Source organism: Mytilus californianus, unplaced genomic scaffold (genome assembly GCF_021869535.1).
Source record: "Mytilus californianus isolate M0D057914Y unplaced genomic scaffold, xbMytCali1.0.p SCAF_10, whole genome shotgun sequence".
Taxonomy (NCBI): Eukaryota; Metazoa; Mollusca; class Bivalvia; order Mytilida; family Mytilidae; genus Mytilus; species Mytilus californianus.
This window is the reverse complement of record NW_026262582.1, coordinates 66,985,173-67,057,261: the sequence shown is the minus strand read 5'-3', so window position 1 is coordinate 67,057,261 and position 72,089 is coordinate 66,985,173. Positions and strand designations below refer to the sequence as shown.

Sequence of the window (72,089 nt, the reverse complement as noted above, 5' to 3'; positions counted from 1 at the left end):
ATCGAAACGGTATTTGGAAGGCCATATAATTTACCTCAATTTGGGATTGACTCTTGGATGTTGAAGAGTCAAAATAGGATGAACGGATCATATAAGCCCGAAGGCAAATATAATACAAGCCCAAACGAAAAAATATAAACAAGTCTAAATTGAAAACAACGTTCAAACCTATGATTGCGTTGGATAAAAACCGCAATTTTTATACGTGTGCATGCAAAACAAATTTCTTGGTAGAGTGGTCTAAATACAGCACAAACAACATTTTCCAAAAGACCAAAAAGTGAAAAAGTATATTTTAACAAAACGCATTTGACTAGCAGGTCGAACAACGGATGTTCTTAAACCCTGCTGACTGCCATGGCGATTGCCAAATAAACGGATCACCAGATGTAAAAATGAATCTTAATTTATAAATTAAATACAAAACAGAAAACAATAAACTTGCGGAAAAGATGGTATACCGCAAACATGAGGTGCAAAAATGTGTACACCATATCCGGATTTCGACAATTAATGTCTCTTCAGTGATGTTAGGAATCGAAACGGTATTTGGAAGGCCATATAATTTACCTCAATTTGGGATTGACTCTTGAATGTTGAAGAGTCAAAATAGGATGAACGAATCATATAAGCCCGAAGGCAAATATAATATAAGCCCTAACGAAAAAATATAAACAAGTCTAAATTGAAAACAACGTTCAAACCTATGATTGCGTTGGATAAAAACCGCAATTTTTATACGTGTGCATGAAAAACAAACTTCTTGGTAGAGTGGTCTAAATACAGCACAAACAACATTTTCCAAAAGACCAAAAAGTGAAAAAGTATATTTTAACAAAACGCATTTGACTAGCAGGTCGAACAACGGATGTTCTTAAACCCTGCTGACTGCCATGGCGATTGCCAAATAAACGGATCACCAGGTGTAAAAATGAATCTTAATTTATAAATTAAATACAAAACAGAAAATAATAAACTTGCGGAAAAGATGGTATACCGCAAACATGAGGTGCAAAAATTTGTACACCATATCCGAATCTCGACAATTAATGTCTCTTCAGTGATGTTAGGAATCGAAACGGTATTTGGAAGGCCATATAATTTACCTCAATTTGGGATTGACTCTTGAATGTTGAAGAGTCAAAATAGGATGAACGGATCATATAAGCCCGAAGGCAAATATAATACAAGCCCAAACGAAAAAATATAAACAAGTCTAAATTGAAAACAACGTTCAAACCTATGATTGCGTTGGATAAAAACCGCAATTTTTATACGTGTGCATGCAAAACAAATTTCTTGGTAGAGTGGTCTAAATACAGCACAAACAACATTTTCCAAAAGACCAAAAAGTGAAAAAGTATATTTTAACAAAACGCATTTGACTAGCAGGTCGAACAACGGATGTTCTTAAACCCTGCTGACTGCCATGGCGATTGCCAAATAAACGGATCACCAGATGTAAAAATGAATCTTAATTTATAAATTAAATACAAAACAGAAAACAATAAACTTGCGGAAAAGATGGTATACCGCAAACATGAGGTGCAAAAATTTGTACACCATATCCGGATTTCGACAATTAATGTCTCTTCAGTGATGTTAGGAATCGAAACGGCATTTGGAAGGCTATATAATTTACCTCAATTTGGGATTGACTCTTGAATGTTGAAGAGTCAAAATAGGATGAACGGATCATATAAGCCCGAAGGCAAATATAATACAAGCCCAAACGAAAAAATATAAACAAGTCTAAATTGAAAACAACGTTCAAACCTATGATTGCGTTGGATAAAAACCGCAATTTTTATACGTGTGCATGCAAAACAAATTTCTTGGTAGAGTATTCTAAATACAGCACAAACAACATTTTCCAAAAGACCAAAAAGTGAAAAAGTATATTTTAACAAAACGCATTTGACTAGCAGGTCGAACAACGGATGTTCTTAAACCCTGCTGACTGCCATAGCGATTGCCAAATAAACGGATCACCAGATGTAAAAATGAATCTTAATTTATAAATTAAATACAAAACAGAAAACAATAAACTTGCGGAAAAGATGGTATACCGCAAACATGAGGTGCAAAAATGTGTACACCATATCCGGATTTCGACAATTAGTGTCTCTTCAGTGATGTTAGGAATCGAAACGGTATTTGGAAGGCCATATAATTTACCTCAATTTGGGATTGACTCTTGAATGTTGAAGAATCAAAATAGGATGAACGGATCATATAAGCCCGAAGGCAAATATAATACAAGCCCAAACGAAAAAATATAAACAAGTCTAAATTGAAAACAACGTTCAAACCTATGATTGCGTTGGATAAAAACCGCAATTTTTATACGTGTGCATGCAAAACAAATTTCTTGGTAGAGTGGTCTAAGTACAGCACAAACAACATTTTCCAAAAGACCAAAAAGTGAAAAAGTATATTTTAACAAAACGCATTTGACTAGCAGGTTGAACAACGGATGTTCTTAAACCCTGCTGACTGCCATGGCGATTGCCAAATAAACGGATCACCAGATGTAAAAATGAATCTTAATTTATAAATTAAATACAAAACAGAAAACAATAAACTTGCGGAAAAGATGGTATACCGCAAACATGAGGTGCAAAACTTTGTACACCATATCCGGATTTCGACAATTAATGTCTCTTCAGTGATGTTAGGAATCGAAACGGTATTTGGAAGGCCATATAATTTACCTCAATTTGGGATTGACTCTTGAATGTTGAAGAGTCAAAATAGGATGAACGGATCATATAAGCCCGAAGGCAAATATAAAACAAGCCCAAACGAAAGAATATAAACAAGTCTAAATTGAAAACAACGTTCAAACCTATGATTGCGTTGGATAAAAACCGCAATTTTTATACGTGTGCATGCAAAACAAATTTCTTGGTAGAGTGGTCTAAATACAGCACAAACAACATTTTCCAAAAGACCAAAAAGTGAAAAAGTATATTTTAACAAAACGCATTTGACTAGCAGGTCGAACAACGGATGTTCTTAAACCCTGCTGACTGCCATGGCGATTGCCAAATAAACGGATCATCAGATGTAAAAATGAATCTTAATTTATAAATTAAATACAAAACAGAAAACAATAAACTTGCGGAAAAGATGGTATACCGCAAACATGAGGTGCAAAATTTTGTACACCATATCCGGATTTCGACAATTAATGTCTCTTCAGTGATGTTAGGAATCGAAACGGTATTTGGAAGGCCATATAATTTACCTCAATTTGGGATTGACTCTTGAATGTTGAAGAGTCAAAATAGGATGAACGAATCATATAAGCCCGAAGGCAAATATAATACAAGCCCAAACGAAAAAATATAAACAAGTCTAAATTGAAAACAACGTTCAAACCTATGATTGCGTTGGATAAAAACCGCAATTTTTATACGTGTGCATGCAAAACAAGTTTCTTGGTAGAGTGGTCTAAATACAGCACAAACAACATTTTCCAAAAGACCAAAAAGTGAAAAAGTATATTTTAACAAAACGCATTTGACTAGCAGGTCGAACAACGGATGTTCTTAAACCCTGCTGACTGCGATGGCGATTGCCAAATAAACGGATCATCAGATGTAAAAATGAATCTTAATTTATAAATTAAATACAAAACAGAAAACAATAAACTTGCGGAAAAGATGGTATACCGCAAACATGAGGTGCAAAAATTTGTACACCATATCCGGATTTCGACAATTAATGTCTCTTCAGTGATGTTAGGAATCGAAACGGTATTTGGAAGGCCATATAATTTACCTCAATTTGGGATTGACTCTTGAATGTTGAAGAGTCAAAATAGGATGAACGGATCATATAAGCCCGAAGGCAAATATAATACAAGCCCAAACGAAAAAATATAAACAAGTCTAAATTGAAAACAACGTTCAAACCTATGATTGCGTTGGATAAAAACCGCAATTTTTATACGTGTGCATGCAAAACAAATTTCTTGGTAGAGGGGTCTAAATACAGCACAAACAACATTTTCCAAAAGACCAAAAAGTGAAAAAGTATATTTTAACAAAACGCATTTGACTAGCAGGTCGAACAACGGATGTTCTTAAACCCTGCTGACTGCGATGGCGATTGCCAAATAAACGGATCATCAGATGTAAAAATGAATCTTAATTTATAAATTAAATACAAAACAGAAAACAATAAACTTGCGGAAAAGATGGTATACCGCAAACATGAGGTGCAAAAATTTGTACACCATATCCGGATTTCGACAATTAATGTCTCTTCAGTGATGTTAGGAATCGAAACGGTATTTGGAAGGCCATATAATTTACCTCAATTTGGGATTGACTCTTGAATGTTGAAGAGTCAAAATAGGATGAACGGATCATATAAGCCCGAAGGCAAATATAATACAAGCCCAAACGAAAAAATATAAACAAGTCTAAATTGAAAACAACGTTCAAACCTATGATTGCGTTGGATAAAAACCGCAATTTTTATACGTGTGCATGCAAAACAAATTTCTTGGTAGAGTGGTCTAAATACAGCACAAACAACATTTTCCAAAAGACCAAAAAGTGAAAAAGTATATTTTAACAAAACGCATTTGACTAGCAGGTCGAACAACGGATGTTCTTAAACCCTGCTGACTGCCATGGCGATTGCCAAATAAACGGATCACCAGATGTAAAAATGAATCTTAATTTATAAATTAAATACAAAACAGAAAACAATAAACTTGCGGAAAAGATGGTATACCGCAAACATGAGGTGCAAAACTTTGTACACCATATCCGGATTTCGACAATTAATGTCTCTTCAGTGATGTTAGGAATCGAAACGGTATTTGGAAGGCCATATAATTTACCTCAATTTGGGATTGACTCTTGAATGTTGAAGAGTCAAAATAGGATGAACGGATCATATAAGCCCGAAGGCAAATATAATACAAGCCCAAACGAAAAAATATAAACAAGTCTAAATTGAAAACAACGTTCAAACCTATGATTGCGTTGGATAAAAACCGCAATTTTTATACGTGTGCATGCAAAACAAGTGTCTTGGTAGAGTGGTCTAAATACAGCACAAACAACATTTTCCAAAAGACCAAAAAGTGAAAAAGTATATTTTAACAAAACGCATTTGACTAGCAGGTCGAACAACGGATGTTCTTAAACCCTGCTGACTGCGATGGCGATTGCCAAATAAACGGATCATCAGATGTAAAAATGAATCTTAATTTATAAATTAAATACAAAACAGAAAACAATAAACTTGCGGAAAAGATGGTATACCGCAAACATGAGGTGCAAAAATTTGTACACCATATCCGGATTTCGACAATTAATGTCTCTTCAGTGATGTTAGGAATCGAAACGGTATTTGGAAGGCCATATAATTTACCTCAATTTGGGATTGACTCTTGAATGTTGAAGAGTCAAAATAGGATGAACGGATCATATAAGCCCGAAGGCAAATATAATACAAGCCCAAACGAAAAAATATAAACAAGTCTAAATTGAAAACAACGTTCAAACCTATGATTGCGTTGGATAAAAACCGCAATTTTTATACGTGTGCATGCAAAACAAGTGTCTTGGTAGAGTGGTCTAAATACAGCACAAACAACATTTTCCAAAAGACCAAAAAGTGAAAAAGTATATTTTAACAAAACGCATTTGACTAGCAGGTCGAACAACGGATGTTCTTAAACCCTGCTGACTGCCATGGCGATTGCCAAATAAACGGATCACCAGATGTAAAAATGAATCTTAATTTATAAATTAAATACAAAACAGAAAACAATAAACTTGCGGAAAAGATGGTATACCGCAAACATGAGGTGCAAAAATTTGTACACCATATCCGGATTTCGACAAGTAATGTCTCTTCAGTGATGTTAGGAATCGAAACGGTATTTGGAAGGCCATATAATTTACCTCAATTTGGGATTGACTCTTGAATGTTGAAGAGTCAAAATAGGATGAACGGATCATATAAGCCCGAAGGCAAATATAATACAAGCCCAAACGAAAAAATATAAACAAGTCTAAATTGAAAACAACGTTCAAACCTATGATTGCGTTGGATAAAAACCGCAATTTTTATACGTGTGCATGCAAAACAAATTTCTTGGTAGAGTGGTCTTAATACAGCACAAACAACATTTTCCAAAAGACCAAAAAGTGAAAAAGTATATTTTAACAAAACGCATTTGACTAGCAGGTCGAACAACGGATGTTCTTAAACCCTGCTGACTGCCATGGCGATTGCCAAATAAACGAATCACCAGATGTAAAAATGAATCTTAATTTATAAATTAAATACAAAACAGAAAACAATAAACTTGCGGAAAAGATGGTATACCGCAAACATGAGGTGCAAAAATTTGTACACCATATCCGGATTTCGACAATTAATGTCTCTTCAGTGATGTTAGGAATCGAAACGGTATTTGGAAGGCCATATAATTTACCTCAATTTGGGATTGACTCTTGAATGTTGAAGAGTCAAAATAGGATGAACGGATCATATAAGCCCGAAGGCAAATATAATACAAGCCCAAACGAAAAAATATAAACAAGTCTAAATTGAAAACAACGTTCAAACCTATGATTGCGTTGGATAAAAACCGCAATTTTTATACGTGTGCATGCAAAACAAATTTCTTGGTAGAGTGGTCTAAATACAGCACAAACAACATTTTCCAAAAGACCAAAAAGTGAAAAAGTATATTTTAACAAAACGCATTTGACTAGCAGGTCGAACAACGGATGTTCTTAAACCCTGCTGACTGCCATGGCGATTGCCAAATAAACGGATCACCAGATGTAAAAATGAATCTTAATTTATAAATTAAATACAAAACAGAAAACAATAAACTTGCCGAAAAGATGGTATACCGCAAACATGAGGAGCAAAACTTTGTACACCATATCCGGATTTCGACAATTAATGTCTCTTCAGTGATGTAAGGAATCGAAACGGTATTTGGAAGGCCATATAATTTACCTCAATTTGGGATTGACTCTTGAATGTTGAAGAGTCAAAATAGGATGAACGGATCATATAAGCCCGAAGGCAAATATAATACAAGCCCAAACGAAAAAATATAAACAAGTCTAAATTGAAAACAACGTTCAAACCTATGATTGCGTCGGATAAAAACCGCAATTTTTATACGTGTGCATGCAAAACAAATTTCTTGGTAGAGTGGTCTAAATACAGCACAAACAACATTTTCCAAAAGACCAAAAAGTGAAAAAGTATATTTTAACAAAACGCATTTGACTAGCAGGTCGAACAACGGATGTTCTTAAACCCTGCTGACTGCCATGGCGATTGCCAAATAAACGGATCACCAGATGTAAAAATGAATCTTAATTTATAAATTAAATACAAAACAGAAAACAATAAACTTGCGGAAAAGATGGTATACCGCAAACATGAGGTGCAAAAATTTGTACACCATATCCGGATTTCGACAATTAATGTCTCTTCAGTGATGTTAGGAATCGAAACGGTATTTGGAAGGCCATATAATTTACCTCAATTTGGGATTGACTCTTGAATGTTGAAGAGTCAAAATAGGATGAACGGATCATATAAGCCCGAAGGCAAATATAATACAAGCCCAAACGAAAAAATATAAACAAGTCTAAATTGAAAACAACGTTCAAACCTATGATTGCGTTGGATAAAAATATGTATATAAGCCCAAAATTATACCCAACAATGTTAAAATTATATTTTTATGCTGACAAATTTTAGTCCCTCAACGAGATTTGAAATCACACCTTTGATACAATGCAGCACCAATTGCTAAGCCTCATGTGCAGCGCTCTAGACGACTCGATCACATTCGCTATAAAAAATATAACTTCAATAGTCGTAGTGTTTCCTTGTCACGTAAGGCGAATTTAGAGATAGACATAAGACATTTGTTTTTAAGCGTGTGTAGATGTTATACTACTGTTGCCATTATTTATAATTTTATTTTAATACACAATGTGCTTTTTATTTGTCAGCAATCTAACTCAACAATTTTGTATGTACCGTATGGGATAATGATTCAATTCATTATACAGTCACTAGAAATATAAACATACAAACAAGTCTAAGCAAGTGACAACCATACAATATATAAATTACCACTAGATCTGAGTGTTAAAATATACTTTTTCACTCATTTGGTCTTTTGGAAAATGTTGTTTGTGCTGTTTTTAGACCCCTCTACCAAGAAATTTGTTTTGCGTGCACACGTATAAAAATAGCGGTTTTTATCCAACGTAATCATAGGTTTGAACGTTGTTTTCAATTTAGACTTGTTTATATTTTTTTCGTTTGGGCTTGTATTATATTTGCCTTCGGGTTTATATGATCCGTTCACTCTATTTTGACTCTTTCAAAATTTAAGAGTCTATCCTAAATTGAGGTAAATTATATGGCCTTCCAAATACCGTTTCGATTCCTAACATTACTGAAGAGACATTAATTGTCGAAATCCGGATATGGTGTACAAATTTTTGCACCTCATGTTTGCGGTATATCATCTTTTCCGCAAGTTTATTGTTTTCTGTTTGGTAATACATTAATAATAAGATATATTTTGTTACATCTTGTGGTCCGTTTATTTGGCAATCGCCAATAGCAGTCAGCAGGGTTTAAGAACATCCGTTGTTCGACCTGCTAGTCAAATGCGTTTTGTTAAAATACTAGTATACTTTTTTACTCATTTGGTCTTTTGGAAAATGTTGTTTGTGCTGTATTTAGACCCCTCTACCAAGAAATTTGTTTTGCATGCACACGTATAAAAATTGCGGTTTTTATCCAACACAATCATAGGTTTGAACGTTGTACATGTGTTAAAAAAACTGATAATTCATTTTACATGGTAGACTTGATGTCTCCTTCGTTACGTCCGCTAGTTTCTGCCTATAGTATTAAGGTTTCATCACATCTTGATACATTCATAGAAGATAGGATGACGCATATTTGTATAATTCAAACCAGCCAAGCTTGGTGCATATCTCATTAGTAAGGCTTGGTGCATATCTCATGAGTCAAGCTGTGTGCATATCTCATGAGTCAAGCTTGGTGCATATCTCATGAGTCAAGCGTTTTCTAACCAAAAGGATAAAATCTAAAATAATGAACTCCGAGGAAAATTCCAAAAGGAAAGTCCATAATCAAATGGCAAAATCAAAAGCTCAAACACATCAAACGAATGGATAACAACTGTTATATTCCTGACTTGGTACAGGCATTTTTTCATGTAGAAAATGGTGAATTGAACCTGGTTTTATAGCTAGCTAAACATCTCACTTGTATGATATTCGCATCAAATTCCATTATATTTATAACGACGCGTGAACAAAATAAACAGACACAATAGGTACAAAAGTAAAAAATAGGGGTACAGCAGTCAACATTGTGTTATCATCTACTAACTTTTACAATTCATAATGTATTCTTATCAATCTGATGAGTTAAGTCCTTTTCAAATGAATTTTATACTTTTTTTTATTTTGATGTACTGTTACATCACTGTGCCAGGTTAGGGGAGGGTTTGCAAATTCAAACATGTTAAACCCGGCCACAATTTTTATGTGCCTGGCCCAAGTCAGGAGCCTGTAATTAAGTGGTAATCGTTTGTTTCTGTTTTGTTCTTGTGTTGTGCCGTTGCACCATTTTACAAGTTTAGGTGGGGGGAGTTTTGGCGCTTTCAAACTGTTTAATCCCGGTATATTTTATATGTGACTGTCCAAAATCCGGAGCCTGTAGCTCAGGGTTTGTCGTTGGTTCATGTCTGTCATATTTGTTTTTTGTAAATTTTTTTGTAATAAATCAGGCCGTTAGTTTTCTCAGTTGAATTGTATCATATTTTTTCATGTCCGGGCCCTTTACAGCCGACTATATGGTATGGGTATTTCTAAATGTTGAAGGCCGTATGGTTGCCTATAATTGCTTACATCCGCTTCGTTTGAACCTAGTTGTCTTATTGGTAATCATACCACATCTCCTTCTCTTTATTTTAATTATGTTGTGTTTGGTTAAGGGATGATCGAGCGCTCACAAACATGTTTAACACTGCAACATTATTTATGTAAATGTTCCAAACTATTAACCTGAACCTATAGATAGGTAACACTCCAACTTGTATTACAGTTGTATCTAGACAGACATGATTGTTTAACATGACAATAATTAGTATCCATCAGCGAAAATTGTGAAAACAAACATCTCATATATACAACACAACTGACCATACGATGTGGGTTTTGCTTTTTGTTGAAGGCCGTCAAGTGACCCATAACAACTTCAAAACACCAACTTTGAGCTAGCGTATAGTTGTCTAATTAACGATACTATCTTATTCTTATACTGAATTATTTTTTATTTTATTTGGAAAATTTATATCGTCACATACATGTAAACTGTATTGTTTTAACGAACAGGACAACTGCTTGAATGGTACTGTTCATATTCAATGTACCATGTATTTCCCGCCTTTTATTACAATTGACATATTCACGTGTTAGACTTATCATTACGGATTTCTCCTTCGTACTTGCCCTGTGTGGTAGGCAAATTTCTAAGGAGAGGTTATGGTCAATGATTACGAGAAAGCTGTCGTCAAGTGAGATTAAGGAAAGACAATTATTCAATAACAGTACATTTTTGGACATTTAGATAGAATAAAGAGTTTTCTTTTAAACGAAAGTCGGTGTACACGTTTTTGTTTAGTAATAAAACTCAATCATTTCAATGTTAGTATATAAAACGTATTCGACTTATTGGTTAGATATGGAGCATACTATTATTGTAAAGCTTCATAGATTGATTTTCGACTGGAAAACATTTTTTGTGTGTCTTTTTTACTATCATCCTTTTCATATATATCGATGATTATTCAAAACCGAAGTTCAAACTATTGATAATGAATAAGGAAAACGAAGTATGTTGAAGGTTACGTATTTTATTAACTCCTTTCTGATATTATTTCCACTTTGTTCATGTTGTGAAGGAGAATCATCTGCAAAAGAGGCATGAATTGAAATTAGAATGAATATAATTTGTGATAACATTAAATTCGTGATAGTGATGTATACTCCGTTACAAAATAACATTAATATAAACAATTATGTTTAAGGTGTTTAATAAATAGTAAATTAGACGGCGTAGCCATCAAATATATTATTTTGATAATCCTATACAATTTTTACAGACTGTTATCTAATAATACATTCTAATCATTGTTGGCTTTTAAAATAATTGCTTGTAATTTCGAATACAATATGATATGTCTTGTCCTTGAATATGTTGAAGTTTAAAATAAAAGAAAGGCGAAAAATACAAAAGAGACATTCAAACTCATAACTTAAACTCAAAAATTAAAGTACTGAATTTAAAGCGTTGCGACTATCAATGTTGGATGTGGCGATTCAAAATATTCGTTTGACTAGCTAGACTCTGATTTGTATTAAAAGATGAAGATCCGATCGTCTAATTAAAAATTCACGATGCAAATTTAAAATGTATCCAATTAAACAATTGTTACATACTAATTACATTAGAACCCAATATTTAACATGACAACTCTTTCAACACAGTAATATTTATCCAATAAAAATATCTTGCATATAAATTGCATTATAATCCAATATTGATGACAGCTATTCAAACACAGTACTATTTATCTATTGATTACCATTGTTACATAAAAATTGTATTAGAATCAAACATTTATGATAGCAACTCTTCAACCCCAGTTATACAATATCCTTTACTTTAATAACAAGATGATTGTTATTCTACGTTAACATTTGTGGAATGGCAGTTTGCATAATATTCTTTCATAACTTTGTGGTTCGAAGTAAAGAAAAAAAATATAATATGAAAGGGACTTGTAGTTAATGAAGGAGACCATTTTAGTCGATATCTTGTCATCTTGACTTTATTTACACGATATGATATCATCACAAAGAAAACCTTCTGAAACCTGTTTGCGCATGCATGTGGATTCCTGTATTTGTAGAAATAATGGAACAAGATAAGTACCTCCTCAACTTAATTTACATCTCAATTGTATACCATATTCAATTCGTTGACACAATCAGGACTACTCATCCTTCTAGAGCCTATGGATTCCCTTTTGATTTTTCTGGTTCATATTGCTCAATCTGCTAAGGCCTGAGTTTCATATAACTATTTGATATGAACTTAAATATCATTCATTTGATAGGATAAGCTGTATTATTCACTTACTGTAGTATTTTATAAATGGCACTGAACCCAGGATAGGTTACACCTACATCAGACTTGAAGCAAATGATGATTTTATTTGAAGTGGAACTAAATTCTATTCCTTCAAAAGGTCCACCATTTAAAGTATCCAGTAATGCATCTGTGCTAATTTCTCCATCATAAACCTACTCAAAAACATTCTAAATATATAATGGTGTTTCAGTATCACAGTGCATCGACACGTTCACCATCGCAACGGGTACCACTAAATGAACTAGATCTGCTTTAAACCCTTTCCAAAGCATCTGAGATCAACCGCTAATTTATAATGGTTCGTGTGTCTTATTTGTTACTTGCTGTGCAAGGTTTTGTACACTGTTCGTCTTTCATTTTTTCTCTTTCAGATCATGATGTTAGCTACAATAACCTAATTTTCTCGACCTTTGGTTATGGTTTTTCTTTTAGAATGTTCTGCCTCTATATGTATAAAGCAAAAACAAAAACTACATCATAAACGAATTAAACATGTGTTGGTAAAACAAGTCTTCTTTCAATGTTTAAAATCCTCAAAACAAATATGACTATAATAACATTTCTATCAAGGCATGCACTATATTTTAAAGAATGTCTTTGAAGAAATAACATCAAAAGTGTGGTGCACACGGAATAACCCGCGAAGCATGTTTTTTGTAAGTGCGCACCACATTTGTTAAGTTATTTCGAATAGACAAAAAATATATTACAATTAAATTATTTGAATATGTGCATACCTTAACGAAGTCAAACCTGAATCCAATATCTTTCTCCAAGTGGAAGTTTGTGAAGTTCAGCATTACTTTTGAACCTTCCGCAACCGTGATGTTGTAATAACAATTTTGGTTATCACAATAGTTTGATGGATAATTCGGTGACGTAAAACTTCCCACTGGTCCATTAAAAATGCCACCACATGTAACTGTCATAGTAAATAATTCAGATGTTTATTAGTAGAAGTCTTGTATCGATCATATATAAAGGTGATTCATTATAGAATTCTTGTGCATTAGATAGAAATAAGAAGATGTGGTATGAGCTAGGGGAAAAGGGGGGGGGACTTCAATACTTAATTGGTAGGGGGTGCCGCTGGGGTTCTGTTACCCCACCCTTTTCACATAATTTAATCATAAAAATGTATGCCCTTTTCATATATTGCGTAGGTAAAAATATACCCTTTTCCCATATTGGTTGGGTTTCGAGTAGTGTGTTGAAAAGTGGAATATTTGAGGCTAAGATTCCATATGTAATGTTTACTTACGGCGAGACTTTCGGATGTGAAAAAAAATGACAGGGTTTTTCATATCACACCTTATGGACACTTTATTGACCTTATCATATATTTCTGATAGTTTTCCCCACCTATTCGCATATTTTCGAGCTCGAAAATGTGACCTATTCTAGCGGCAAGTCCTATCACCTTGTATATTGGAAGTCCCCCCCCCCCCCGGGGGTATAAGTGTCAATGAGACAACTCTCCATCGAAGTCACAATGTGTAAAAAGTAAACAATTATAGTTCAAAGTACGGACTTCAAGACGGAGCCTTGATTATAACGTTTATCGATAAATATGGTTGTTAGCTACTTTTAAGAGATTTTGGACTGCGTTTTTATCTTTATAAAGCCTGAGAACCAATTGGTTTATCTACTCATTTGTATGAAAATCATTTGTTTGTGCAATTCAAAAATAGGAGGCAAAAAAAAAATTACCAAAATGAGCAGTCTTTAATTTTGAATGGTACTAGCTGTTGCAGTTCATATAAGTGTATAGGTTATACAAGGTTACATTGTTTAATATATCCGCATTTATCATGTTTAATACCGGACTTTCCATTGTGTTACTTTTATATTATTTTTCTTATTGGCTTTTTTCTATAAAAAAAAAAAACAAACAAAAAACAACATTTAAATTCAAAATAATGAAATGTGGTCAACAGCTAGTTATGTTTGCACTTACCACGTTCGTCAATATGATCCCTGTTTAACAGAGCTGGGTATATTTATGGATACAAAATTCATTTAGTATAAAGTTATTGATAAAACACGTCAGAACAAAGCAATGCGATATGAAGAATTTTATGACTGTTTGAATAGAAATCTGGTTAATGACATAACAAACCTTTTTTGATTGATATTCAGCGGATTGGTTTTAAAGAATAACTTAAGATTCATCATTTAATATTCTGACAAAGTGAACGTAAATGACATTTTAAACAAAAGCTAACAATAATCGTCCAGTCAATAATGTTTCTCTTAAGATTTTATAGACCTTCCCTTTTTGAATTTTCCTTGGATTAAGGTATTTTTGTTTTACTGTTTTTAGAACAAAAGAACTGAATAAGTACAAAATTGAAAAAAAATGAACTCTGCCTATAAATAAAGGCAACAGTAGTACACCGCTGTTCAATAGTCATCAATCGATTTAACTTAAACAAATCCGGGTCACAAACCAAAACCGAGGGAAACACATCAGCTATAAGAAGTAAACAACGGGAAAAAAAATAAACACTGAACTGCTACAAAAACAAACACCAACATACATAGAAACGGACTATTTGATAACTGCGATATTCCTGACTTGATACAGGACATTTTAAGAAAATAAATGCGGGTTGGATCTGGTTTTATGACTAGCCACACCTCCCACTTATATGGCAATGTTAAAAATACCGCTAAAATGGCACCATTCCGTGACAGGAATACATTACAACTAATCGCAAGAACACTCCCCGAAATGCTTTTAAAAGAACTAAAACACAGGAAAATGATATAACTAGTGAACATTCAAATACTTCCTAACACGCCTAAAAAATGCTGATTATTTCATTTAAAAATCATATTGAGACTTGATGAAACCTTTAATCAGTGTGTTTTTGATTTTGTTTTTATTCATTTTGATTTTTAATTTTGTAGCAGCAGTGTCCAACCAATAGCCGAATCTAACTAAACAAGTTTTCTGTAGAAGCGGGTACAGTTTGAACTTGCATTCCTGAATGTATGCTGTTTTTTTTTTATTTTCCTGTTCAAGCATGTCAAGTACGTGGTCGCACTGTAGGTTTTTTTGTTTTTGTTTTAGTTTTACGACATATTGTCAAGATAATCAATGGAAGAGCTTCTCGTATGCTTGCTAAATTAGTTTAATCCCTTAGTGCCTTCATCAAACCAGCCTGTCTGCCCCTTCATCGGGATACGTTATTGTTTTCTTTGTTATTGCATTATATTGACTCGTTCCTTTAAAATAAAGGATTCAGATAGATTGATACTAGCCTTGTTCAAATGTAGTATGTATTGCGTATTTTTTGCAGAACAATGATAATGACTTTTTCTAGACGGTAAGTTTTTATTTGTGAAGGAAGTACGAGTTCACGGGAAGAACCTCCGACCTTTGGCTGGAAAACTGACAATCCTAATCAATAAAGATTGGTGTCCAATGCACCTTTAAACATGCAGGTTCGAAATCACAGCCTCGGTGTTGAGAGACTAGTTATACAGTAGGTTAACCGAGACCGCAATAGTTATTTCTTACATTGATAAAAGTAATTAAATTACTTGATCAAACGTATGGTGTATATTGGGTTAAAATTAATATAAGAACTTACGACAACAGGGTTTACAACAGGTATCACTTCCGGAACAATTTCTAATATTGTCCTCATACGCATCTAAATAACTACAAGTTGTATTTTTACAGATGCAATCTACTTTAGCTGTAAAAGAATATAAAATTTGTTTTTTATTTTATTTTCAGATCTGCATGTTGTGACTTTCGTCTATCTTTTCATTATCCAAATCACTTTTGTTTTACAATAGCATTTAGTGTGGTCTTAGAAAAATATTTATTGACTAAGCAATGAAAGTCCTGAAAATTTCTGTACATTTCTCATTTAAAAAAGACAAACAAATCGTCAAAACAGAACTAGTATTTGTTAAACACATACCTGACCAAGATATACACTATCGAAGTGACATGTTAATGATTTTTACTCGGACATTGAGCGTTAAAAAAAGAAAGTAAAAATTATCTACTATATTATACAACAGGTAAGATGTTTGTTACATACCAATACACGTAGGCGGCTCACAACATCTGTTATCATTGCAAAAAGGGCCTATGCCTGTATCTTGTTCATTTACATCACACACATGTTTAACCTGCCCGTTTCTAGCTTTACACCGAACATACTGACGCGTATCTTAGAAAAGATAAAAAAGAAAAACAGTTTACAAATACATTGTAAAGCAGGCAACACTATTCTCGCAAAGAATATTGTTATTAATACAAATATCTTTAGTTTAGTCTTCATGAACTATTCTTTCATTAGACATTTAAACCTCAGAATAATGTTTCTGTTATTAATACCTTCAAAAAAACATCTGTCTTTGCTTTTATTTATTAAATCTGTCAAAAATCGCCGTTATTTTCATTTATCCCAGGAAATAACCGTTTGTGCAAATTTCCTGACCAATACTGTTACTTCATGTTAAAATGTATATAAATTAAAAAAGATGTGGGCAGACGTTCATAAAACAGCATCCAAATGACAACCAACATTCCTCAAGAACAGACAGATTTTCATGTAACCAATATTCCTCATCAACAGACAGGTTTTTATGTAACCAACATTCCTCAACAACAGATAGGTTTTCATGTAACCAACATCCCTCAACAACAGACAGGTTTTCATGTAACCAACATTCCTCAACAACAGACAGGTTTTCATGTGACCAACATTCCTCAACAGCAGACAGGTTTTCATGTTGAATTGTTCGAAGTCTTCGAAATTGTAAAGAAATGTTAGACGTTGTCAGTTTGTTTTCGATCTATGAGTTTGACTGTCCCTCTGGTATCTTTCGTCCCTCTTTTAGAGCCATTATGAATGTAAAGGTCTTTGGTAAACAATTTATCTAAATATCAAATTCATAGTGTCTGTTTAACAACAAAGTATGACCAAAATATATTATATACTGTGGATTTATTTATTATCGTGGGTACCAATATTCGTGGATTGAGGTAAACTGAAATTTTCTTGTATAAGTTTTTTTCGTGGTTTTGCCAAAGTCTGCATATCACCTATAGAAAATTTGTAATTCGGTAAGCATTCTAATTCATAGTTTACACTGTACCACTTTATCCACGAACATTGGTATTCAACGAACAAAAATCAATCAACAGTAACATGTTTATGCGATTTACATACCATTACATGCAAGCGGCTGGCAACATCTATTACTATTGCAACATGGACCTGTGTCTTCTTCATTTACACCACACGTTTGCTTACATATTCCGTCTTCACCTTTGCATTGAAGTGTATCTAAATATGCAATTGATATAAATATTACAATTATTATTATTTGAGAATTCCTGATTTTGAATAAAAAAACAGTTTCGGACAGTCGACAAATAGTGCTATTTTCATTTGTAGCACTGAGTCGACACCCCTTTTGGTGCACTGTTAGTTTCCGGTGGTTTATCATTTGCTCAGTAGTCAGTTTGCTAAAATTGCGCTATCAACCTTATAATTTGCTTAGAAAGTAAGATTCCAATTTACCGCAGGTAAAGTTGACCTTAAGCCAATTTTGCTTTTGTGTTAGATCTTTTTTTTTTAGTCATTTTGCATAACGTTTCTATGTATGTATTCATTAGTGGCTTTCGACTGGTTAATTTAAATGTTTCTAAGACAACTAAATCCATCTCATTTAGGTACCAGGCGTAATTCTTTTTCCTGGTCATTGTATTTGCTACAGTGCAGGTTACATCTGTTATGTTTACCCTGGATAATTTTAAATTACGCTATTTAAATGTTTCAGTTGCATCTAATCAGTTTATAACTGGATATTTCATCTTCAAACATATCGATATCATAGAAAAACAAAGGATATGGGGAATCCATCCATGACACAAAATCTATACATGCACATTTAAAGAAATATAAGGGACCATTATCAATGTAATGGTCTTCGGTAAACACCAAATTATCTAAATAACAAATTCGTAGTTTCTGTTTAACAATAAAGTATGACCAAAATACATTATATACTGTGGATTTATTTATTATCGTGGGTACCAATATTCTGTTTAACAATAAAATATGACCAAAATATATTATATACTGTGGATTTATTTATTATCGTGGGTACCAATATTCTGTTTAACAATAAAGTAAGACCAAAATATATATTATATACTGTGGATTTATTTATTATCGTGGGTACCAATATTCTGTTTAACAATAACGTATGACCAAAATATATTATATACTGTGGATTTATTTATTATCGTGGGTACCAATATTCTGTTTAACAATAAAGTAAGACCAAAATACATTATATACTGTGGATTTATTTATTATCGTGGGTACCAATATTCTGTTTAACAATAACGTATTACCAAAATATATTATATACTGTGGATTTATTTATTATCGTGGGTACCAATATTCTGTTTAACAATAAAGTATGACCAAAATATATTATATACTGTGGATTTATTTATTATCGTGGGTACCAATATTCTGTTTAACAATAAAGTATGACCAAAATATATTATATACTGTGGATTTATTTATTATCGTGGGTACCAATATTCTGTTTAACAATAAAGTATGACCAAAATATATTATATACTGTGGATTTATTTATTATCGTGGGTACCAATATTCTGTTTAACAATAAAGTATGACCAAAATATATTATATACTGTGGATTTATTTATTATCGTGGGTACCAATATTCTGTTTAACAATAAAGTATGACCAAAATATATTATATACTGTGGATTTATTTATTATCGTGGGTACCAATATTCTGTTTAACAATAACGTATGACCAAAATATATTATATACTGTGGATTTATTTATTATCGTGGGTACCAATATTCTGTTTAACAATAAAGTATGACCAAAATATAGTATATACTGTGGATTTATTTATTATCGTGGGTACCAATATTCTGTTTAACAATAAAATAGGACCAAAATATAGTATATACTGTGGATTTATTTATTATCGTGGGTACCAATATTCTGTTTAACAATACAGTATGACCAAAATATATTATATACTGTGGATTTATCTATTATCGTGGGTACCAATATTCTGTTTAACAATAAAGTATGACCAAAATATATTATATACTGTGGATTTATTTATTATCGTGGGTACCAATATTCTGTTTAACAATAAAGTATGACCAACATATATTGTATACTGTGGATTTATTAATTATCGTAGGTACCAATATTCGTGGATTGAAGTAAACTGAAATTTTCTTGTATAAGCTTTTTTCGTGGTTTTGCCAAAGTCTGCATATCACCTATAAAAGAATTGTAATTCGGAAAGCATTCTAATTCATAGTTTACACTGTACCACTTTATCCACGAAAATTGGTATTCAACGAACAAAAATCAATCAACAGTAACATGTTTATGCGATTTACATACCATTACATGCAAGCGGCTGGCAACATCTATTACTATTGCAACATGGACCTGTGTCTTCTTCATTTACACCACACGTTTGCTTACATATTCCGTCTTCACCTTTGCATTGAAGTGTATCTAAATATGCAATTGATATAAATATTACAATTATTATTATTTGAGAATTCCTGATTTTGAATAAAAAAACAGTTTCGGACAGTCGACAAATAGTGCTATTTTCATTTGTAGCACTGAGTCGAAACCCCTTTTGGTGCACTGTTAGTTTCCGGTGGTTTATCATTTGCTCAGTAGTCAGTTTGCTAAAATTGCGCTATCAACCTTATAATTTGCTTAGAAAGTAAGATTCCAATTTACCGCAGGTAAAGTTGACCTTAAGCCAATCTTGCTTTTGTGTTAGATCTTTATTTTTAGTCATTTAGCATAACGTTTCTATGTATGTATTCATTAGTGGCTTTCGACTGGTTAATTTAAATGTTTCTAAGACAACTAAATCCATTTCATTTAGGTACCAGGCGTAATTCTTTTTCCTGGTCATTGTATTTGCTACAGTGCATGTTACATCTGTTATGTTTACCCTGGATAATTTTAAATTACGCTATTTAAATGTTTCAGTTGCATCTAATCAGTTTATAACTGGACATTTCATCTTCAAACATATCGATATCATAGAAAAACAAAGGATATGGGGAATCCATCCATGACACAAAATCTATACATGCACATTTAAAGAAATATAAGGGACCATTATCAATGTAATGGTCTTCGGTAAACACCAAATTATCTAAATAACAAATTCATAGTTTCTGTTTAACAATAAAGTATGACCAAAATATATTATATACTGTGGATTTATTTATTATCGTGGGTACCAATATTCTGTTTAACAATAAAGTATGACCAAAATATATTATATACTGTGGATTTATTTATTATCGTGGGTACCAATATTCTGTTTAACAATAAAGTATGACCAAAATATATTATATACTGTGGATTTATTTATTATCGTGGGTACCAATTTTCTGTTTAACAATAACGTATGACCAAAATATATTATATACTGTGGATTTATTTATTATCGTGGGTACCAATATTCTGTTTAACAATAAAGTTGACCAAAATATATTATATACTGTGGATTTATTTATTATCGTGGGTACCAATATTCTGTTTAACAATAAAGTATCACCAAAATATAGTATATACTGTGGATTTATTTATTATCGTGGGTAACAATATTCTGTTTAACAATAAAGCATGACCAAAATATATTATATACTGTGGATTTATTTATTATCGTGGGTACCAATATTCTGTTTAACAATAAAGTATGACCAAAATATATTATATACTGTGGATGTATTTATTATCGTGGGTACCAATATTCTGTTTAACAATAAAGTATGACCAACATATATTGTATACTGTGGATTTATTAATTATCGTGGGTACCAATATTCGTGGATTGAGGTAAACTGAAATTTTCTTGTATAAGCTTTTTACGTGGTTTTGCCAAAGTCTGCATATCACCTATGAAAGAATTGTAATTCGGTGAGCATTCTAATTCATAGTTTACACTGTACCACTTTATCCACGAAAATTGGTATTCAACGAACAAAAATCAATCAACAGTAACATGTTTATGCGATTTACATACCATTACATGCAAACGGCTGGCAACATCTATTACTATTGCAACATGGACCTGTGTCTTCTTCATTTACACCACACGTTTGCTTACATATTCCGTCTTCACGTTTACATTGAAGTGTATCTAAATATGCAATTGATATAAATATTACAATTATTATTATTTGAGAATTCCTGATTTTGAATAAAAAAACAGTTTCGGACAGTCGACAAATAGTGCTATTTTCATTTGTAGCACTGAGTCGACACCCCTTTTGGTGCACTGTTAGTTTCCGGTGGTTTATCATTTGCTCAGTAGTCAGTTTGCTAAAATTGCGCTATCAACCTTATAATTTGCTTAGAAAGTAAGATTCCAATTTACCGCAGGTAAAGTTGACCTTAAGCCAATTTTGCTTTTGTGTTAGATCTTTTTTTTTAGTCATTTAGCATAACGTTTCTATGTATGTATTCATTTGTGGCGTTCGACTGGTTAATTTAAATGTTTCTAAGACAACTAAATCCATCTCATTTAGGTACCAGGCGTAATTCTTTTTCCTGGTCATTGTATTTGCTACAGTGCATGTTACATCTGTTATGTTTACCCTGGATAATTTTAAATTACGCTATTTAAATGTTTAGTTGCATCTAATCAGTTTATAACTGGACATTTCATTTTCCAACATATCGATATCATAGAAAAACAAAGGATATGGGGAATCCATCCATGACACAAAATCTATACATGCACATTTAAAGAAATGTAAGGGACCATTATCAATGTAATGGTCTTCGGTAAACACCACATTATCTAAATAACAAATTCATAGTTTCTGTTTAACAATGAAGTATGACCAAAATATATTATATACTTTGGATTTATTTATTATCGTGGGTACCAATATTCTGTTTAACAATAAAGTATGACCAAAATATATTATATACTGTGGATTTATTTATTATCGTGGGTACCAATATTCTGTTTAACAATAAAGTATGACCAACATATATTATATACTGTGGATTTATTTATTATCGTGGGTACCAATATTCTGTTTAACAATAACGTATGACCAAAATATATTATATACTGTGGATTTATTTATTATCGTGGGTACCAATATTCTGTTTAACAATAAAGTATGACCAAAATATATTATATACTGTGGATTTATTTATTATCGTGGGTACCAATATTCTGTTTAACAATAAAGTATGACCAAAATATATTATATACTGTGGATTTATTTATTATCGTGGGTACCAATAATCTGTTTAACAATAAAGTATGACCAAAATATATTATATACTGTGGATTTATTTATTATCGTGGGTACCAATATTCTGTTTAAAAATAAAGTAAGACCAAAATATATTATATACTGTGGATTTATTTATTATCGTGGGTACCAATATTCTGTTTAACAATAAAGTATCACCAAAATATAGTATATACTGTGGATTTATTTATTATCGTGGGTAACAATATTCTGTTTAACAATAAAGCATGACCAAAATATATTATATACTGTGGATTTATTTATTATCGTGGGTACCAATATTCTGTTTAACAATAAAGTATGACCAAAATATATTATATACTGTGGATGTATTTATTATCGTGGGTACCAATATTCTGTTTAACAATAAAGTATGACCAACATATATTGTATACTGTGGATTTATTAATTATCGTGGGTACCAATATTCGTGGATTGAGGTAAACTGAAATTTTCTTGTATAAGCTTTTTACGTGGTTTTGCCAAAGTCTGCATATCACCTATGAAAGAATTGTAATTCGGTGAGCATTCTAATTCATAGTTTACACTGTACCACTTTATCCACGAAAATTGGTATTCAACGAACAAAAATCAATCAACAGTAACATGTTTATGCGATTTACATACCATTACATGCAAACGGCTGGCAACATCTATTACTATTGCAACATGGACCTGTGTCTTCTTCATTTACACCACACGTTTGCTTACATATTCCGTCTTCACGTTTACATTGAAGTGTATCTAAATATGCAATTGATATAAATATTACAATTATTATTATTTGAGAATTCCTGATTTTGAATAAAAAAACAGTTTCGGACAGTCGACAAATAGTGCTATTTTCATTTGTAGCACTGAGTCGACACCCCTTTTGGTGCACTGTTAGTTTCCGGTGGTTTATCATTTGCTCAGTAGTCAGTTTGCTAAAATTGCGCTATCAACCTTATAATTTGCTTAGAAAGTAAGATTCCAATTTACCGCAGGTAAAGTTGACCTTAAGCCAATTTTGCTTTTGTGTTAGATCTTTTTTTTTAGTCATTTAGCATAACGTTTCTATGTATGTATTCATTTGTGGCGTTCGACTGGTTAATTTAAATGTTTCTAAGACAACTAAATCCATCTCATTTAGGTACCAGGCGTAATTCTTTTTCCTGGTCATTGTATTTGCTACAGTGCATGTTACATCTGTTATGTTTACCCTGGATAATTTTAAATTACGCTATTTAAATGTTTAGTTGCATCTAATCAGTTTATAACTGGACATTTCATTTTCCAACATATCGATATCATAGAAAAACAAAGGATATGGGGAATCCATCCATGACACAAAATCTATACATGCACATTTAAAGAAATGTAAGGGACCATTATCAATGTAATGGTCTTCGGTAAACACCACATTATCTAAATAACAAATTCATAGTTTCTGTTTAACAATGAAGTATGACCAAAATATATTATATACTTTGGATTTATTTATTATCGTGGGTACCAATATTCTGTTTAACAATAAAGTATGACCAAAATATATTATATACTGTGGATTTATTTATTATCGTGGGTACCAATATTCTGTTTAACAATAAAGTATGACCAACATATATTATATACTGTGGATTTATTTATTATCGTGGGTACCAATATTCTGTTTAACAATAACGTATGACCAAAATATATTATATACTGTGGATTTATTTATTATCGTGGGTACCAATATTCTGTTTAACAATAAAGTATGACCAAAATATATTATATACTGTGGATTTATTTATTATCGTGGGTACCAATATTCTGTTTAACAATAAAGTATGACCAAAATATATTATATACTGTGGATTTATTTATTATCGTGGGTACCAATAATCTGTTTAACAATAAAGTATGACCAAAATATATTATATACTGTGGATTTATTTATTATCGTGGGTACCAATATTCTGTTTAAAAATAAAGTAAGACCAAAATATATTATATACTGTGGATTTATTTATTATCGTTGGTACCAATATTCTGTTTAACAATAAAGAATGACCAAAATATAGTATATACTGTGGATTTATTTATTATCGTGGGTACCAATATTCTGTTGAACAATAAAGTATGACATAAATATATTATATACTGTGGATTTATCTATTATCGTGGGTACCAATATTCTGTTTAACAATAAAGTATGACTAAAATATATTATATACTGTGGATTTATTTATTATCGTGGGTACCAATATTCTGTTTAACAATAAAGTATGACCAACATATATTGTATACTGTGGATTTATTTATTATCGTGGGTACCAATATTCGTGGATTGAGGTAAACTGAAATTTTCTTGTATAAGCTTTTTTCGTGGTATTGCCAAAGTCTGCATATCACCTATAGAAAATTTGTAATTCGGTAACCATTCTAATTCATAGTTCACACTGTACCACTTAATCCACGAAAATTGGTATTCAACGAATAAAAATCAATCAACCGTAACATGTTTATGCGATTTACATACCATTACATGCAGGTGGCTGGCAACATCTATTACTATTGCAACATGGACCTGTGTCTTCTTCATTTACACCACACGTTTGCTTACATATTCCGTCTCCACCTTTGCATTGAAGTGTATCTAAATATGCAATTGATATAAATATTACAATTCTTATTATTTAAGAATTCCTGATTTTGAATAAAAAAAGAGTTTCGGACAGTCGACAAATAGTGCTATTTTCATTTGTAGCACTGAGTCGACACCCCTGCTGGTGGACTGTTAGTTTCCGGTGGTTTATCATTTGCTCAGTAGTCAGTTTTCTAAAATTGGGCGATCAACTTTATAATTTGTTTAGAAAGTAAGATTTCAATTTCCCGCGGGTAAAGTTGACCTTAAGCCAACTTTGCTTTTGTGTTAAATCTTTTTTTTGGTCATATAACATAACGTTTCTATGTATGTATACATTTGTGGCTTTCGACTGGTTGATTTAAATGTTCCTAAGACAACTAAATCCATCTCATTTAGGTACCAGGCGTAATTCTTTTCCTGGTCATTGTATTTGCTACAGTGCAGGTTACAGCTGTTATGTTTACTCTTGAAATTCTTAAATCACGCTATTTAAATGTTTCAGTTTCATCTAATCAGTTTATATCTGGACATGTCATCTTCAAACATATCGATATCATAGAAAAACAAAGGATATGGGGAATCCATCCATGACACAAAATCTATACATGCACAGCCAAAAAAACACACACAAAGCGAAAAAACAGCGCTTTTTTTTTTTGTTCTTCATCTCAAAGTCACAGTGAGGCCTACAACACGGAGGAAAACTCTCACCTCACTGCATATACTCTATATTATAATAGTTAATCAAAAAGAAAGTATACCATTGCAGATTTTACAGCACTTCATAGTTTTGCAGCATAATCCGTCTTCGTCTTCGTCTTCTCTTTCTTTTTTGGAATCACATTCCACCTTACAGTTGCAATCTTTATCGTCTATAAAACAATATTTCACGACTCTATTATAATAATAACAATCCTCGAGTTTCCCTTACGAAAGGGACAAAAATGATTTGTCATAACACTAACATCTGGCTTACAAATACAATGTTAGTAGGTGATTGCAAATCGACGCTTTCAGACATATTTAACCCGCAATATTACACAAAAAACTCGAGAAAAGTAAACTGAAGAAAATATTCACATGTGTATGATTAGCGAAAAAAGTATGGCGCAATCATCGTATCCATGACTCTTTGGGAAATGATTTATGTAAGCTGAGCCCTTATTTGATCCTTCTTTTTGAACATAATTGATTTGAACAATAGAATCTCGAATTGATATTATTCTTTGCTCTAACTTAATAGTCTAATTTACCAACTACTTCCTATCTATTTCCCCCTCAGTTTTACCAACTTCATTATGTTTGTCTTTCCTTTGGTACTTACCAACTTCTTTATGTCTGTACATCCTTTTGTGTTTATTAACTCTTTCCTTTCTATCGATCTTCCCGTGTCTCACTTCATCAATCTTTCTTTCTTTTTGTTTTCCTAATAGTTATATTTATGCAAATTGAAAAATGTAACACTCCTATCTTAGGAAATTAAATGATTTTTTTTTTCTAATTATATTTTAAACATATCAAGTGTACTACGTTCCTCAAAGAGATATAACATAACAAATCGTAAGCCTCGTAAAAAAACGACAAGAGAAGCCTTGTTCCGCCTCAAAAAAGCTATACAAATATAGTAAAAGAACGGATATAGAGAAGTGAGTGAAAACAAGACAACAATTCATATTGACAATAACGTTTACACATAGAAAACATTGGTCCAGTCAACCTATATTTTCTCATTAAATTAATGTTCTGTTTTGTAGCTTTTAATGTATGCAATTAAGTCAAACAAAAGTAAATGAGTTATAGAAAATATAAAAAGGATAACTATCAAAACTATCATATTTAAACTCTTTTACTGACTCTTTCTATATGTAAGACAACTGATTCCATATGGTTATCATTACGCCAGTTAATAAAAAATAGTGAAACTAAACAGTTTCTTTTTTTAAAAATAAAATAGCAAAAAAAAACATTACACCTCTAAACGTGGTACTCTAATGATGAAAACCGGATTACAATCAACTCGATAACAATAAAGAGTAAAACGTTATCAACAATTGAAAAAAAAAAGATATACAGAAGTATGCTTGCCCTTAGTTTACAATAACATAGTGTCTTTCCAAATGATATAAACTCATTTAAAAAAATACAGTAGGCAATTCAATTCGTGTACCAAGAACAAAAAAGAAGAACGTAAAAATATGAAATGATTAAACGGTAAAGTAGTTTTACCTTCCACTTGATGAAATGTCACCACTGCGGCACAAACAATGAAAAAGACAAACACAAATTTCATCTTTGTATAACTATGTTCAACTCTGTAGATGTCAATTATAAGTAATGTATTAACGACAATATATGTACTGCTGATCGCTGGTTTGTCGTGTAATAAAAGTACGCACATCCACGTTGTATACTATAATTATACTATATTTAGATTTGTTGTTTCAATCTGTTGCATAGACAGAGAAAAAGGTATACATTTGTATTCAGACAATGTTTAAAGTTTGTGAAGTTTAATCAACTTTAAAAGTTGCAATGCCCCGGATGACACATGGATGTGCACTTTTACAAATTTACAAAAGTTTATCAAATTAATTGAATAATCAAATATTTGATCATTGTTGTTGTCAACAGATGTTCTCAAAAAGCAAGCTTCCTGAATCGACGTTTTGTACAGTGGTTTCGATTGGTTAAAAATATGTCTTATCAACGCCTTGGATAGAAAAATTAATGGATAATTTATTAACGCAAGAATATTTTTAACTTCGAGCTTACATGACATGTTATAAACAATACGATGATTGTTTGGATACAAAATCAATATTTATTGTAACTGACTTATTTATGATGTCGTCATAGTCATGTGTTCTACATCAACAAATATTGTTGTCTAAACATAAAATTCTTGACTAATTTTAATTTTCGTCGTTGTAGGCGACAAGAGAATTTCAAAATATATTCACGAACCATCCTAGCTCACATAATATACTTGAGGAGGTAATTCACGAATAATAGGTTAGTTCAAAGCTTATTAGTTATTATTAACTGTAATATAACGTGTAGTAGTTGTAAATCTTATCGACAAAAAAGTTTTAACAGAAACATATACTCAAAGATAGATTTAAAAAATTGAATTTCCATAAAAACTGGCAACATCAAATGCTTTGTAGTTTATTTAGCCTTTTGACTTTTTTAATTCAAGTGTCACTGATTAGTCTTTTGTAAACGGACCACGCGTTGGGAGTATATAATTATAATCCTGGCATATTTATATTTACAACCGATTAAGAAAAACTTCAACCAAAACGAAAAAAAATATAAATCTTGAAAAACAAATTGTTAACAATTGTAGGTCTTTCCACTGTTAAATTTTCATTTGTCGATGGGAATATATTGATGTAAAAATAGTAATTTCTAATTGGAAAAATGCCTCTTGGTGTCAAAAAATAATAAAAAGTGAAAGGTACTTCCTTGTAACACAAGTGAATTAAGTAGGGATACGTACATAAGTAACCTAGTGGAAAATCAAAACGAAAATAAGAATTAAAAAAATATATCAAAAATCAATGCAATTTGTAAAATTAGTTTTTTATTTATTACTTTTCATAGTCTTGTACGTTGTGGTATACTAGGAAGGCAGGAATGGCATTAATTTCATGAAAGTTTGTTCTTTGAGATAGCTACACGAAAGTTTGTTCATTGAGATAGCTACACGAAAGTTTGTTCATTGAGATAGCTACACGCAAGTTTGTTCATTGAGATAGCTACACGAAAATTTGTTCATTAAGATAGCTTCATGAAATTTGTTAAATGTGATAGCTACACGAAAGTTTGTTCATTGTGATAGCTTCACGAAAGTTTGTTTATTGAGATAGCTACACGAAATAAAATTGAGAATGGAAATGGGGAATGTGTCAAAGAGACAACAACCTGACCATAGAACAGACAACTGCAAAAGGTCACCAACAGGTCTTCAATGCAGCGACGAAAGTTTGTTTATTGAGATAGCTACACGAAAGTTTGTTCATTGTGATAGATACACGAAATTTTGTCATTGAGATAGCTTCACGAAAGTTTGTTCATTGTGATAGCTTCGCGAAAGTTTGTTCATTGAGATAGCTACACGAAAGTTTGTTCATTGAGATAGCTTCACGAAAGTTTGTTCATTGTGATAGCTTCATGAAATTTGTTAAATGTGATAGCTACACGAAAGTTTGTTCATTGTGATAGCTTCACGAAAGTTTTTTTATTGAGACAGCTACACGAAAGTCTGTTCATTGAAATAGCTAGACGCAAATTTGTTCATTGAGATAGCTACACGAAAGTTTGTTCATTGAGATAGCTTCATGAAAGTTTGTTCATTGTGATAGCTTCATGAAATTTGTTCATTGTGATAGCTACACGAAAGTTTGTTCATTGTGATAGCTTCACGAAAGTTTGTTTATTGTGATAGCTACACAAAAGTTTGTTCATTGTGATAGCTACACGAAAGTTTGTTCATTGAGATAGCTTTACGAAAGTTTGTTCATTGTGATAGCTTCACGAAAATTTGTTCATTGAGATAGCTACACGAAAGTTTGTTCATTGAGATAGCTTCACGAAAGTTTGTTTATTGAGATAGCTACACGAAAAATTGTTCATTGTGATAGCTTCACGAAAGTTTTTTCATTGAGAAAGCTTCACGAAAGTTTGTTCATTGAGAAAGCTTCACGAAAGTTTGTTCTTTGTGGTAGCTTCACGAAAGTTTGTTCTTTGTGATAGTTTCACGAACGTTTGTTCATTGTGACAGCTTCACGAAAGTTTGTTTATTAAGATAGCTACACGAAAGTTTGTTCATTGAAATAGCTAGACGCAAGTTTTTTCATTGAGATAGCTACACGAAAGATTGTTCATTGAGATAGCTTCATGAAAGTTTGTTCATTGTGATAGCTTCATGAAATTTGTTCATTGTGATAGCTACTCGAAAGTTTGTTCATTGTGATAGCTTCACGAAAGTTTGTTTATTGTGATAGCTACACGAAAGTTTGTTCATTGTGATAGCTACACGAAAGTTTGTTCATTGAGATAGCTTCACGAAAGTTTGTCCATTGAGATAGCTTCACGAAAGTTTGTTCATTGTGATAGCTTCATGAAAATTTGTTCATTGAGATAGCTAAACGAAAGTGTGTTCATTTCGATAGCTTCACGAAAGTTTGTTTATTGAGATAGCTACACGAAAAATTGTTCATTGTGATAGCTACACGAAAGTTTGTTCATTGAGAAAGCTTCACGAAAGTTTGTTCTTTGTGATAGCTTCACGAAAGTTTGTTCTTTGTGATAGCTTCACGAAAGTTTGTTCATTGAGATAGCTACACGAAAATTTGTTCATTGAGACACCTTCACGAAAGTTTGTTCATTGAGATAGCTACACGGAAGTTTGTTCATTGAGATAGCTACACGAAATTTTGATCATTGAGATAGCTTCATGAAAGTTTGTTCATTGAGATAGCTTCACGAAAGTTTGTTCATTGAGATAGCTTCACGAAAGTTTGTTCATTGAGATAGATACACGAAAGTTTGTTCATTGAGATAGCTACACAAAAGTTTGTTAATTGAGATAGCTACACGAAAGTTTGTTCAATTTCATTTTAAACTCTTATCTTTTTTGACAAAGATCTGTTTAATTACTCAAATATGAATAAAGCAATCAGCATTGAAACCACTTAAGGAGATGCCTGTACCAAGTCAAGAATACGACAGTTATTTTCCATTCGTTAGATGTGTTTGAGCTTTTGATTTTCCCATTTTATAAAGGACTTTCAAGTTTTGAATTTCGATCTCTTGTAGTTCGGTATTTTTGTCATTGTACTTTTTAGTGTTTTGTTTACTAAACCTCTCAAATACGAAAATGTTTAATAATATAAAGGATTATTTATTGGTACGTCATTGTTTCAGTTCAAAAATACTTACAATTTACTGTATACACAGTTTTGAAAAATACAGTAAATAAAGAAAGATTAAAACCTAATTTCTTCAAGGAAATTACAGAATTTTCTTACTTGATGATAATTTTAGGAAATATATCTATCATGGATTGATTTGAGTAATAAACCATCAGTAAGACATAATCAATCCTTATCTAATCTTCTGTTATATTCACGTGACTGAACAATAAAAATTATGGTCATTGATTTTGTTGACACAATGCAACATATTGTTTATTTCTCATAATGTGTTAAGTAAGATCTTCTTTAACCGGTAAGAAAATAATTGTTACCTTTTTGGCAAAGACGTACATAAGACAAAGTGTTCACTAATATAAATCCCTGTATTCCATGTATTTCTAGAAAGATTTTACCAGTGACACATAGCTAAACCTTCTTTTTAGAATATAATAAGTTTTAATACATGTGTACAAAACGTCAAGTACACATAATTATTGTTTGCTAAACCCAAAGCAACTTCCTTTTCGATAATGATAACGTGTAATCTATAATCTTGCATTGTTGGTTTTTTTTTTCTTCTCTTTGATGTGTATTCTTCATTGTTTGCCCAATATGCACTGCTCTGTAACCACATTTAGACAGTTTGGACCGAGATTTGAATTTGTCTAAATTCTCGAAACTAATTAACAGCATGATTTATTTTTAATTCACGGTCAAATTCAATATTCATGAACCTTTCTCGTAGAGACTAATTCAGTTTTAAAGAGATTTAGGTGTCACTGTCACTGTTTTTGAAAATAATATGTTGAAGAATGGACATTTAAAGTTATTTTCGACTACGCTTGTATAACCATTCAACTATACACATACGCTTTGAAACTTTTAAAACAATTTAGACTCATGCTTTCATGCATATTTCCGGCAGTACTGTCTTTCTATTAGAAAGGCATTGAGAGCCAACGGAATTTTCATGTGTATTCTTTATTTACTTTAACATTGCCTGTTCAAGAATGCAAATTTAATACAAAAACCACCAAAGGGAACAATTGGATTTACACTGATCTCCAAACCCCCCCCCCCCCCCCCCCCCCACAAATAAAAATGGGGAATGGATTATTGATTTAACAGTATGTCATGTCAGGCTCTTTTAGGTTTCATGTTGCTATCCTGTATGGCTTTTACTTATTGTTATTGTTGTGCGAACTATAGTAACTAAAATGAAAGTAATCTGGTCTCTTATTGGGGATACTAATAGTTGTCTCATTGGGAATTAATTTACCTTATTCTATAAGAAAAAAGTATCACTTCCGTATCCATGAAAATGTAATTAAAATTTTTGTTTTTTTTTTTTTAAATATTTTTCAATTTTTTCTTTAGATGACTATGAAGAATGGATTCAGCAGAATATAATCAGGAATTGTTCTATTGGTTTATCTTCAGGAGAAAAATGGCTATGAAGGATCGGATCAACATAATAGAATCGGAAATGTTTCGAAAATATAAAGTACAACATAATTGATTTTCCGTTGATTTTATGATGTTCACACAGCTTAAAGACATCATGCTCATTAATTTATGGAAACAAATGTAACATGTTTCTCAATACTCATCCCGTGTTGTGAAATCTTCTTTAACAGGTAAGAAATAATGTTTTATCTTTCTAGCATAGGTCGATAATGATAACTTTAAAAACATTCTCACAATAATTCCTGCATCAATGATCAATATTTGCAAGGTTGATGTATGGTTTCTTTATCCTTTATATTTCATTATCCATTTTGTATCTGTTCTTTATATGCCATATTCCTAACTTGGTATCTTTCGTGTTTTTTTTTTTTTTTACATTTTAGTAGTTATTAAACAAGAATTAAAATAATTACAATAAATGTTGTAAGCACAGTTCTGGTGAGTTCTTAATTATTTATGTAAAACAAGATATCACAAAAAATCTTATTTAATATTTCATAAAAGTAACACAACAGACCTTTGATCATCTGATACGACTACTTTTATCTAGTCAACAAGTGAGGATCAAGTTCGATTTAACATGTGGTTTTTGAAGCCTTTCGGGGTTAAAGCAAAGCTGGACCTTTTGAAAATTCTCTATATTAAACATGTGTTCTATGTGTATATAAACAAAAACATGTCGCTATTTGCTATTTTCTCTCAGTTAATATTTAGTGTTTTATCTAATCTTTTTTTTTTGTTTAATGACATCATCAACATTTTAAAATCATACCAATGTTTTATATAAATGGAAGATTGAAGATATAGGAATGTAAAATTGATGGGGTCAATAAAATGACTAAAACTGACCGATTTGACATCAAAAAGCGCATTTAACTGCGATAATCTATAGGATGCGTAAGAGCAAGAGTTTATCAAATACAATAGTTAAAATGTCGGTTTTCTTTTATAATTCATTAGTCATAATTCAGAGGTACAAAACATAATCATGATAATTATTTTTATTAACGGTGAAGTTTCCTTCAAATGTTTCTCTCTTTTTCGATTGGATAGAACCGCGTTTTTTAAGCCCTTTGAAAGTAGATAACAGCCAATTTGACCGGCTACTCCTTTCACTATGCATTTGACTATTGTTTTACATCCAAATAACCAACTTTTATAGGTGAATGTAGAGGAAGTTTTTTCTAGACCGATGGGAAGTTTCACCTCACCGGATTTTCCGTCAAATTATCGCAATAATCAAGATTTTTGTTATAACATCTCGATTGAAGAGGCTTATCGAATACTGTTGAACTGTATAACCTTTCAGTTGGAAAATGGTGATTTTGTCACAAGGAATTTTGTTAAGGTATACATATTTGAGTGCAATGATGTACTTCCGGGTTGATTATTTGTATTCATCAATATTAAGGTTACAGTTGATGCTTATCAGTACAATTCTTGTTATCATAGGTGATCACAATATTCTAAAGATTGCACGACATAAAATAATAACAAACCAAATATATATAAATTCATATTAACACATATATATATTAACACACACACATATATATATATATATATATATATGTATGTTTCTTTGTAGGTCTATAGAAGAGACATTACAGCAGATAAACATGCATCAGCAAACGTTGGTGGACAAGCTAAACACTTGGAAATCTTCAATGATGACCAGATAATTTCCTATGTTGCAAGATGTGTTATATTCTTTTATTAAATATCATCTATCGAACATGTTTATCAATCTTCTTACTATCCACAAGGAGTGATAAGGGAATGAAAAGTTCGATGAATTTCTTTTCAATACACCTAGCGATTAATAACCCTAGTAATCACCGGTAAATAATATGTATGCTTCTTAATTTGTACACGAGTTATCTCCCATCACAATGATGTAAAAAACGCATGTAAACAAAATAGTAACCCATCGTGTGAAGAGAAAATAAGATTTTGATATCCATCTAGTGACAAGGGTGTCTGTCATAAACGGTACTTTTCATGGTCATTATGATCTTCCTCTGTATACATAATAGATATTTTAAGTAGATATAAGACATATTTAAAGGTTTCATAACGAGTGAGGATTGGATATTGCTTAACATCAACCCGAATTATTCAATTTCAATAAAATAATACACTAGCCTTCGGGGAGTATATTGTTACTATTTAAATCTTAAAACGAGAGTTGTCAGTACATTTTCTCTTATAGTCAGCGCTCTTTTTGTGTTGAACTATAAATTCTGTGAATAGTTGATCTAGTCTTTTTCACATACCATGTTTGACATCATATGCCCTTATCTGGCGTTAAACTTTAAAATCAAACATTTTGAAAAAATTTTCACGCTTGAGAATGTAATGAAATTTGACAAAAAGGAGATTTCAAGGCAAAAATTGTGAGTGTTTTGTATATTATTGAAGAAATTACATATGTTCGTTGCCACGGACGAAATGTACATCGTCGTAACCTTTGAAAGTTATCAATGACCTAACTAATAGCCAATGGAAATATCGTCTCATGATGCTGGATAAGCCACTCAAATTAACGCAGTTTTCGTTTAAATTTTTTGTATCACACACCGAACATGTTTATCAATCTTCTTACTATCCACAAGGAATGATAAGGGAATAAAAATTTCGTTGAATTTCTTTTCAATACACTACAACTCCCGCTGTTAGTTCGGTATAATAAAACAAATGCCCCTTAGAAGTGATACAAATCCTTTAGTGAAATAACTTTTTCGGGTTGACAATATTGTATATTCACCATTTCTACGGGCTATAATTGTATGTGATTATATCTTACACTTGTGATAAACATACGCATATCGTATAAAAATAAAGATAAGCAGTATTATTGGCAATTGTTGCGTAAACAATCTACCTGAGATAAAAGAACAATGATGTGTACAATTGTTATTTCTTGTAAGATACTTGCTGCTTGTAAGGAAATTTTGCACCATTTAATGCAAGATCATAAGTTAAAGTCATCCTTTTCGTATAGATATTGTTGACTATTTTGAATCATGTGTCACAGATTACTACGGATATATTCATGTGTTGCAGTCACAAACCTAACCTCTTTTCTTAAACTGCGATATCCTCTCCCGAACTTTTTAACTAACAGAAAGTTAAACTACAGGTATTTCACATGAAGTAGGTTCTGTCCATCCTTCGGCTTTTTGTTGGGGTTTGTGCAATAAATTTTCTTTTGTGTGTGTGATTTTTTTTTTGTTGACTTGTTCGTCTTTTCGTGTTTTTTATACCATGGTATATCCTTTGTTTTTTCAGATGATTGTAATTGATTGCATACCATATAGTACGCTGACAAAAGTTTGGGAATCATTAGATTTCATATATTTCAATTGAGAAACTCTCATTTTAGACAAAAACAATAACATAATTTGATAATGGCAGACATAAAATAACTGAGGATGTCACTTTATAATATAGGACCAATACACCAAAACAAATTGACATAAATGTAAACACACACAAGATCTTTTTTTTCAAGCGTACATATGGATTTTTTTTTTGTAATGTAAATTTGGTAGATAAATGGTCGTGTTTTGTTTCGATGTTTGTGTTTAATTCAAATATATACAATACAATATTTCGGGTGGTAAATAAAAGAAGATTGTTTACATACACGTATTTCAGGGAGACATTATTTTAGTTTTAGAAAACATGATTTTTTTTTATTAACTGTTATGTGCTTGGAACTATATATCAGTAACTGCGAGTAATCTCAGATCAGGGCGCTCGCATACATATTTAACTCTGCCACATTCTATATGTGCCTAATTCAGGAACCTGTAATTTAGTGGTTGTCGTTTGTTACTGTATGTCATATTTGGTTGCGGTATTTGTCCTGCTCATACATTAGGCCGTTATTTTTCTCGTTTCAATTGTTTTACATTTGTCAATTCAGGGCCTTTTATAGCTGATTATACAGTATGGTTTTTTCTCATTGTTGAAGGCCGTATGGTTGTCTATAATTGCTTACATCTATTTTTTTTCATATAATGAGCATTTGTAAACAAAATGCACTAATTTGCTTGTTCAGGTGCATACAAATTATATAATTGAGATACACGACCAAAGAGGCAAAATAGTGACGCTAGCTAATTTTTAGACAGTTAGACTAAAATGTGTGTTTTTTCTCTCGTCACTTTCATGGCAGTTGTTATCAATTAGTCCGTTTCTTTGTATGTTGACTTTTTTTTTGTTGCAGTTCAGTGTTTCTGTTGTTCCGTTGTTTTCTTCTTATAGTTGATGTGTTTCCCTCGGTTTTAGTTTGTAACCCGGATTTGTTTTCTCCTAATCGATTAATGACTTTTGAACAGCGGTATACTACTGTTGCCTTTACTATTCAGAAGTTTGCCCCAGCCCTGTTTTCAGTCTACTCCTTCGCGACTGTAGTGTTAACAGACTGACAAAAGCACGGACGGACTACGGAATGCCATAAAAAGTCCTATCTAAGACGAGCGTACAAGATTATTCCATCTTATTTGTGGATAAATAATTTCCGAATATCTAAAATATAAGGAATTTGAAATTATAAGTATATTAGTATCAATTCTAAAATGTAACATACATTTCGCCTATCATATAATATTATCATGGTTATTACTCTTTCACGAGTACTGAGTAAATAAGACAGTAAATACAAAATACAAATAAGCCAGAAAAGACGTCAAGTTTAGAATTGAACAATTTTTATTCAAACTATAAATTTCCGTTGAAAACTATAAAGTATTTCTCAAAACAGTAAAAAATCTAATGAAACTAAATTGCCCTCTTCGGAAATTAAAACAATGACAACGTTGTATACAATAGGCCGTTTCAAAATCTAAACGACTATGGGCAATATTATTGTTCTTACCCCAAAATGAAAATAACGTCACGTCATTGGTGGAATTACAATTGTTTAGGACGTTTTTAACCAATCACGACGCTTTGATGTACACTTTTGAAAATATTACCCAGAATGAATTAGATTCTAAAACGGCGGATTGCTGGCACTAAAAATTGAAATTGTTTTCAATCTGTCCGATCATTTTAGCTTTTTGGAAGTGAGATATTTAATGTCGGATTTTATTCCCGGAGCAATATTTTTCTCATAAGTTAATATAACAACAGTTTAGTTCAACTGGAGCAAGCGATCTCTTTATCATTTCTCCTTAAGACAATTCTAAATGAAGCAAATGGCAAAAGACAATGAACATTTTTGTCTTTCTTTTTTTCTTAAGATTTTCTCAATTAGGCAACATAAATAAAATTAAACGTTATTCATTGGTGAAACTATTTGATCCAGATAATGAATAAAAGTCAAAATGAATTTGATGCCAGTAGATCAAAGTAATAGACTCATTTTTATCGGCCTAAGCTTTCAAAAGTCACACAAGTTTAAATTCTAGGCGTAAGTTATTACAATTTTCCAATGTACACACGTAAACGTTCAATCATTTGTAGTTTACCGTTTAATGTCACACAAGGTTACATATAAGTAATATCTTGTGTGTTCAATTTCATGTTCGGGGTCTCGGACGCCAAGTGGTCTAAGTAGTGACTTCTGTAATCACTAGCCAGTCAACACTGAGGTTGTGAGTTCGAACCCCGCTCGTGCGGGTGCACTCGACTCCAATCTTAATTGACTAGGATTGTCAGTTTTCCTATCGAAGTTCGGTGGTTTTCTCTGGGCAATCCGGCTTCACCCACCAATAAAAACTGGCCGCCACGAAATAGCCCAAATGTGGCGCTAAAAAATGGCGTTAAAACACCAACAATCAATCAATAAATTGTAAAAAGCATACATTGATATATACAGTGATATACTCGATTACTTCTCCGTTTTTCAGTCTCTTGTGGAGAGTTTTCACATTGTCATTCATAATACATCCTCTAATTTTCATATAAAAACCATACATTTTTCCAATCAGTGTAAGTTCAAATGAAGCTAAAAATACTTAGAAACTAACAAAATCAAACGCTCTCAATCAACAGAACAAGTGACAAACAAATGCCATATTCCTGACTTGTTACATGCATTTTTCGAGAATAATGGTTGGTTCAACCTGGTTTTAAAGCTAGCGGAACCCCCCTCCCCCCACTTGTATGAAAGTTGTTCTGTTATATTGACAAAATTGGGTGAATAACCCAAATAAATAATAGGTTAACGTGACAATTATCAGGATCCACCAACCAAAACTGTGTAAACCTACATCACAGGCATTTTCTTTATTTCAGGTAAAAGATAAAGAACCCATATATTAACTGAATCGATATACGGAAACCTAGAATTTGATCCTGATATTGACTTGGAGTAAACAAGACATCCTTACTTATTTCCCTTACGTTATCATTTGATTGATTGGTTGGTGTTTGTTTAATGATGCCTCAGCTCAAAAAGGCTGTATCTCGATAAACCTGATATTATCAGAAAGAACTGCATGTGTTAGATCATGTAGATTGTCTTTTGACACCGAGAAAAATTATTCCAATTAGAAATTACTTTTTCTATATCAATATCTTAAAATAAACAAAGGAAAATTCAACAGTGGACATATTTTTAATTGTTCTTCTAGAAACTAGTTTTTAAGATTTAATTTGGTGAAGAATTTTTCAAACAGTTGTCAAACTTACGTTTTTGGTTTTTATTAGGTTACTTATCATATCTTGTTACAGAGCCAGCAAGACCTTGTTCGTGTTAAATGTAAATTGGAAAGAAGGAAAAGATAGCCATTACATCCATTATAATTAATTAATACGCCAGACGCGCGTTTCGTCTACATAAGACTCATCAGTGACGCTCAAAAATAGTTTTAAAGCCAAACAAGTTCAAAGTTGAAGAGCATTGAGGAACCAAAATTTCAAAACGTTGTGCCAAATACATCTAAAGTAATCTATGCCTTTTTCAAGTCAGGAGCCTGTAATTCAGTGGTTGTCGTTTGTTGCTGTATATAATATTTGTTTTTCGTTCATTATTTTGCACATAAATCATCGTTAGTTTTTTCGTTTGAATTGTTTTACATCTGTCATGTTTTGGACCTTTTATAGCTGACTATGCAGTATGGGTTTTACTCAATGCCGTACGGTGACCTATACATGATATAGTTGTTAACATCTGTGTCATTTGGTCTTTTGTGGAGAGTTGTCGCATTATAGTAGAGCAGTTGGTTGATGTAGTAGAGCAGTTGGTTGATATAGTAGAGCAGTTGGTTGATATTGTAGAGCAGTTGGTTGATATAGTAGAGCAGTTGGTTGATATAGTAGAGCAGTTGGTTGATATAGTAGAGCAGTTGGTTGATATAGTAGAGCCGTTGGTTGATATAGTAGAGCCGTTGGTTGATATAGTAGAGCCGTTGGTTGATATAGTAGAGCCGTTGGTTGATATAGTAGAGTCGTTGGTTGATAAAGTAGAGCAGTTGGTTGATATAGTAGAGCAGTTGGTTTTGTCAGGTGTTATGGACCTCAACTTTTTTAATTAAACATTAAACTGGGAGTTCGGTATTTTTGTTAATATCGTTTATGAGCGATAGGCCGAAATTACGATAGCTTTATATTAGAATATATTTTATGCATACTTTTAATAAATAAAAATACTGTACATTTGTATCCCGAGCGAAGTCGTATCACTTTCCAGTATATTAAAATTTTCTACCTTCTCTGGAAAAATCGTTTTTGCTCATATAGCTCTTTGCGTGTTTCGGTACTTATACATTCCTGGCTTTTCAAGGATGTGGCTTTAAGCGTTCGTGATGAAGCTAGTAATTCCAAAAAAAGCGCTCCGGACGGATTCAGTTTATAAGGGGGTAATTTTATTTTTCTACCTTAAAAATGCATGCACTTATCTATTTGTCTGTGGAGCAGGATCTGCATACCCTTCCGGAGCACCTGAGATCACCCCCATGTTTTGGTGGGTTCGTGTTGCTTAGGCTTTAGTTTTCTATGTTGTGTCATCTGTACTTTTATTTGTCTGTTTGTCTTTTTATTTTTGGCCATGGCGTTGTCAGTTTGTTTTCGATCTATGAGACCAGTTTGACTGTCCCTCTGGTATATTTCGTCCCCTTTGATTGCGTTTTTTTTTATTTCTTTACTGTCAAGTTTTAAAAATTAAAATATTTTTTAAGAATCGATATTAAATTTTTCATGTTATGTAATCATAGTCTACAATAATTTAAGAATTTTCTTAATAACAAGAAAATACCCGCGAAATATACTTTGGTTCATGATTTGAAGATATATAGTTTTGATCCGCACCTGATTTCAAGTGTTTTCGTGCTCAGAACCACCCCTATATATGAGTGGGCTGAAGGGGGGGGTCTCTTTCCAGTCGCACTTCTGTACCCATTTTTAACAGAAAACCGAAGAAATCCCTCCACCTTTTTCATGTTGAATTGCTGCGGATCCCCGGAAGGAAAAGCTCTTGACCTGTAAAAATCTATTGTTAAATTGCGTCAAGGGAATGTGTATCACAAAGTGTTTTAGTGTAAGGTCAATCCGCATCTGATTTCAGGTGTTTTCGTGCTCAGAACCACCCCCATTTATGAGTCGTCTGAAAATTTTTATATGAAAAATTAATATGTGAATGGGCGGTCACATTCCAGCGACACTTATGTTCCCATTTTTAACCGAAAACCGATGTAATCGCCCCACCCTTTAGGGTATAATTTTTGCTGAGCAGACCATAATACTTGCAAACAAAGTGGATATGATGACGGCACGTAAATTCTGCTAATTAACCAAAAAATATTTCGCAACATGCTCCGTTCCGCAGAAGAATATTTTTAACACCCCCCTAACATTAAATCCTGGATCCGCAGCTGATTTCTGGTGTTTCCGTGATCGGTACCCATTTTTAACCGAAAACTGAAGTAATCCCCCCACCCTTTTCATATTGAATTGATACGGATCCCCGGAAGGAAAAGCTCTTGACATGTAAAAATCCGTTGTTAAATTGCCGAGAGCGTCAAAGTAATGTGTATCACAAAGTGTTTCAGTGTAAGGTCAATAGTTACCGTATCTGCTACGAAATAAAAATTAATTTTGCCGGGCAGATGTGAAATGACGGAAATGACGACGGCACGTAAATTTCAGAGCCGAACGTCGTGAAGGACGGTCGATCCGAACTGGTTTTTTTCCGATTTTAACCCCCAATTACCCCCAAAAGATCTTGAAATTAACACATAATAAACTACGCTGGTCAGTACCCATTTGTGGTATACAACAATATTCGTGAATTTTATATGAAAGAAGAAAACGCGACACCCAAGTTCATTTAGTAATATAGATAATATGATTTTGACTGAAATTTTAGAAATGTTGTATGTTTTATGCAGAGATAAAATAACTATATGATTGTCACTTACAACACTTGTATAGGTTGCACTTCTGTAGATATAGAACTCCTTTTACTGCTAAAACTGTGCCACTTTTACTATGAAGTTTCGTAAAATAATATATCCTAGATTGAAAAGTTCATATGCACTACTATTTTTTTCAAATGTCAAAACATAGGGCCGTGAACCATATTTTCAACATTTATATGCCTCGAACTTCCAAGAGTTTAAACGTATACTAAAATTCTGTACTACCCCTCCCTTCACTTTGGGTCTTCCTCAGAATTCAATTTAGCCGCTATCCATGTGTATTTATACTAGTAAAAGTCCCGAGTTATGTCTCTATGAGATGAAAGATATAGATCATATCTGGGAACCAGTACGTACACAAAACAAAATAACTATGAATATTATATATCTCCTCAAAAGAGGCGTGGTTTGTGAAACAGCTATATTTACTAAGTGCAAACTATAGTGGAAACTTAATGCTACTTTTGGTGGATATATGTACAACGAAACCTATTTTCCATTGCCATTGAGATTGCTATGTGTTTTATGTCGTTATACTATCATGGTGTTTTGTGTTTTCCATCGTCTTGAGGTTTATGTTTCCACTTTGGTTTTTTTATATCTTTATTATAGTCACAGTTCGTATATACATATCACAGTTTACAATTAGGCATAAAAATAAACATTGTTATTCATCATATACTGTCCTTTCTCTGAAATGAAAAATGTTCCAAATTCTACATTTTCTATCTTGCATGAAATATTTGTCATTACGATGACTGTCTTATTATGAACTTGTTCATACTTATATTTTCTTTTTTTAAATACTTTTTTTTCTATTTTTTAAATTAGAAAAAAAAAAAAAGAAAAAAAAAAGAAAAAAAAACAGCTATTCAACAATTACAAGAAAGAAAAAAATAAATAAAATGTTTACATACGTAAATGTTCTATTTTAATTAATATTTTATGTTTAAACAAAAAGCGATTGGTTTCCAGACCAGAATTTTGATACATGACGTTTCCCCTTTGGTATCGCAATCTTTTTTTTTTAAATTATGTCAACAATGTAATGTAATGATGCGCGTACAAACCATGTAACATACAATTATTTCATTTTCTTTATATAAAGTTTTCCGGAAAGAAATAAAGTTTCTTGGTGAGACTGAACTGTGGCATCGGACATTGTTTGTGTACCTTTCCGGCTCCACCATCAATATTCATATCGGACAACTTATTGGTTACAATGGTCAATATACTCAGCAAATCTAATCTGAAATACAGAAAAAGTAAAATGTGTACAATAATGGTGTAGTAGATGACAGCTTATTGGGCCAATGTACAATATAGTCAGCAAATCTAATTTGAAAATGAGGCGACGGCAAATAATTGTTTCGGAATGGTTTGTTTCATACATGATATTCAAATTTCGATTTTATGAATGATTTGGTTTTGGCTCATCCTTGGGGCTATTGGTACGTGAAGATATCTGCTTTGTGACGTCAAATTTTTCCGGGAAAAAACACCGTTAGAAAGATCATAAATTTGTTCGTACACCGGAATAAAGTAACGTTTAGTTATTGGTTACATTTCTATTGTAGAAATATAGCACCAACCACTAATCTACTCTCCATAACATTGTGAACCTTAAATGTCTTTAATTCATCAGCATTTATAATTTAAATGAATGTCAACAAAAATCACAAAATGAGTGCAAACCGTATGTTAATTTTTTTTTTTATTTTAATGCGGTTGTTGTCCCGATGACGTTTCTCCTGGTCGTCCTGTTGCGTTCTCATAGTCCGTTTCATATAATTTTTCGACAGGCTACTTAATCTTTCGTAGGATATTTTCATATTTGGTCAAGTTAGAACAACTAAAAGAAGTAAAATCAAGCTTGCAATCACTGCAAATTGAGGAAAAAATAAATCTGTTATGTTTCTATACACGCCCAAATCATCGGAAAATGTTAAATGTGTTCCTCAAATTGCACAAATTGTAAACTTGATTTTACTTCTTAGAGTCTAACTTGACCGTGTGCCATAATGTCGTACCACATAGTATGTAACCTGTCGAAATACTATAAACTCCGAAGTCAAAGTTGGTAATAACAAGTTAGTCTATAAAATCTATATCAAAACCATGAGGGTCGTATGTAAGAGGATGATGATTTTTTAGTGGAAAATAACCATCCGAGCGTTTTATATTCTTGAGACAATTTTTATTATTTTCAGATGTATACCAGGATCACTTTATTATTCCGGAGCAACTGAGATCACCCCCAGTTTTTTGGTTGGGTTCGTGTATCTCAGTCTTCAAGTTTGTTTTCTGTGTTTTGTGTACTGTTGTTAGTCTTCTTGTCGTTTTTCGTATTTTGCCTTGATATTATCAGTTTGTTTTCGACTTTCAATATCGGTTTGTTATTTTTCGCCTATTTTTTTCAGATATTGGTTCTAAATTCGTTTCTCAAAGAGACATCTACAGACACAAATTACCTCGAGTCACTGGATCACAATTATTGACACATTAACCAACTATGTCTATTTTGGTTACTCACCCAATTTTGTAAATAAAACGAAACTATCAACAACATTTACTTTCATGCAAGTAGGAGGTTTAGCTAGCTATATAACCAGGTTTAATACACCATGTCCTTCGAACAATGCCAGTACCAAGTTAGGAATATGACAGTTGTTTTCCAGTCGCTTCATTGGTTGATATAAGGTGTAATAAAATTGAGAATGGAAATGGGGAATATGTCGAAGAAACAACAAACCAACCAAAGAGTAGATAACAGCCGAAGGCCACCAACGGGTCTTAAACTCAGCGAGAAAATCCCACACCCGGAGGTGGGCCTCAGCTGGCCCATTAATAAAAATGTGTACTAGTTCAGTGAAATTGGACGTCATACTAAACTCCAAAACATATAAATGAACTAATATTAAAAAACATACAAGACTAACAAAGGCCAGAGTCTCCTGACTTGGGACAGGCGCAAAAATGTGGCGGGGTTAAACATGTTTTGTTAGATCTAAACTCTCCCCTACACCTCTAGCCAGTGTAGAATAAAAAAAACACACAGCAATACGCACAGTAAAACTCAGTTTAAAAGAAGTCTGAGTCAATTGTCAGAATAGGTAACAAAAAAAAACTACGCAAAATGACTATGATACATAGATTAACAAAGGACTACAAGCAGTTTCTGACATGCCAGCTCCAGACCTCAATTAAACTGATTGAAAGGTTGTGTCTTCATAATATTTTTTTGCTATGTTAATCGACTATAAATAATTTGCAATACTACAATTACTGTGATTGACGTATTAGTACTAACCTATCAGAATAAGCCATCAACTCGTCTGCCAGAGTTCTAACATAAAATGTCCCCTGCTTACAGTCTCTGTATGATACATAGCCAGGTGTTGTCGCATATCCCAATAAGAAGTCGAACTCTCCTTGAAGATTATGTGTTTCTCCCAGTGGTGGATCTGGTGGAGGAGGTAGATATTGGATATCACTGTTGATGTCACCTGTATCATGTTGCTCTTCTCCTGAAATTTTTTTTCGTATTTAAAAAAACTTTTATAATTTATTATAGATAACACTACCTGTATTTGGCAAAACCTTTCGGAAATGTTGGTCCTCAATGTTCTTCAACTTCGTACTTTATTTGGCCTTTTAAACTTTTTAATACGAGCGTCACTGATGAGTCGTCGATAGACGAACGGCCCATCTAGCGTCCAAAATTTTTGATCCTGGTATCTATGGTGAGTGTAATTATTACGTTTCAAAACTTTTATATATTTTATTCAAGATTGTTTTATCTAATTTTGTAAATCAGATTGTTTCAGATGTTTTAGAAATATTTTTTATTAGTCAAGGTGTTTATAGTAATCGAAAAAGGATGTGTACTTAAGTTTTGTTATTCAAAATGATTTATAACGATGTATTTTTATGATGGTATATTAATTAACTTTAGCCTGCTTAAACAGTATATGCAATATCTGGACGATTACAGATTAACTGTTCTTACAATTAACTTTATTTGTAATAGACCAGCACTCTTACGCTGATATTTTTCATGTTAGTCACAATGAAACAGTCAGACATATTAACTTTCTTATAAACATTATTTTGGCTTTGAGTCAAACAAAATTTAAAACAAATCAAGAATTCAACATTGATACTTGCGAAACACAAACGTGTTGTTTGGTTAGGCTGTTACGTGACAAAAATTTAAGTGAAATGTCAATAAACTGATTGTTTTTTCCAAGCAAAATGTTTGATGATTGCATGTAATGATAGCTAGCATATATATGTCGCGTGAACATTTTAGGGGTGTTTCTTTTGATCTATGGATTACTAGTACATTTTATTTTTTAATTAAGTTGTGAAAATAAATTATAGTTTGAAAACGTTTACTAGTACACCACTGTATAAACCCCTCATTCTTAAAGACACAATACTTAAACACCAGATCAATATCAATGTTTGCAAGAAGTTTGTTTTTAATTGTACGTGCCTTTTTGCTCGTCATTATTGTTTTCAATTGTTTGATCTCTGGTTCCTCGGCAAGCTTGAATGAATAACAATTTTGGTTTTCCTGTAAGTGATTGGCAATTTCTTGATGAAAGGAGAGACGTCAGATGGTTGATCCCGACAGAATGACCATAACTTCCAAACACTGCCGTTTCACTGCCATGTGAAAGAATGCATACAACGCATGCGCCGTACTTTGAATGATCCAATTTTGACACCTCTGTTATTTTTGCAACAATCTCCTCAGCCGAGAGGTCTCTGTGTATACATGTCTTGAATTTGAGTTTGGTAAAGGTTGCAGAGAGCCTTTCTTAAAAATAAAAAATGTGTATTGCTGAAGTAAAAAACAATTCTTTAGTCTGCTTGAGTATTATTTATTTTCAATCATTTCTTACTTAAGAAATAATTCTTTCATGCCATGCTCTATGCTCATTTCTACATGGGTAGGCATTATATTTGTCAATATCTTTATAACGAGCGTAAGCGAGGTGTAAAATATTGACAATATAATGCCTACCCTTGTTAAAATTAGCATAGAGCATGGCATGATAGAATTATTTCGATTCAAATAGAAACATTTAGAACTTTTTTATTTCCAAGCGGACCTATAATACGCGTTCAAAAGGCATCCATTTTGATTTGATGAAGCCAAAACGTTATAGAAAATCAACTGTTTTACGATAAACAAATGAGCAGATTCATGTAAACTTACTTTTATTTAATTTATTTAATTTTCTAGCGAGCAACACCAAAACAATTGTCCATTTTGTTTTCCGGCGTTCAAAACACAGCTGACGTTGCAATTTCAATTGTGACGTCAATCACGTGCGGCCCATGTTTTATTGGATTTAGAACATGGCTTTATTTCCAAATCAAAAGAAGCACGTCATATTAGAATAATTATATAAACTTTATTTGTGGGATAGCTGCATATGTGTCCCAGTTTGTCCTTCTGATAAACAAACTCATTCAATTTCAATAAGAATGTTCAATCATCTATCTAAAAAGTTACCAGAGGCTTTTATCTTTATATCAAATAGGTTTCGTACAAGGCATCATTTATTGTACAGAGGGGTATATTTCATAGTCACAACAGCTATTACTATGTCACTATCAGTAATACCTACTCAAATCGAAAAATAGACACCTGACCAAGGATGAAACCCTTCAGATGACATGACCAGTTGCTGTAACGTTCAATTTATTTACACTATAACCTCAATTACCTTGTATTTCCGGTCTAACATATCTTTATCACACATATCGGAAGAGGAATTTCCTAATTACTTAAATAAAATTCAGAAATGGATTGTAAAAGGTCATATACAGAAAAGTAGAAGATACACTGGGATTTTGATAATCCATGATTGCACAGCTTCACAACTGAATTCAATTATACGATCGACGTCATATACTCCTGGAATTTTTGACATTTTGATTTAAGAATCCCTCGTATGATTGATTATGATTCTTATCAAACGTATGAACTACAAATATTATACTTCTAAATATCAAAACATTGCGGCAACAAGTTTACACAATGTGTGAACCTATTCAACGTACAGTACAGCTAGCACATTAAATCCAATCAAATTCTTTGAGAAATGATTGTGAATCATTCCTAAAGTAAGCTTCAATAATATCCCATCGTCTGTTAGATGTGTAATTTTGGACTGCTGAATTCCAATTGTAACATATACTTATTAATTACTGGCGATAAATGTGTCTTGAATAATACTTTTAGAACGAATAGCCAAAATAAACTACAGATATGTTAATCTTGTTAACAAAATACATTTGTGATTTACAACAATAAAAAAGCGACATAAACTACAATTTGCGAAACACAAAATAAATTTCAAATAAAAAAAACCTCACATATAAAAACTTTGCAATTAAATCATGGTACCTATTTATTTATCGCAATGTATGAATTACAACAACGATTAAAGCACTCAATAATTATACATACCTTCGTCAAATTCTGTCCCACGTCTCGCTGGTAACTTAGATGCATCAGAAAAGGTTTTGTTATTAATTATTACACACATACCTTGAAAAGTATTAAATAGTTGACAAGAAATAATAAGTGGCACATGTAAAAATATGCAATGCAAATAATTATTGCATTATATATCAGAAGATAATTACTGTGATATGCATACGCTTTCGTTGTTTGTGTATGCAAATATCAATATATAATATAGTAGAAAACATAGATTTTCGCTTATTCATTAAATCTCAAATAATTGCGAAATTGAAAAGAAGAACATGATTATAAGTCCTGTTAACGTGTCCCTATACTCAACTTAAAGATGACCAATATCAACTTGGATCTTAAAATGTATACAACAAATAATGAACTCCAAGGAAAATTTGCAAAGGGGAAGTCTGTAACAGCTGACAAAATCAAACGTTATCAACGGAATAAGTGAAAAACAACTGTCATAATTAATCCTGACTTTTCTAAGACATATTTTCAAGTTTCACCAATTTAACCTTCCCAAATGATTCTTTCTAAAATCGGGTGTCTTCGATAGTACTCATTGTCTATTGTAAGTTCATAATGTAATTGTAGTATTAATTAAACTCCCTTTGAAATATGAGATAACTATCAAACCAAGGGTCCTAAAAGATAAGGTAGAAGTCATGCCTTCGAAAAAGGGAACGCTTTCAATATTATTTTGCTGACCGCTATTTAATATATGGGCTGCAAATTATCATGGACATAATGGTACAGTAGCTTCTTTTTTTTCTCTCTCGATTGCAATATCATCTAAATCAACCTATCATAATATCAAACTTGCCATGGACAATACAATGGGTGCAATTAATAGAGCATAATATGGCTACCCTTCCGAAGCACTTGAATTCAACCCCTGTGTTTCAAGGGGTTCTTGTTACTCAATAATATATTCTGTTTGGCTTTTGTGGACTTGAATTTGTCTTTTTGACGTTTTTGTTCTTTTCTTTTTGGTCCAGGTGTTATCTGCTTTTTATTGACTTGTTTAGTCCTTTTTCATTGGTGACTTGCGCTTCGTACATTCCTGAAACTTTAAGCTTATGAGATAGTTTGCTACATTTGTAATTATAATCTTAAAACTGATCCTGATGGCTAAGTAGTTTTCCTATTGTTAATTTCCTAGTTTTGAATGACCACATGTTGTTATAGATCCATTACAAGAAGTGTACGAGATGAAGCAGGGATAATCTATCGACATGCCCACGCCGTTTCGCTTTGAAATTGTTTTATTACGAAAATTAATCCAATGTTTGTCAAAGCGTTTGTGTTATTCATACCTGGACTTATCATTTGCTTAAGATTTGTACATGATCTCTTTTTTTTAATTTTAACTTACCACTATATGGCCTAGTCATATGATAAAATCCTCCTGAAATCAGTAATAAGTTGTAAAAAAAAGTCAAAATTATTGTTCTCATATTATTTGTGCATCTGTTTATCTACCCTTACAAATGAAAAGTTTCTTAAGCCGGTTGTTTTATCATACATCACCATAGATAAAAGGTTCCATAACATACATTGTCTTTCAGTCAGATACATTCTTTACCCATCTTGCCTTTAGGACCAATAAAAAGAAGTGATGCGAATTTGACAATTGGATAATAGAAGTAATTCAAAGTTTTTCGTCAGCATGGTCAGAATTTCTGTACCCTTCCAAAGCACTTGAGATTATCCTCGTTTTTGTATCTATTTCTTTTTTTTTTTTGCCATGACATTTAATTTTTTGAGTTTGAATGTCCCTTTGGTATTTTCCACCAATGCACCCGTTTAAAGGTGTCTTAACAAAACATATTTGAACAATTTTTAAAGATAATGTCAATTGATTTAACGTATACGTTTTATGTGTGCAGTTTTTGGTTCATTGTTATTTCAATCATTTTAGATAATCATTCCTAAATGCGTTTGAAAGAAAGTTACAACCGCTTAAAAATAGTCATCGTGTGTCATTAGTTTACATGGGTTAGTAAGAAAATGATATTTTTCAAATATTGATATTGTCATAATTATAAATTACCTGTTCGCAAAACTTTAATTTTTTCGAGATACTAAGGACTTTCTACCCAGGAATAGATTACCTTTGCGTTATTTTGCAAAACCTTTTGGGTCCTCAATGCCCTTCAACATCTTACTTTGTTTTACCTTTTATTATTGGATTTGAGCGTCACTAATAAGCCTTTTGAAAACAAAACGAGCGTCTGGTGTACAAAATTTTAAACCTTAAATTAGCATTGAACTGTTGTTATTAATATACATATATATAAGAAAAATATAACATACATTTTTATAAATTCTCTTTGCATAAACAATTGGAAAAGAACATGATGAACTAATTCAACAATATAAAACGAAAATGTGTCATCCAAGCACGATTAGGTAGAATTATGAATGTAACAATATTATTATTAAATTTTCTGAATGCATATTTTAACTCTTCAAAGATAAATGTATGTCTGTATCCGGTTCCTAAATATTGTTTTTAATGAAAAGGCGCGACAATTGATCAGGATAACAGTGGTTATGTAAAACTATGTCTGTTGGATTCCTAACCTCACGTTGTCAATATAATGTAACTCTACGCAACTGTCATACAAGTGTTTCAGCTCCATGAAGCTATAAAACCAGGTTTAACCTTCCACTTTCTTCGGAAGTTGGTTGTACCAAGTCAGGACGATGACAGGAGTTTTCAATTTGTTCCAATGGTAGATATAGTTTGTTTGTTTGTTTTTTGTTTTTTTGTTTTATGGAGTTCCTCCTTTTTGAATTTTCCTTGGAGCTCAGTATTTTTGATAATGATTTTTTTACGCTGTTCAATCCACTTTTCAAAATACAAACCACGAAAAAGAAACATGATTTAAACTGCCCGGTTAATTATATTGTTATTTAATGAAAGAAAATGACTTACCTGAGAATTCTTTAATAAATATTCCTAGATCTGAACGATTGATACGTTCAAGCATAACCAGTAATATGTCGCTGCTATGGTGAGAAATCAGCATCCTTTTTTCCAGTACGTCTAGAAAATCATACATTGATGTAACTTTCCGCAATGCCGGAATGATATTTGGTATCATGTCTATAGCTTCCTGTTTAAGTTTTTCAATTTCTGTGGAATCGAGGTCTTCAGCTATCTTATACAATGCAGTTCTATGAAATAGAAAAAAAAACATATACTGAAAAAAATAAAACTAACACGTTATACATTTCGTGCGTGTGAAGCGCTTCTGTGGATTATCTTTATCAGGAACGCTCAAAGACGAATATTTGAAAGCCAAGGATGTAGAAGTACCGAAAAAGTTGAAGTGCGATATAACCAAAAAGGGAATATAAAAAACCAAATCCATCTTAGGCCAACTTTGCCTGAGGGAATGGAAACCATAATTTCTTTATAATTCAAAAATTTGTAAACGGATAATTTATGAAAGGTTTGATATATATTATGTAAGTTGATGATACCATCGGGAACTGATAGTCCACCAGCAGAGGTATCGACACAGTGCTGTAAAAAATGACAATAACATGTTATACATTTCATGCGTCTGAAATATCTTAATTGATATTTTTTCTTTGAATTAATTCCTACTTCACAAGTCTGGTTATCATATGTTTTGTTCTTCGCTTTTTGTTGTCCTTGTTTGCTGATATTTTTATTTTATTATTTTATGAAATCAATTAGAACTGGGTATTTCTTAGAATGTGATGAAGAAAACCCTGTGACAATGGGACACCAATTATATACACAAAAGGCATAGTTTTATGCAGTCATCAATCTGAGTCAGATGGTTTGGATAAGGTTATTATTGTGTATGATTGCGTATATTTTTAAGAGATTCATTCGTTCTTAATGCAGAACTTAATCAAACCATTGAAGTAGAAGCGATATTTTAAAATCAAACAAATGATATTTAAGCAAATAATCATCCAAAATTAAGCAACAATATTAAAAATACTCAACATGATTTGGAATTACCATGTCCACTTGTGATACGGTGCAGTAAAATAGTTTTCATGGTAGACTTCACCGGAAAATACCCGAAGTTCGGTAGTGCAAATATACAACTTGTTAAGGAAAATAGTTACAAAGTGTAACCGGAATTAAACACAGCATTTGCGGAAAAGTATTCCCTTATTGTCACCTAAATTAGAATTTAAAAGAAAATGAAAATATTTATGTTTGAGAATCGTTCAATATAGAACGAGGTTTATGTTTGAAGAATAAGTTTTCATGTTAACACAAATAATTTTCGTAAGTGCAAGAAGTTTGGAAGCCTTAGATATGTAAATACACATAAAAAAATCATTAAATTTTGTGTTTAAAAATCTAAAAGTTATTAAAAATAATTAATATTTGTGCGATTCAATTAGTACAGAATACAAATAACATTTAATATTTACCGGATTTGTAATAACAAAAGCAACACGACGGGTGCCACATGTGGAGCAGGATGTGCTTACCCTTCCGAAGCACCTGAGATCACCCCCAGTTTTTAGTTGGGTTCGTGTTGCTTAGTCTTTAGTTTTCCATGTTGTGTCATCTGTACTATTATTTGTCTGTTTGTCTTTTTATTTTTGGCCATGGCGTTGTCACTTTGTTTTCGATCTATGAGTTTGACTGTCCCTCTGGTATCTGTCGTTCTTCTTTTAAACAATGGGTGTATGTTCGAAACACTTTTACAGGATAACACATATTCAGTAATCATTTTCAGCATTTAACTTGAAGCGAGCTGAGGATGAAAAAATAAACAACATAAAATTAAACAATTTTCTTAAAAATTTACCTGAAAGGTATGAGAAAACCTTCCTTTCGGTGAATTCTTTCTTCAATTTGAGATGAATTGAGTCCTAAGATATGTATAATATTGCGTTTGCCAATCATAAAAAGACATTCTGAAAGAAACTCCTTCCAGTTATTTTCAGTTATATGCTTGACTATTTCTAGTGCTGTGAAAACATCAAGCAAAGAAGAACATTGCTTCAATTGGACATGATGAATCAAGTTCTTCACTAAGAACTTAATTGACTGGACGTCAAACGACACTAGTTCATTGTCAACATCAACAACAGTGCCTCTATCAACCATGATTGGCTATATATTTACTAGGCAAACCTGACCCTGTAAATAAATAAATGATGATTCAGATAAAAGAGATATTGTGTTTAAGTTCAAAACCAAAGAAGAAACTCAACAGAATGTTTTCGATCTTTCACTATAATGGTCTAAAATTGCAACAACAAGCATTTTTCTTTTCTTTTTTTTTTTGTGTGTATTTTTTTTTTAGGAGTGTAATAAACTTTCCTTTTTCAAATATTTTATATTGTATTTTATTATTTATTTTCTTTTTTCGGGGGAAGGGGGAGACAGTTACAATAAAAAATAAATACAGTAAGAACCCAAAAATGAAAAACGCAGATTATTTTTTGATTCCAAAAACGAAATAAAACTGGACCCTGAAAGACATGGATCCTTTAAAATGATTTGTTCGCATACTTATATATTCTTTTCAATGGTTTCATATAAATATTAGGAAATATTCTATAACACAAATATCACCTAGAGTTCAAATGACAATAAAAGTTCACCGAAAATCTTTCAACAAGGAGAATAAAATGCATCGCGAAGCGCAGCTTAAAATGACCGCAGAGTTCGAACCCTGAACAATTGGAGCAAGTATGAACACTATATTCAAGCTTGATACAGCTTTAAACTAGGATTGTGATTAAACAGTCGGCACATCGAAGAACACCAAGAACTCAATTTTTGATCTAACCATTCAAAGTTATATTTTAGACCATTTGTACTTCTATATGGACCAATTTAAAATGGGCCAAAAATACAAAATTTACATACACAGATAAATTCAGCATACTAAACAATCTTAACATTTCAAGAATTTGAATTTAACCCAATTTAAATGGGTCAAGAGTAATAAGCAATTTATACAAAGTTTTATAAAAGTATTGTTCTTTGCCCTTTTTTCTTAAACGGTTAGAGCCATAACTTCCAAAAAGAAAACGTAAGACCTATTTATACAGAGCAATTTACGCAAAAAATGACAGCCAGGAACCAACAATAATCCTGAATTACAGGCTCCTGACTTCGGTCAGACATATCAAAAGAATGTAAGGCGGTATTCAAGAGGGGGACGAAAGATACCAAAGGAACAGTCAAACTCATAGATCGAAAACAAACTGACAACGCCATGGCCAAAAATAAAAAGACAAACAGACAAATAATAGTACACATGACACAACATAGAAAGCTAAAGACTAAGCAACACGAACCCCACCAAAAACTGGGGGTGATCTCAGGTGCTCCGGAAGGGTAAGCAGATCCTACTCCACATGTGGCACCCGTCGTGTTGCTTATGTTATTACAAATCCGGTAAATAGTCTAATTCGGTAAGTCACATTCGAGAAAAGGGAAGGTATTGTAGTTACGACATAAGGAGCATATCCGATATCATCTGTGAAACGGTTATTCCATAACGGTCAACCAACTCGTGATGGCGTCCGTAAAACTTACGAAGGGATGATTTCAACTTCACCATTTGGAACTCAAAATACTACGACTAATATTTATCGTTGTACGAAGGTTAATACACTTTCTATTTGTATATATGATTGTATTATTATTATTGTTATTATTATTATTATTATTATTATTATTATTATTATTATTATTATTATTATTATTATTATTATTATTATCATCATCATCTTAATAGTGATGTTTAACAAACGGTAACAATGAACTTTGTTAATACTTACATTACCGAAAGTAAAATGGGAAATGGGAAATACGAACTTTATTTGAGCTATATATAGCAATTGAGTCAATTCAATTAACGTAGGTTCTATATTTGGTTTTCAACCTATTCAAGTAAAAGGTTTATTTTTAGGCAAACATAACTTCCTGAAACAATGTCAACAGAAAGTAAAATCGAATTATATCAATTAAAATATCGTTTGTCAGGGAAATAGATATCCAAACAGGGACACCAATATTCGAATTATGAAAAATCATAAAAAAGATATAAAAATGTTTGTATCATGCTAATATTCATGTGTATACATAGTTTATATGGTAATCATTACATATAATTTATTTGTAGACTGTTTATCGAGAAGTGCACACACTTACCCGTAAAAACGATTTAAATAACACATAACTTTGTGTACATTTTTGTTTTAAATTGAAACAAGTTTTATATTGTAGTAGAAATGCACACCGCGAGTATGGTTGTCTATGACAAATCCAAAAGTATACGTCACAAATTTGAATGAAATACGGGTATTCAATATTGATATACATTGTAACAGTAATTAAAAATACGAACATACAAAATGATTTTTTCTTTGTTTAAAATGCCGAGTTGTTACAAACATTTTAATTTTCCCGAGAAGGAAGTGGGATGTGGGTACTTTACTGTGTAAAATTAATAATAAATTATAATATAGATTGGGTTTAAAGTAATGTATTGAAAACAGTGTCTATTTTGTATATATATATATTATTTCCTCAAAATATACGATGCAGACAGTAGGAATACTTGATATATAATTAAAGATATCGTTCCTCAATTTAACACAATTAAAACAGAAACTGTCACATTCGAATAAGGAACAATTATTAAAAGAACTTACTGTGTTTGTGTCATACTGATATTCATGTGTGTACATTGTAAGCATTTACATAAAATTTGACAGTGTTTATTCATAGATTATTACTTGGCATTTTCCATATTGTCCTGGTATCAGCCATAGCCTCATATATCAAGTCAGAGGGCTTTAGTCCGGCTGGATATGGGTCGAGGGCTGATACCAGGGCCAATATGGAAAATGACATGCAATAATCTATTTATCACATATTTTCAAGCTGGAGAAAAAAGAAAGCATATATCTAAGTATGTTTAATATTTTCAACAAAAATTCAAAAAACATTTGAAGAAAAAAATTTTAAAAATGTATCAGAGTGAGTTAACAAAATTCGAATCACAGTGAGTAAACAAAGTTTTGTGATAAGTTTAACAAACAATTAACAATCAACATTATTACTCATAAATATTAATTGTTACATTTCCAATGGATGCAGGAGGAAGAATGGAAAACCTGAAACCATTTCCACTGTTGATTTTTAATTTTTTTTTTTCTGCTAGTGTAACAGCAGATTCATAACTTTATATTGTTTTACAGACTTCATTAAATTCTACACTGTCAATCATATTATCAACATCAGGAAACTCTGCTGGTTAGTACTTAAACATTGTTAATGTTGCTTTTTGTGGTATCAATTCTCTGCTTCCTGACCCAATATCCCTGGGATTTCAGGTGTTTCCTTTTGGCAGATAATTCCTCTCTGCTGTGGTAGAATTCCTTGTCTTTAATTATATTTATTCCATTCTTTTCCAGTACAGTCGACTTATTGATGACTGGATTGATTTCAAGCTATCCAGTTCATATTCCTCATTTTTCTGAGATCGGACAGACAAGATAAATCTAGCTACGTACTGATTAAGTTCAGGTACAGATATGTCCTCCCTTGCCCGTAACTCGTTGTCCTCCTTTAACCATTCAGTTAACAATTCAACGTCACTTCTTTTTTTTTCTTTGTGTTATCATTTTTCTTTTCTTGTATGAATGTACTTGCATCGTTATTTAATACTGGGAGAAACCTCTCCTGATCATCTGCTTCAGGTGCCATCTTGTTTACAAATAGTTTTTGATTGACAGGTTCAAATCCGTGGGCACGATATGTGTTTTCGAGTGCCTATATCGATATTGGCCCCGAGGGCAAAATACTTACCTTGACTGCCGGCTATTATTGGCCATGCAAAAACGTACATATTAGTACAAAATGTGTGATAATTTCAGATACATGTTATTTCTTAATATATTCGACACCGACAGTTAGAAAACTGGATATATATTTAAAAATGTCGTGCTTCAATGTAATACAATTAAAACAGAAACTGTCACATTCGAATAAGGAACAATTATTAAAAGAACTTACTTTGTTTGTGTTATACTGATGTTCATGTCTGTACATGGTAAGCATTTACATACAATTTGAAAGGAAAAGTTAAATAACAAAAAAAAAAAAACGAACTCCAAGAAAAATTAAAAACGGAAAGTCCCTTATGAAATGGTAAAATCAAAAGCTAAAACACATCAAACTAATGAAAAACAACTGTCAGAGCAGTAACCTCCCATCATATTATAAGACGACAGTTAGCACTGACAGTTACATCTTTGTAAATAACCAAAAAATAAAAGAGATATTTCTGATTTACCTCTTTGAAGTAAAGGTGTAATTGGGGACTAGTTTGAGTCAACTCTTAAATCTTACAAAGAGAAGAAGACTCTTGATGATTTATTACCTAAGTTCGATATGAAAATAAGAAAAGAAAACATAAATCAGACAATGAGTCAACAGGTCCAAGTAATAAGCAAATAACATTCATTGACGAAGATAAGACAAACAGTCAGCAGTCAAACAACGGTTCTTTTCGTATGTTCGAAAAAAAAACCCATAGAAACACAAATGGCTTAAAAAAAACAAGTCACAAGGACAATCTAATGAGACAAAGTTTGATGCCTCTCAGATCAGAAGCTTCTTCAAATGTCTTAATAAGGCAAGAAACAATGACAAGGGGGGAAAAGTAATGTTTGTTTTTTTTTGAGATACCAGTAGAAAATCGACTGTCACATTTCCTTTCAGAATGGGAGAAAATAACAGAAGACAAGTGAGATTTCAACATAATAAGGGAGGAATACAAATTGGAATTTTAATGAATAAATAAACCCGATAAACTTGTTTCGCACAAACAATTTCAAGTTGGATTATTCAAGTGATAAAGTGATGAAGAAAGAGATTGGGAAGATTAAAGGACATTCGAACATGTCCATTGTTATAATTGGAATGTATGACACAGTTATCTTTCTAATTTGCTCCTTCTTTCTTTTATTTTTATCATTAAAAATTCTAAATTCTGGAGATTCATTTTTGTACTAAGATGTATTTTAAGTTGGGTTTATTCTTTAGCCCATGGTAACTTCTAATGTTTCTTCGGATTATGGTGTGTGATTGTTTTTTAATAGCTTATCTTCTATTATTCTAAGTTGCTTTGATGTTTATACTGAAAATAATTCATACAATGTTAGAGCAACCCGTCTATGACTCGTATTCGAAACGTATTCAGCTGAATACTTTCAGACACTAAATCATGCTAGCTATTATTCAAATGTTCTACACTTGACATATATTAATCGTCTAGCTACATTGACAAAAAGACAGCTTAAATAAGAAGGGATTATGGCTATGCTTTTGTTAGATCTTTTGTGTGTTTGTATCATTCTGATGAGTTAAGCCTTTTTAACTGATTTATGTTGTGTTGTTACACATGTGTTGTAGATTAAAAGAGTGAGGTTAGGCACCGCAAGCATGTTTAACCCCGCCACATTCTGTATATACCTGTCTAATATCATGATCCTATAATTCTGTGATTCTCTTTTTTTTTCCTTTTTTTTTTTTTTTTGCTGTATATCATTTTTTTCCGTTTTAGGCATGAATCAGAACGTTCGTTTTCTCGATTGAATTGTTTCATATTCTATAATTTCGAACACTTTTATAGCTTTCTATGCGGTATGGGTTCTGTATATTTTTGAATGCCGTATTGAGACCTAAGGTCTACGTCATTGTGTCTCTCCCGTAGAGATTGTTTCTAATTGGCAATCACATAGACATCATGGAGAGTAGGTGATGTATAAAGACGATGACTATGGCTGCGTCTATGTCCAAGAGTAGAGTTAGAAATGTTCATCACATTCACTGAGCTACAGGAAGGACTAGATACCATACCTATATCATCGATTTTGTAATTGCTACCAATGGGTGTCGCAGTTCAGCATTTTTGAATCCGGTATAGTTTTCCTTTCTGTCTAGATAGAAGTTGCAAGAAGTCATAAGGTATATTTTTCCGATGATGCGAACTTTCATAGAAAGGATTGAATGATCAGGCTTCAAACTCATAACTCGAAGATAAACTGACAACACAATGGCAAAAAAAAGAACAAGAGTCAAACGTTAACAACCTTATTCATAACACGACATAGAAACAAAAACTTCGCAACACGAACGCTACTAAAAACCGAGGATGACCTTAGGTGCTCTAGAAGGGTTAGCAGATCCTGCTCCACATATTGCATCCGTCGTCTTTCTCATATAAGTACAAATCCGGGGACAAATCTAATTCAAAAGGTCACATATTGGGAAAGGAGGACTAGATTGTGGTTACACAGAATGGATGTGGCCGGGTACGTGTACATCCCAACAACAAAAAGAAACTAAGTACAGATCTTAGAGTACGCGCAATTACAGACAGCTAGTTCAAACCCAATAACAACTAATAATAGAAATCATGCATCTAAGACTAAACTATCAATCAGTACACATCCAACATCCAATGTCATAAACAGTCAGAGAAAACCATGACCGTGTGCAATGCCAAGATACAGGTAACGAGAGTCGGCAAGAAGGGGATAACAGTAGTTAGTCCCAGGTTTTTGTCGAATAGACAGTATTGACAAGAGCACCCTATAATCATATTTGCCAACATATCTTTATCTGTTTTGACCTTGTTTGATAAGAGGTTACTATCTCATAAATTAAATGATAAAAAAGCGACAAAGATAGAATGTTACATTAAATAATTACCAGAATTGTAAATGCTAAATAAAGGCAACAGTAGTATACCGATATTCGAAATTCATAAATCGATTGAGAAAAAAACAAATCCGGGTTACAAACTAAAACTGAGGGAAACACATCAAATATACGAGGAGAACAACGACACAACAGAAACACAACACTAAAATGCAACACACATAGAAACGAACTATAATATAACAATGACCATTTTCCTGACTTGGTACAGAACATTTTAAGAAAAAAAAGGTGGGTTGAACCTGGTTTTGTGGCTAGCCAAACCTCGCACTTTTATGACAATGTTAAGTATAACACTAAAATGACACCATTACATGACATGAATACAGTACAACATTACGGACAGAGAATTACGCAAATAAACAATACAATATCCATGTAGTACATTTGGACAACGAAACTAATACTGATCATCCATGCTTGTATTTTTTTTTAAACAAAATGGTTAAATGGATGCCTTTTAATCACACAATGTTGTGAAAAATCTAAAATCTGACAAACACCAATTTGTTCTCCCCTTATTGATCTTTTCAAATTTTGTTTACGGCAACAGTTGAAGTCATTTACAAATCTGTTTCTGTAGTAACTTAATGTGAAAATTTTCAAAGAAATAACAAAACAAGTCACCTATATCGTAACTAAATGTAAAATAGAAAGACGTGGTATGATTGTCGATAAGATAACAATTCGATAAAGCCTAAATGACGCAGAGGTATGAAGCTATATAGGTCACGTAAACGTACGACCTTCAACAACAATGGTGGTAATGATCAATTTCCTCGTTGATACGTTGAATTAGAATATCCTGTTCATTCTCTGTAACAGCCTGGTTTTATCTTGGTGATTTGTTACACTGTCTATTTGGAAAATCCGACGAAAATAGATACCACTGTTTGTAGTTGGACTATGCCACTACTAAAGGATGCGATATCATCTGTTTTGCTGCTTAAAAAGGCTATTGCGATTTTCAGACTATAACACTTCTCAAGGAGACAGTTCACATAAGGTTTATAAAGAAAAGGTTACAGTACCCCTTTTTACCTTGCTCCTTATTTGATATCAAATAGTTCATTATAAACGGTTTTCCATTTTACCGTTGATGTTACAATGTGTTAGTTCAGAATAGAAGTATGTTATTACTGACTAAAATCAACAATTGCGGATACTGATACTAGTACATGAAGAATTTGTCTAGCATAAACATGATAAATGTACGGTCCGCTATGTCAAAAGTGTTTTTGTTATCTAATGTAATAAGAAATATTCTTGGTTTCATCTTTTGCTTTATAAATGATGAATGTGGTCATTGGGATGAACAATCCCTCTTTAAAGCCAACATGCAAAGTAGATTTTTGAAGTTGGTACAAAGAGATGGTACTTTTGAATATAATGGGTTAATCGGTAATGTCTCTGTAACCACCAATATTTGATAGATCTTTTCCAGTGTTTAAAAATAGAGTGAGAATATCAGACTTTAAAGATTTAAGATTTCTATGGACTTTTCGTCAAATAAGAATTTTCTCAAATAGACTTGATAAGAAGATTGTAACAGAAAAAGCGGTATCTTTAATATTTGGAGAGTTCCAACTTCATCAGCTGCTTTCTTAAGGATAAATCTGTTGTCGCTGCGGAGACTTCGTAAGATGCTTTAACCTAGAGTGAGAATTGTTGGGGTTTTTTTTCCTAATCAAATTGCTAAAAAGGTAATGGCGCATGTCTCAGAGATCTTGCAAGTCATTTTCGTGCTGTGCTGAGAACCTAGTTTCATCTTATATCTTATACAAACTTCAGGTATTATTTGTTTGCACAGAACAACTTTGATTGTTCAGTAGAACTGGACTGTGGTTATTTGAAACCAGTGAAATACTATTTGCCCTACTTTGTCTAATTAATCTATGTCTTATTTATAAATCAGAATTTACCATTATTTCTCTTTTAAAAAAATGAGTTCTTGTGTATATAGTTGCCTAAGCGTTTATCGACGTAAATTCTTCAAGCAATGAGTGTGTCTGTTTTATGTGCATGAAGAGAGTCAGTCTTGCTACTTTACCTTTAAATAACCATTTTGTTTCTTTGGCAATTTTCAGTAGATTAACAACTTCCTTAGAACCTTTTCTTTTGGGTCTAAATACATGAAATATTTGTAAACGTTGATCAGAACAGCAACAGACCAATCCAGTATCATTTGTTTGCAAAGAACAACTTTGAAATTGAAGTAAAACTTGACTGTGGTTATTTGTAATAGATGAGCTTGGTAAAGATGGAATTCGGAAAGTTTTCTACATCTGTATTGCATGTTTTGGTCACAGTTAATGAACAATCGGCTTCCTTTTGCTATTCACCTGATTATCTTTCTTAAGAATCATCATAATGGTTGCTGAATCAGGGACATGACATGACATTTTTTTTTATTTTGAAATATCATGGATTCTATAGGGTTTTTTTGTGGTGATGGCTATTGATTGTTGGTTGCGTATGTAGGATAGGGACAGAAATTTTGCCTTGAACGAAGTCACCTACAAACCCCTCAAAGAGTTGTAATAATGGTTTTCAATGTGCGGAGAGCATGGCATCTCTCAACAAGACAGACGTTGGATTTAACGTCCCCATTCTGACCAGACGTGGCTGCGTACTTGTACATCCAGCACAGCAAAATGGACGCCCCACTTTAGTAAGGGTTGTGCTGCCTGACGATGGAACACCTGTAGTGACCACATTTCTATTCCCCAGTCACCTTTTTTGCGTTGAGCTGTCAAGTATATAGTAATACAATTCAGCTCGTGTTGATCATTCTTTTCTTTGTTGTGTTTTGAATAATGTAGTTGTCTGTTTGTTTTTCTTCTTGTTTGTTTGTTTGTTTTTGTTTTGTTTTTTGTTTCTATTATAGTGGATTCCTATGCTAAGGAATAATAACTATAACGAGAATCTAATGTTCTGATGTTTATAACAAGTAGTTAAAACAATTCTGAGATAGCAATATAACATGTATAAATAAATAGCTATTTCATGTAACATAAGTATGTACCTTTACGAAATATCGCAGATTATATAATACAGAAAATAATATAAAATAATACGATTTAACTGTTATATATAATGTATCAAGTAAAATGTACAGCAGTACGACAATGTACAATGTTTACAGTCATTGAACTTGACATCGGTGCCACGTGTACTTTTCAAATTGGTTTGACCTTAAATGTTGTTTTTTTTATCTTTATTCAATCATTAAATATTTATATACAATAGATACATTACATATTACACAAAAATATTCACAAAACAATGGTAAAAAGTGTAATGACATATATCACCAACACAATAATCAAAGATTAAATGCATTGACACCTTCAGTCTCAGGCTCAAGAATATTATACTTTAAAAAGTGTTTCCCAAAAACATTTTCATATATTTTTTACCAAACAAATATTCATACAGGTAAGTTATGTAATGTTTTAAAGTGTACTTAAACCAAACATAATTACTTCAACATACGCTACCATATTAATTTTGTAGGATCAACATTATCAAATAAATGTGACAACTTTTGTTGCAGAAACTAATGAAATTTTACTCGTTCAGAACATAATAAAAATAAATTAGTGATATTTTCTACTTCCTTTTCACATATATCACATACATTGTAATTAATAAGCTTCACAGTCATAAGTTTAGAATTAGTGAAAATACAATGATGTGCTAGATTGAAATCTAGATCCATTGATATAGATGGTTTCCAGTAAAAATTGACATTTTTCCACACTTAACAAAGATCATTCTCATCAATCTCAAAAACCTCCGTCCACTTTTTGTAGCAAACAGGATGCTGACATAGTTTACTAGTAAGTAATGAATACAATTCTTTTGTAGACCACATAGAAAAATCTGACAATTTGTTCTAAAAAATAACATTAATATTTCTAGAGCGAGAAACATTTCTTCTATGAACATTTTTATGAACAATTTCAGTCAATTTTTTAGACAATATTACTTTAAAATATTATATCTTTTTACAATATTGTTATTATCACAATGATAAGTTACATTTTGTATCATCTAAACTATAGCCATTTCTGGTAAAAAAAATTCCGTAACTTCATAAAATATATCTTTTACCTGAACAATTCCAGCATTTATAAAATCATATCATTTTACAGTTTTTCCATCATACAACACATTTGGATACAAAATAAAGGTTGATCGTATATATTTTCAGTGCTAAGATCAAGTTCAATATCATATCTTATGAGATCAAAACCTTTAAAAATTTCTTTATAAAAATTAGGAATACATTTCAAGTGGTCTCGTAAAGACATGAATAATATTTCTTCTGATAAGTTCATATTAAAAAGTTTTGAAATAAAGTATTTAAATATAGACTTCCATAGCACTTTATTATTCTTGTCTAAAAACCTGGCCAAAAATTTTAATCTAAATCTAAAAATATTTACTCAATGGAAATTTTTACATTGGCCATTATGATGGAGATGAAAAGGTTTTTCAAGCTTGTCTTTCAAAAACCAGAGTTTACTGTCGCAAATATACGTTTCCATATCTCGGCCACGCGTTGCTAGCTAAATTTAAACTGCGACAGTAAAATCTACGCTTTACATAGGCCACGCTTAAATTACCGTAGAGTTATTTTCTAACTCAATCGATAGATTGGAAGGAGAAATAAAATATACAACAAACTGTAAAGATATATAAATTTAATATAATTTTAAACACGGCACATGTGTATAAGTATAAGGCAATTATTGGTCACAACAGTATGTTACCTGTGCTTAAAATATAAGTTATTGTGAGAAATTCTATGTTTGCGGTCGATGTTCATTTATGTCCTTTCCGAATGTTAGATATAGTAATATAGTAAGTCAATAGATAAAAAAAATACTTTTATGCTAAGAATATTCAAATGCATTTTTTTAGTAATCAAGGTGCCAAACATTTACAATGGGTTACCGAATACTTAAACATAAAATTGTGTCAAACATAAATATAATAATTACATTTTCAATCGGTTTAACAATAAAAAAAAAAAAAGTTGTTGTATAATTTCTAAATTTGCTTATATATCCGCTGGAACCACCGGAAACTCTAATCTACCATTTACGATTATCAAACATGTTATTGTTTTTATTAGAGACTGCTATGTTTTTAACATTTACTCCTATTACAAAAGTCGTAAAAATAATATTTGCAAATCTTTATCGTGTTTTGTTGTTTGAAGTTAGTATGTGAAATTCATTAAATAATTTAGGACTTCTATAAAATTTGTATCCATGAAATTTTAATATGGAAAGCGTCATGATCCGACTTTATAAAGTCAAACATATGAATTCCTACGAATTGAAAATACACCCTTAATTGTTGATGATTGTTCAAACCTGAGGGTAAGTTTATTGCGTTTTATCTTAATTATAATTTACATAGATTTTTTTCACAGATTTAATTATGAGTGAACTCGGCTTTTCACTTTTTAACGATCGTTATTTAGTTTGGAATGAGTCAGTGGAGTAAACGCACCGATAAGCTCATTTGCAATTATTAAAGACCACTACTTTTGAAAAATTTACCGACCTACAATTGTTGTTTAATGTGAAAATGATATATGTATTTTTTTTAACTTGCTTGTTTGCTTATGAATATACGTGCAATTTAATTGATTAATATCTAAGTATTTTTCGTAATATACGAAAAATATAAAAATGTTTAAAGAAACTGGGCTTAAGAAATATTTACAACCCCAACAAACACAGAAAATTATTGAAATTATTATTATAAATCCTTACCCTGATTGGTTGATTATGAAAATATGTGCATATCATTACATGTTTTGTAGAAGTCCTTAGTTATTAAGAAACAATAGTTGCAACTCATTCAGTGAAGGTCGACCTTAGATGTATTCGGTACAAATATGAATCCGAAAATGCGATTTTGACGCATGCGATTTATATTGAGTTATTTTTATCTTTTTATAGCACTTGTCGATACCGCTGCTGGTGGAATACCTGTCCGCGTCGGTATCAGTAATAAGGACAAGAATTATAACATAAATTTCATAAATTTTCCGTTTATTGATTGATATATTTTAAAGAAAGTAAGGTAACAACTCACTTAGGCTAACTTGACCCCAGATGAATTTGATTATTATTTTGATGTCCTTTTTTGGTCATAAGGTTCTTCAACTGTTTAGGTTCTTATAAATCCTTGGCTTTCAAAATATTTTACTTTGGTCGTAAAGATGAAATATTAAAATTAATATGATATATGAATGTTTAAAAAATATATGTAATGATATGCACATATTTTCACAATCAACCATTTATTCTTGCATCTATTTGTAATGTATTCCTGTCATGTAATGTTGCCATTTTAGCATCAAGCGCGAGGTTTGGCTAGCCATAAAACCTGGTTCAACCCACCATTTTGTTTCCAAAAATGTCCTGTGCAAAGTCAGGAATATGGCAGTTGTTATCAAATAGTTCGTTTCTATGTATGTTGCATTGGCGTTTGTTTTTGTTGCACTTCAGTGTTTCTGCTGTTCCGTTGTTTTCTTCTTATAATAGATTTGTTTCCCTCGGATTTAGTTTGTAACCCTGATTTATGACTTTTGAACAGCGGTATACTACTGTTGCCATTGGAATATAAAGTACTAAATGTTGGCCCCATTGCCGGCAATGCTAATTTTAGCAATGTTTTCTCCATAAACATGATAAATGGCTTTTTTAATAAACTATTTATCAACAAAGAATTTAATTTGAGTGACGCTGTGCCGAAAACCAAAATAAAAATTCGGACCAGTTCAATATAAAATGAATACAACTATTTGAAACGGACTATAGTTTGCAAAATCCGATAAATGTGCACACTTTACCTTCTTTTCATAAAATACAGCTTCTGGTGGTTTATATTAGCTATACAAGTAGTCCGGGTATTGTTTTGAATGATGTGAAAACGTTCCGCTTATAAAAATTACCCTTAGAGCAATTTTTACCAAAAAGGGGGAGGGTTAAATCCGAAGATTTCTGTTTCACGTGATGTGTCGAGATCTAACAAGTACCGCCAATAGTTAGGCCTACATCTGTCTAACAAGCCTGTCACTCAAATTTTGGATAAAAACAGAAAAGACACACCAAGGCGACTGTAATTCTGTACCTACCCGTATTTTGAATTCAAATAAGAAACAGACTATAGCATGAAAACGAAGCTATTCACACATATCACATCACTAGTAAAGCGTTTTTGATGTCGAATTCTTTCTTTGAACACCATTTTTGACATATTCTGAAACCATTTCAGAATATAAAGTACTAAATGTTGGCCCTTTTGCCGGCAATGCTAATTTTAGCAATTATCTCCATAAATGGCGTTTTTAAAAAACTATTTATGGAAAAACTGCTCTTGTCTAATTCGAGCTCGATATCTATTTGTGATTTTACCACACTTAAAATATATGGTCCCATGGCTTTTCTTGGTGAATTTTCGGGTTTTTTTTTTCGATAACTTACGATTTCGCAAAACATTTTCCCTAATTTTGATCAAAATAAAACAAACATTTCCGGCCCTTAATCATATACATTTGAGGACAAATTTGCGTTTCATGAAACTTTATTCATAATGCTTTCCAGGAGAAAAATATATAAATGATATAACAACCAATCACAGATAGCCAGCTATTTTCATCTCTATGGCATGTTCCCTTCACGAATGGCTGTGCCCATGTAACTTTATTGAGTACATTGTTACCTATATTCATGTTAGTTTGTGTTATATATGAAATGTTAAGATTTATAAGAAATGATTTTAGAGATCGTTGCTAACGAAATATTTCCTACCATTAAAAATTCTGCCAAACTTGCGAACCGTTACATTGATCGGTTTATTCTTCGATTCTTCGATTCCATGCATTTTATTTATTATTATATTGACAGTTGTTCTTTGATATAAACTATGAAAATTTGCATAATATTTTTGAAATGTCAAGAGGCTATGGTTTGTTAAAGAAATACGTTCTTGGCAAATACAATGAAATGTAGAAATTTTCCCTGAATATGTCTCTTTTAAAATCTTTCCACGTACATGTATCCTTGCCTTTTATATATAAATTACATATACTAGCTTTGGTCTTATTATCTTACGAACTTGAGTCGTTAAATATAAAAGAGAGGCGAAAGATACCACAGAGACATTCAAACTCATAAGTCGAAAATAGACTAACAACGCCATGGTTAAAAAAGAAAAAGTAAACAGAAAAATGATAGTATACAAAACACAACTGAAGACTGAGCAACACGTACCTCACAAAAAACTGGGGTGATCACAGGTGCTCCGGAAGCGTAAAATAATTGAGATAAATTTCCCTTTCATTTTAAGACACTGGACATTAAACCCCGCCTTTAATCGCCAAATCAACACATCATAAAAAGGAATGAAAAAGGAAATCATAAGTTATTACGACACGCTTCACTTAATTTGCCAATAAAACGATGTGAAATTTTTTTGGAAAGTCTCTACAAGTAGTTATCTTAGGCTAACTTGCTCGAAGAAAACATAATTTTATAATATGAATTTTTATAAACGGATAATGCAGGAAAAATTGGTATACATCATAATTATTATCGGTATTAACCCCGGAAACTGACAGTTTACTAGTAGTTATATCGACAAAGGTCAATAACAAAAATAAACAGATAAATAAACAGATAAAGCATTTGACATAAAAACGCAAAACATTTTTTTGAAACTATAAAGAACAGATTGTAACATGTTTTAGATCTAACAATTTTGATAACAATAGGCTCACTGCCAATAGATATGTTCTAGATGTTACAGATTACGGTTTCCTAGAAAAACTGAGTTTTTCAGTTCGTTTGAATTGATATCGATCCGTCAGACATTTGACAAAAAGTATAAATCTTGATACAAGACAACAACAGAAAAATAGGAACATATGTAGCTACTCGCATCAATCGTGTTGCATGTCTTTGTTTGAACTATGATTGTTTAGAAACACGCTTTGTATTTTGTTCTTTTCTGCTATATATCATTGGTTTACTTTTGGATATCAAGTACTTCTTTTCACTTTTCCGTCATCAAAAACCTCATGTTATTGCTGTCTCGAAATCAAAAGTAAAATAATTTAAAAAATCACCTTTTTATCTTGTATCATTCCAATATCTGGTAAGTGTCGTAGTGTCTATTGTCATACGTGAAACTGGAAACAGAAGCATTAAAAAATGTATTTTTGTTTATATTTTGCAACTTTTATATAATATGATTTCAACGGATATCACGAACAGTAAAGTCAAGAATATATCTATTTGTTACTGGGATGCTAAGAAATTGAAATAATGAAGCAAAAGCATTACAGAACTGTTTTTATGCATCACAAATAGAAAACATGCATCAGAGCATCAAACAATGTATAAATTTATTATAGAATAAAATTCCTTGAAATTTCATGAATGATCTTTGCGTATTTATATCATGACAAAACATGACGTCAAACGATTGACAACTCTCAACCTGAAGGTAATTCCGTTACTTTTACGTTTCCAATTTGGATAATATATCATTAGAATTGAGTTTTTGAGGTAGGTGTTCTTTCATATCGATTGCATTGCATTAATCAGAAATTTATGGATTCCCGCCAAAGAATATGGCGGCTCACTACTTAGACCGATATGTCAACTGTGTATTTGATCGTAAATAGATGCCTATAGAAAACATATGTAAATCTGGGCAATAGTCAGATGTTATTACTTTTTTTCGACTACAAATTAATTAAAAGTACCAATACAAATAGTATGGACAATTTCAGAATGTGCTACACAAGCATGCCTTAGTCTGAATTCTTGTGCATCTTATTTCAGAGGAAATTTGAATAAAACGATTCATCAATGTACAAAAGTGAAATGAAAACAACCACTATGCGCTGTTCAATGTAACTTTTCTTGAAAACAATGAAATTCGAAATTCAAATAAGTTGTCAAATACAAATACTATGTAAATATATAAGTTATTGATTTAATCAAAATTAAATTTTCAATTCTGAAAAAATACTGAGCTCCCCACTCCCCCCCCCCCCACCCCCCCCCCCCCCCACCCCCAACCCCCAATGCATTTTACAAGTCTTTTATCATATTAATAAGAAGATGTGGTATAATTGCCACCTGAGACTTATTGACACAGTAGTGAACTGGTCACCGTATGGCTTTCAACGATGAACAACACCCATACCGCATAGTCACATATAAAAAAACCCGAAATGACAAATGTGAAACTGTTTAATCGAAAAATCTAACAGTATGAATCATGTACAAAGCAATGACTACAAACAAATGTAATTTGCAGCAATAAACGACAACCACTGAATCATTGGCTACTGAATGGGGACAGGCACATACAAAATGGGACAGGTGTGTAATAGTACTACCACATAATAATCAGTCGGAAAGGGCTTAACTAATCAGATCGAGACTAGGCAGAAAACGTCTAGCAAAAATACAAACCTTACGTGGCAGGATATCTAATCATCCCAACAACAACAAAGACACTAAGTACAATAACTGACAGCTAGTTCAAAGCCAATAACAACTTATAAACAAATAAAGGCAACAGTATTATACCGCTGTTCGAAAGTCCTAAATCGATTGAGACAAAAACAAATCCGGGTTACAAACTAAAACCGAAGGAAACACAACAAAACATGCATCTAAGATTGAAACATTTTTCAGTACATATAGTTTGACATGCGGTTTTGGTTTTGTACATTGCTGAAGGTCGTAATTTTCCATTTTGTTTTCTTATTGTGAAACAACCAAAACATAAATATGCCGAACGCTTATTAGCATAGTCAATGCAAAAAGGGATGTTTTTCGGCAGTATTTTGGGATGAATGAAAAAAAAGCATGTTATATTATTTCCTAAAAGGAAATGTTTAAGTTAAACGTTTCCCGTGCCTTAATTCGTCATAATACGTGCACGTTGTTTTCTATTGCAGATTAAAAAAAATTAATATGAACTATATATTTTTAGCATATTTTGCAATAATTATTGTTTCTTAATACCAAACCCATTATCGACCCATTGACCTACCAATAAGATTAACTCAAATGGAACTAGATGATATCGGAATGATACCAAACGAGACGTGATTAAACGGTATTCTACATCATCTACGTCATAACACGTGCATTTTTTTTTTAATTGCAGATTTTAAAAAGCTTGGTATGAACTATATATTTTTGACATATTTTGCAATAATTATTGTTTCTTAATACCAAATCCATTATCGACCCATTGACCTACCAATAAGATTAACTCAAATGGAACTAGATGATATCGGAATGATACCAAACGAGACGTGATTTAACGGTATTTTACATCATCTACGTCATAACACGTGCACGTTTTTTTTTTAATTGCAGATTTTAAAAAGCTTGGTATGAACTAATTGTTTTTGGCATATTTTGCAATAATTGTTGTTCTTTGGTTTTTATATTGTAATTTGATCAATAGTGTCTATTACATGATTGTTACAGTTTTACTGAGTATATATTCGCATGTCGGTTGATGCAGGTATAGCAGTTGACACATAACCTGTCGAAGCACCCGGTCTCGTTCCTTTTGTTTCAAACGATATCCACAGTTTGTGTTTGTAATCTTGTTTTTTTTATACTCAGTTTATGCAATTGAAACATCGGTAAACCCTTTTGCCTATATTATTCTAATGTTTTGTTTATATATTTAACAAATCATATTGTTTTCTGTAGTTTTTGGCATATTTTAAATCTTTTTTTAATTTTAACATTTGATGTAAAATTGAGAATGGAAATAGG

The 72,089-nt window shown here is 32.1% G+C and overlaps 1 protein-coding gene and 1 long non-coding RNA gene across 3 annotated transcripts; one reads left to right on the top strand and one right to left on the bottom strand.

Moving 5' to 3' along the window:
• Positions 1–28,161: 28,161 nt before the first annotated feature.
• Positions 28,162–34,287, top strand: LOC127719030 (uncharacterized). Its single transcript, XR_007990114.1, has 3 exons — positions 28,162–28,242; positions 32,592–32,788; positions 34,207–34,287. It is a non-coding gene; the product is annotated as an uncharacterized LOC127719030 (long non-coding RNA).
• An 8,287-nt stretch (positions 34,288–42,574) lies between these two features.
• On the bottom strand, positions 42,575–55,319 carry LOC127718980 (caspase-3-like). 2 transcript variants are annotated; one of them, XM_052225054.1, is made up of 8 exons: positions 55,293–55,319; positions 53,303–53,637; positions 51,430–51,671; positions 49,864–49,896; positions 48,477–48,557; positions 46,488–46,814; positions 45,300–45,516; positions 42,575–43,238 (listed from the first exon to the last, which is right to left on the bottom strand). In XM_052225054.1, the coding sequence occupies exons 2-8, from the start codon at positions 53,602–53,604 to the stop codon at positions 43,088–43,090; spliced, it is 1,353 nt and encodes a 450-aa protein (XP_052081014.1). In that variant the 5' UTR covers positions 53,605–53,637; positions 55,293–55,319; the 3' UTR covers positions 42,575–43,087. The 2 variants fall into 2 exon arrangements, with proteins under 2 accessions (XP_052081014.1, XP_052081015.1); XM_052225055.1 differs by lacking the exons at positions 53,303–53,637; positions 55,293–55,319 and adding an exon at positions 52,495–52,634.
• Positions 55,320–72,089: the final 16,770 nt, after the last annotated feature.

Coding starts and splice junctions, on each gene's coding strand:
- LOC127718980 (XM_052225054.1), bottom strand. CDS start 53,604: ATGGTTGATAGAGGCACTGTTGTTGATGTTGACAATGAACTAGTGTCG. Junction 51,672..53,302: donor GGTTTTCTCATACCTTTCAG/GTAAATTTTTAA, acceptor TCTATTTCATAG/AACTGCATTGTATAAGATAG. Junction 45,517..46,487: donor CAATAATGACGAGCAAAAAG/GCACGTACAATT, acceptor AAAAAATTTCAG/GAGAAGAGCAACATGATACA.